Raw genomic sequence first — 72,089 nt, 5'->3', positions numbered from 1 at the left:
AATTTTTAGGTTTCACTCTGTTTTCTCCTATATTGATACATGTATTTGGAACTCTAAATCCAACACGGTTTGTGCTAGCTTCTTGAAACCTGACACAATAAAGTAGTTTCACGTTCTATCTCTATGTTTTGTTTCCTCTTGATGTAGCCCTAAGCAGTGACTGGCGAGAAACACTTTCATGGAAAGGGGTTGCCAAGCTTCCAAAAATTACGAATCTCCAGAAATCTCAGCAAATATTTTTTCACCCAAACTGGATGATACTTTCAGGTAATGATCAGTACACTAAGGCGACTTGGTTCCCTAAATGTCGTTCTTCTATGTTGAAGCGTTCATTTCCTGTAACAGTTTGAATTTTTAGGATTCACTCTGTTTTCTCCTATATTGATACATGTATTTGGAACTCTAAATCCAACACGGTTTGTGCTAGCTTCTTGAAACTTGACACAGTAGTTTCACGTTCTGTCTCTATGTTTTGTTTCCTCTTGATGTAGCCCTAAGCAGTGACTGTCGAGAAACACTTTCATGGAAAGGGGTTGCCAAGCTTCCAAAAATTATGAATCTCCAGAAATCTCAGCAAATATTTTTTCACCCAAACTGGATAATACTTTCAGGTAATGATCAGTACACTAAGGCGACTTGGTTCCAAAAGTTCGTTCTTCTATGTTGAAGCGTTCATTTCCAGTAACAGTTTGAATTTTTAGGTTTCACTCTGTTTTCTCCTATATTGATAGATGTATTTGGAACTCTAAATCCAACACGGTTTGTGCTAGCTTAATGAAACTTGACAAAGTAAAGTAGTTTCACGTTCTATCTCTATATTCTGTTTCCTCTTGATGTAGCCCTAAGCAGTGACTGGCGAGAACCACTTTCATGGAGAGGGGTTGCCAAGCTTCCAAAAATTACGAATCTCCAGAAATCTCAGCGAATATTTTTTCACCCAAACTGGATGATACTTTCAGGTAATGATCAGTACACTAAGGCGACTTGGTTCCCCAAAGTTCGTTCTTCTATGTTGAAGCGTTCATTTCCAGAAACAGTTTGAATTTTTAGGTTTCACTCTGTTTTCTCCTATATTGATAGATGTATTTGGAACTCTAAATCCAACACGGTTTGTGCTAGCTTCTTGAAACTTGACACAGTAAAGTCCTTTCACGTTCTATATCTATGTTTTGTTTCCTCTTGATGTAGCCCTAAGCAGTGACTGGTGAGAAACACTTTCATGGAAAAAGGTTGCCAAGCTTCCAAAAGTTACGAATCTCCAGAAGTCTCAGCAAATATTTTTTCACCCAAACTGGATGATACTTTCAGGTAATGATGAGTACACGAAGGCGACTTGGTTCCCCAAATTTCGTTCTTCTATGTTGAAGCGTTCATTTCCAGTAACAGTTTGAATTTTTATGTTTCACTCTGTTTTCTCCTATATTGATAGATGTATTTGGAACTCTAAATCCAACACGGTTTGTGCTAGCTTCTTGAAACTTGACACAGTAAAGTAGTTTCACGTTCTCTCTCTAGGTTTTGTTTCCTCTTGATGTAGCCCTAAGCAGTGACTGGCGAGAAACACTTTCATGGAAAGGGGTTGCCAAGCTTCCAAAAATTACGAATCTCCAGAAATCTCAGCAAATATTTTTTCACCCAAACTGGATGATACTTTCAGGTAATGATCAGTACACTAAGGCGACTTGGTTCCCCAAATGTCGTTCTTCTATGTTGAAGCGTTCATTTCCTGTAACAGTTTGAATTTTTAGGTTTCACTCTGTTTTCTCCTATATTGATAGATGTATTTGGAACTCTAAATCCAACACGGTTTGTGCTAGCTTCTTGAAACTTGACACAGTAAAGTAGTTTCACGTTCTATCTCTATGTTTTGTTTCCTCTTGCTGTAGCCCTAAGCACTGACTGGCGAGAACCACTTTCATGGAGAGGGGTTGCCAAGCTTCCAAAAATTACGAATCTCCAGAAATCTCAGCAAATATTTTTTCACCCAAACTGGATGATACTTTCAAGCAATGATCAGTACACTAAGGCGACTTGGTTCCCCAAATGTCGTTCTTCTATGTTGAAGCGTTCATTTCCTGTAACAGTTTGAATTTTTAGGTTTCACTCTGTTTTCTCCTATATTGATACATGTATTTGGAACTCTAAAACCAACACGGTTTGTGCTAGCTTCTTGAAACTTGACACAGTAAAGTACTTTCACGTTCTATCTCTATGTTTTGTTTCCTCTTGATGTAGCCCTAAGCAGTGACTGGCGAGAAACACTTTCATGGAAAGGGGTTGCCAAGCTTCCAAAAATTACGAATCTCCAGAAATCTCAGCAAATATTTTTTCACCCAAACTGGATGATACTTTCAGGTAATGATCCGTACACTAAGGCGACTTGGTTCCCCAAAGTTCGTTCTTCTATGTTGAAGCGTTCATTTCCAGTAACAGTTTGAATTTTCAGGTTTCACTCTGTTTTCTCCTATACTGATAGATGTATTTGGAACTCTAAATCCAACACGGTTTGTGCTAGCTTCTTGAAACTTGACACAGTAAAGTAGTTTCAAGTTCTATCTCTATGTTTTGTTTCCACTTGATGTAGCCCTAAGCAGTGACTGGCGAGAAACACTTTCATGGAAAGGTGTTGCCAAGCTTCCAAAAATTACGAATCTCCAGAAATCTCAGCAAATATTTTTTCACCCAAACTGGATATTACTTTCAGGTAATGATCAGTACACTAAGGCGACTTGGTTCCCCAAATGTTGTTCTTCTATGTTGAAGCGTTCATTTCCTGTAACAGTTTGAATTTTTAGGTTTCACTCTGTTTTCTCCTATATTGATAGATGTATTTGGAACTCTAAATCCAACACGGTTTGTGCTAGCTTCTTGAAACTTGACACAGTAAAGTAGTTTCACGTTCTATCTCTATGTTTTGTTTCCTCTTGCTGTAGCCCTAAGCAGTGACTGGCGAGAACCACTTTCATGGAGAGGGGTTGCCAAGCTTCCAAAAATTACGAATCTCCAGAAATCTCAGCAAATATTTTTTCACCCAAACTGGATGATACTTTCAGGCAATGATCAGTACACTAAGGCGACTTGGTTCCCCAAATGTCGTTCTTCTATGTTGAAGCGTTCATTTCCTGTAACAGTTTGAATTTTTAGGTTTCAATCTGTTATCTCCTATATTGATACATGTATTTGGAACTCTAAATCCAATACGGTTTGTGCTAGATTCTTGAAACTTGACACAGTAAAGTAGTTTCACGTTCTATCTCTATGTTTTGTTTCCTCTTGATGTAGCCCTAAGCAGTGACTGGCGAGAACCACTTTCATGGAGAGGGGTTGCCAAGCTTCCAAAAATTACGAATCTCCAGAAATCTCAGCAAATATTTTTTCACCCAAACTGGATGATACTTTCAGGTAATGATCAGTACACGATGGCGACTTGGTTCCCCAAATGTCGTTCTTCTATGTTGAAGCGTTCATTTCCAGTAACAGTTTGAATATTTAGGTTTCACTCTGTTTTCTCCTATATTGATACATGTATTTGGAACTCTAAATCCAACATGGTTTGTGATAGCTTCTTGAAGCTTGACACAGTAAAGTAGTTTCACGTTCTATCTCTATGTTTTGTTTCCTCTTGATGTCGCCCTAAGCAGTGACTGGCGAGAAACACTTTCATGGAAAGGGGTTGCCAAGCTTCCAAAAATTACGAATCTCCAGAAATCTCAGCAAATATTTTTTCACCCAAACTGGATGATACTTTCAGGTAATGATCAGTACACTAAGGCGACTTGGTTCCCCAAAGTTCGTTCTTCTATGTTGAAGCGTTCATTTCCAGTAACAGTTTGAATTTTTAGGTTTCACTCTGTTTTCTCCTATATTGATAGATGTATTTGGAACTCTAAATCCAACACGGTTTGTGCTAGCTTCTTGAAACTTGACACAGTAAAGTACTTTCACGTTCTATCTCTATGTTTTGTTTCCTCTTGATGTAGCCCTAAGCAGTGACTGGCGAGAAACACTTTCATGGAAAGGGGTTGCCAAGCTTCCAAAAATTACGAATCTCCAGAAATCTCAGCAAATATTTTTTCACCCAAACTGGATGATACTTTCAGGTAATGATCCGTACACTAAGGCGACTTGGTTACCCAAAGTTCTTTCTTCTATGTTGAAGCGTTCATTTCCAGTAACAGTTTGAATTTTTAGGTTTCACTCTGTTTTCTCCTATATTGATAGATGTATTTGGAACTTTAAATCCAACACGGTTTGTGCTAGCTTCTTGAAACTTGACACAGTAAAGTAGTTTCAAGTTCTATCTCTATGTTTTGTTTCCACTTGATGTAGCCCTATGCAGTGACTGGCGAGAAACACTTTCATGGAAAGGGGTTGCCAAGCTTCCAAAAATTACGAATCTCCAGAAATCTCAGCAAATATTTTTTCACCCAAACTGGATGATACTTTCAGGTAATGATCAGTACACTAAGGCGACTTGGTTCCCCAAATGTCGTTCTTCTATGTTGAAGCGTTCATTTCCTGTAACAGTTTGAATTTTTAGGTTTCACTCTGTTTTCTCCTATATTGATAGATGTTTTGGAACTCTAAATCCAACACGGTTTGTGCTAGCTTCTTGAAACTTGACACAGTAAAGTAGTTTCACGTTCTATCTCTATGTTTTGTTTCCTCTTGCTGTAGCCCTAAGCAGTGACTGGAGAGAACCACTTTCATGGAGAGGGGTTGCCAAGCTTCCAAAAATTACGAATCTCCAGAAATCTCAGCAAATATTTTTTCACCCAAACTGGATGATACTTTCAGGCAATGATCAGTACACTAAGGCGACTTGGTTCCCCAAATGTCGTTCTTCTATGTTGAAGCGTTCATTTCCTGTAACAGTTTGAATTTTTAGGTTTCACTCTGTTTTCTCCTATATTGATACATGTATTTGGAACTCTAAATCCAACACGGTTTGTACTAGCTTCTTGAAACTTGACACAGTAAAGTAGTTTCACGTTCTGTCTCTATGTTTTGTTTCCTCTTGCTGTAGCCCTAAGCAGTGACTGGCGAGAAACACTTTCATGGAAAGGGGTTGCCAAGCTTCCAAAAATTACGAATCTCCAGAAATCTCAGCAAATATTTTTTCACCCAAACTGGATGATACTTTCAGGTAATGATCAGTACACTAAGGCGACTTCGTTCCCCAAAGTTCGTTCTTCTATGTTGAAGCGTTCATTTCCAGAAACAGTTTGAATTTTTAGGTTTCACTCTGTTTTCTCCTATATTGATAGATGTATTTGGAACTCTAAATCCAACACGGTTTGTGCTAGCTTCTTGAAACTTGACACAGTAAAGTAGTTTCACGTTCTATCTCTATGTTTTGTTTCCTCTTGATGTAGCCCTAAGCAGTGACTGGCGAGAAACACTTTCATTGAAAGGGGTTGCCAAGCTTCCAAAAATTACGAATCTCCAGAAATCTCAGCAAATATTTTTTCACCCAAACTGGATGATACTTTCAGATAATGATCCGTACACTAAGGCGACTTGGTTCCCCAAAGTTCGTTCTTCTATGTTGAAGCGTTCATTTCCAGTAACAGTTTGAATTTTTAGGTTTCACTCTGTTTTCTCCTATATTGATAGATGTATTTGGAACTCTAAATCCAACACGGTTTGTGCTAGCTTCTTGAAACTTGACACAGTAAAGTAGTTTCAAGTTCTATCTCTATGTTTTGTTTCCACTTGATGTAGCCCTAAGCAGTGACTGGCGAGAAACACTTTCATGGAAAGGTGTTGCCAAGCTTCCAAAAATTACGAATCTCCAGAAATCTCAGCAAATATTTTTTCACCCAAACTGGATATTACTTTCAGGTAATGATCAGTACACTAAGGCGACTTGGTTCCCCAAATGTCATTCTTCTATGTTGAAGCGTTCATTTCCTGTAACAGTTTGAATTTTTAGGTTTCACTCTGTTTTCTCCTATATTGATAGATATATTTGGAACTCTAAATCCAACACGGTTTGTGCTAGCTTCTTGAAACTTGACACAGTAAAGTAGTTTCACGTTCTATCTCTATGTTTTGTTTCCTCTTGCTGTAGCCCTAAGCAGTGACTGGCGAGAACCACTTTCATGGAGAGGGGTTGCCAAGCTTCCAAAAATTACGAATCTCCAGAAATCTCAGCAAATATTTTTTCACCCAAACTGGATGATACTTTCAGGCAATGATCAGTACACTAAGGCGACTTAGTTCCCCAAATTTCGTTCTTCTATGTTGAAGCGTTCATTTCCAATAACAGTTTGAATTTTTAGGTTTCACTCTGTTTTCTCCTATATTGATACATGTATTTGGAACTCTAAATCCAACACGGTTTGTGCTAGCTTCTTGAAGCTTGACACAGTAAAGTAGTTTCACGTTCTATCTCTATGTTTTGTTTCCTCTTCATGTCGCCCTAAGCAGTGACTGGCGAGAAACACTTTCATGGAAAGGGGTTGCCAAGCTTCCAAAAATTACGAATCTCCAGAAATCTCAGCAAATATTTTTTCACCCAAACTGGATGATACTTTCAGGTAATGATCAGTACACTAAGGCGACTTGGTTCCCCAAAGTTCGTTCTTCTATGTTGAAGCGTTCATTTCCAGTAACAGTTTGAATTTTTAGGTTTCACTCTGTTTTCTCCTATATTGATAGATGTATTTGGAACTCTAAATCCAACACGGTTTGTGCTAGCTTCTTGAAACTTGACACAGTAATGTAGTTTCAAGTTCAATCTCTATGTTTTGTTTCCACTTGATGTAGCCCTAAGCAGTGACTGGCGAGAAACACTTTCATGGAAAGGTGTTGCCAAGCTTCCAAAAATTACGAATCTCCAGAAATCTCAGCAAATATTTTTTCACCCAAACTGGATATTACTTTCAGGTAATGATCAGTACACTAAGGCGACTTGGTTCCCCAAATGTCGTTCTTCTATGTTGAAGCGTTCATTTCCTGTAACAGTTTGAATTTTTAGGTTTCACTCTGTTTTCTCCTATATTGATAGATGTATTTGGAACTCTAAATCCAACACGGTTTGTGCTAGCTTCTTGAAACTTGACACAGTAAAGTAGTTTCACGTTCTATCTCTATGTTTTGTTTCCTCTTGCTGTAGCCCTAAGCAGTGACTGGCGAGAACCACTTTCATGGAGAGGGGTTGCCAAGCTTCCAAAAATTACGAATCTCCAGAAATCTCAGCAAATATTTTTTCACCCAAACTGGATGATACTTTCAGGCAATGATCAGTACACTAAGGCGACTTAGTTCCCCAAATTTCGTTCTTCTATGTTGAAGCGTTCATTTCCAATAACAGTTTGAATTTTTAGGTTTCACTCTGTTTTCTCCTATATTGATACATGTATTTGGAACTCTAAATCCAACACGGTTTGTGCTAGCTTCTTGAAGCTTGACACAGTAAAGTAGTTTCACGTTCTATCTCTATGTTTTGTTTCCTCTTGATGTCGCCCTAAGCAGTGACTGGCGAGAAACACTTTCATGGAAAGGGGTTGCCAAGCTTCCAAAAATTACGAATCTCCAGAAATCTCAGCAAATATTTTTTCACCCAAACTGGATGATACTTTCAGGTAATGATGAGTACACGAAGGCGACTTGGTTCCCCAAATTTCGTTCTTCTATGTTGAAGCGTTCATTTCCAGTAACAGTTTGAATTTTTAGGTTTCACTCTGTTTTCTCCTATATTGATAGATGTATTTGGAACTCTAAATCCAACACGGTTTGTGCTAGCTTCTTGAAACTTGACACAGTAAAGTAGTTTCACGTTCTCTCTCTAGGTTTTGTTTCCTCTTGATGTAGCCCTAAGCAGTGACTGGCGAGAAACACTTTCATGGAAAGGGGTTGCCAAGCTTCCAAAAATTACGAATCTCCAGAAATATCAGCAAATATTTTTTCACCCAAACTGGATGATACTTTCAGGTAATGATCAGTACACTAAGGCGACTTGGTTCCCCAAATGTCGTTCTACTATGTTGAAGCGTTCATTTCCTGTAACAGTTTGAATTTTTAGGTTTCACTCTGTTTTCTCCTATATTGATAGATGTATTTGGAACTCTAAATCCAACACGGTTTGTGCTAGCTTCTTGAAACTTGACACAGTAAAGTAGTTTCACGTTCTATCTCTATGTTTTGTTTCCTCTTGCTGTAGCCCTAAGCACTGACTGGCGAGAACCACTTTCATGGAGAGGGGTTGCCAAGCTTCCAAAAATTACGAATCTCCAGAAATCTCAGCAAATATTTTTTCACCCAAACTGGATGATACTTTCAAGCAATGATCAGTACACTAAGGCGACTTGGTTCCCCAAATGTCGTTCTTCTATGTTGAAGCGTTCATTTCCTGTAACAGTTTGAATTTTTAGGTTTCACTCTGTTTTCTCCTATATTGTTACATGTATTTGGAACTCTAAAACCAACACGGTTTGTGCTAGCTTCTTGAAACTTGACACAGTAAAGTACTTTCACGTTCTATCTCTATGTTTTGTTTCCTCTTGATGTAGCCCTAAGCAGTGACTGGCGAGAAACACTTTCATGGAAAGGGGTTGCCAAGCTTCCAAAAATTACGAATCTCCAGAAATCTCAGCAAATATTTTTTCACCCAAACTGGATGATACTTTCAGGTAATGATCCGTACACTAAGGCGACTTGGTTCCCCAAAGTTCGTTCTTCTATGTTGAAGCGTTCATTTCCAGTAACAGTTTGAATTTTCAGGTTTCACTCTGTTTTCTCCTATACTGATAGATGTATTTGGAACTCTAAATCCAACACGGTTTGTGCTAGCTTCTTGAAACTTGACACAGTAAAGTAGTTTCAAGTTCTATCTCTATGTTTTGTTTCCACTTGATGTAGCCCTAAGCAGTGACTGGCGAGAAACACTTTCATGGAAAGGTGTTGCCAAGCTTCCAAAAATTACGAATCTCCAGAAATCTCAGCAAATATTTTTTCACCCAAACTGGATATTACTTTCAGGTAATGATCAGTACACTAAGGCGACTTGGTTCCCCAAATGTTGTTCTTCTATGTTGAAGCGTTCATTTCCTGTAACAGTTTGAATTTTTAGGTTTCACTCTGTTTTCTCCTATATTGATAGATGTATTTGGAACTCTAAATCCAACACGGTTTGTGCTAGCTTCTTGAAACTTGACACAGTAAAGTAGTTTCACGTTCTATCTCTATGTTTTGTTTCCTCTTGCTGTAGCCCTAAGCAGTGACTGGCGAGAACCACTTTCATGGAGAGGGGTTGCCAAGCTTCCAAAAATTACGAATCTCCAGAAATCTCAGCAAATATTTTTTCACCCAAACTGGATGATACTTTCAGGCAATGATCAGTACACTAAGGCGACTTGGTTCCCCAAATGTCGTTCTTCTATGTTGAAGCGTTCATTTCCTGTAACAGTTTGAATTTTTAGGTTTCAATCTGTTATCTCCTATATTGATACATGTATTTGGAACTCTAAATCCAATACGGTTTGTGCTAGATTCTTGAAACTTGACACAGTAAAGTAGTTTCACGTTCTATCTCTATGTTTTGTTTCCTCTTGATGTAGCCCTAAGCAGTGACTGGCGAGAACCACTTTCATGGAGAGGGGTTGCCAAGCTTCCAAAAATTACGAATCTCCAGAAATCTCAGCAAATATTTTTTCACCCAAACTGGATGATACTTTCAGGTAATGATCAGTACACGATGGCGACTTGGTTCCCCAAATGTCGTTCTTCTATGTTGAAGCGTTCATTTCCAGTAACAGTTTGAATATTTAGGTTTCACTCTGTTTTCTCCTATATTGATACATGTATTTGGAACTCTAAATCCAACATGGTTTGTGATAGCTTCTTGAAGCTTGACACAGTAAAGTAGTTTCACGTTCTATCTCTATGTTTTGTTTCCTCTTGATGTCGCCCTAAGCAGTGACTGGCGAGAAACACTTTCATGGAAAGGGGTAGCCAAGCTTCCAAAAATTACGAATCTCCAGAAATCTCAGCAAATATTTTTTCACCCAAACTGGATGATACTTTCAGGTAATGATCAGTACACTAAGGCGACTTGGTTCCCCAAAGTTCGTTCTTCTATGTTGAAGCGTTCATTTCCAGTAACAGTTTGAATTTTTAGGTTTCACTCTGTTTTCTCCTATATTGATAGATGTATTTGGAACTCTAAATCCAACACGGTTTGTGCTAGCTTCTTGAAACTTGACACAGTAAAGTAGTTTCACGTTCTCTCTCTAGGTTTTGTTTCCTCTTGATGTAGCCCTAAGCAGTGACTGGCGAGAAACACTTTCATGGAAAGGGGTTGCCAAGCTTCCAAAAATTACGAATCTCCAGAAATCTCAGCAAATATTTTTTCACCCAAACTGGATGATACTTTCAGGTAATGATCCGTACACTAAGGCGACTTGGTTACCCAAAGTTCTTTCTTCTATGTTGAAGCGTTCATTTCCAGTAACAGTTTGAATTTTTAGGTTTCACTCTGTTTTCTCCTATATTGATAGATGTATTTGGAACTTTAAATCCAACACGGTTTGTGCTAGCTTCTTGAAACTTGACACAGTAAAGTAGTTTCAAGTTCTATCTCTATGTTTTGTTTCCACTTGATGTAGCCCTATGCAGTGACTGGCGAGAAACACTTTCATGGAAAGGGGTTGCCAAGCTTCCAAAAATTACGAATCTCCAGAAATCTCAGCAAATATTTTTTCACCCAAACTGGATGATACTTTCAGGTAATGATCAGTACACTAAGGCGACTTGGTTCCCCAAATGTCGTTCTTCTATGTTGAAGCGTTCATTTCCTGTAACAGTTTGAATTTTTAGGTTTCACTCTGTTTTCTCCTATATTGATAGATGTATTTGGAACTCTAAATCCAACACGGTTTGTGCTAGCTTCTTGAAACTTGACACAGTAAAGTAGTTTCACGTTCTATCTCTATGTTTTGTTTCCTCTTGCTGTAGCCCTAAGCAGTGACTGGAGAGAACCACTTTCATGGAGAGGGGTTGCCAAGCTTCCAAAAATTACGAATCTCCAGAAATCTCAGCAAATATTTTTTCACCCAAACTGGATGATACTTTCAGGCAATGATCAGTACACTAAGGCGACTTGGTTCCCCAAATGTCGTTCTTCTATGTTGAAGCGTTCATTTCCTGTAACAGTTTGAATTTTTAGGTTTCACTCTGTTTTCTCCTATATTGATACATGTATTTGGAACTCTAAGTCCAACACGGTTTGTACTAGCTTCTTGAAACTTGACACAGTAAAGTAGTTTCACGTTCTGTCTCTATGTTTTGTTTCCTCTTGCTGTAGCCCTAAGCAGTGACTGGCGAGAAACACTTTCATGGAAAGGGGTTGCCAAGCTTCCAAAAATTACGAATCTCCAGAAATCTCAGCAAATATTTTTTCACCCAAACTGGATGATACTTTCAGGTAATGATCAGTACACTAAGGCGACTTGGTTCCCCAAAGTTCGTTCTTCTATGTTGAAGCGTTCATTTCCAGAAACAGTTTGAATTTTTAGGTTTCACTCTGTATTCTCCTATATTGATAGATGTACTTGGAACTCTAAATCCAACACGGTTTGTGCTAGCTTCTTGAAACTTGACACAGTAAAGTAGTTTCACGTTCTATCTCTATGTTTTGTTTCCTCTTGATGTAGCCCTAAGCAGTGACTGGCGAGAAACACTTTCATTGAAAGGGGTTGCCAAGCTTCCAAAAATTACGAATCTCCAGAAATCTCAGCAAATATTTTTTCACCCAAACTGGATGATACTTTCAGGTAATGATCCGTACACTAAGGCGACTTGGTTCCCCAAAGTTCGTTCTTCTATGTTGAAGCGTTCATTTCCAGTAACAGTTTGAATTTTTAGGTTTCACTCTGTTTTCTCCTATATTGATAGATGTATTTGGAACTCTAAATCCAACACGGTTTGTGCTAGCTTCTTGAAACTTGACACAGTAAAGTAGTTTCAAGTTCTATCTCTATGTTTTGTTTCCACTTGATGTAGCCCTAAGCAGTGACTGGCGAGAAACACTTTCATGGAAAGGTGTTGCCAAGCTTCCAAAAATTACGAATCTCCAGAAATCTCAGCAAATATTTTTTCACCCAAACTGGATATTACTTTCAGGTAATGATCAGTACACTAAGGCGACTTGGTTCCCCAAATGTCATTCTTCTATGTTGAAGCGTTCATTTCCTGTAACACTTTGAATTTTTAGGTTTCACTCTGTTTTCTCCTATATTGATAGATATATTTGGAACTCTAAATCCAACACGGTTTGTGCTAGCTTCTTGAAACTTGACACAGTAAAGTAGTTTCACGTTCTATCTCTATGTTTTGTTTCCTCTTGCTGTAGCCCTAAGCAGTGACTGGCGAGAACCACTTTCATGGAGAGGGGTTGCCAAGCTTCCAAAAATTACGAATCTCCAGAAATCTCAGCAAATATTTTTTCACCCAAACTGGATGATACTTTCAGGCAATGATCAGTACACTAAGGCGACTTAGTTCCCCAAATTTCGTTCTTCTATGTTGAAGCGTTCATTTCCAATAACAATTTGAATTTTTAGGTTTCACTCTGTTTTCTCCTATATTGATACATGTATTTGGAACTCTAAATCCAACACGGTTTGTGCTAGCTTCTTGAAGCTTGACACAGTAAAGTAGTTTCACGTTCTATCTCTATGTTTTGTTTCCTCTTCATGTCGCCCTAAGCAGTGACTGGCGAGAAACACTTTCATGGAAAGGGGTTGCCAAGCTTCCAAAAATTACGAATCTCCAGAAATCTCAGCAAATATTTTTTCACCCAAACTGGATGATACTTTCAGGTAATGATCAGTACACTAAGGCGACTTGGTTCCCCAAAGTTCGTTCTTCTACGTTGAAGCGTTCATTTCCAGTAACAGTTTGAATTTTTAGGTTTCACTCTGTTTTCTCCTACATTGATAGATGTATTTGGAACTCTAAATCCAACACGGTTTGTGCTAGCTTCTTGAAACTTGACACAGTAATGTAGTTTCAAGTTCAATCTCTATGTTTTGTTTCCACTTGATGTAGCCCTAAGCAGTGACTGGCGAGAAACACTTTCATGGAAAGGTGTTGCCAAGCTTCCAAAAATTACGAATCTCCAGAAATCTCAGCAAATATTTTTTCACCCAAACTGGATATTACTTTCAGGTAATGATCAGTACACTAAGGCGACTTGGTTCCCCAAATGTCGTTCTTCTATGTTGAAGCGTTCATTTCCTGTAACAGTTTGAATTTTTAGGTTTCACTCTGTTTTCTCCTATATTGATAGATGTATTTGGAACTCTAAATCCAACACGGTTTGTGGTAGCTTCTTGAAACTTGACACAGTAAAGTAGTTTCACGTTCTATCTCTATGTTTTGTTTCCTCTTGCTGTAGCCCTAAGCAGTGACTGGCGAGAACCACTTTCATGGAGAGGGGTTGCCAAGCTTCCAAAAATTACGAATCTCCAGAAATCTCAGCAAATATTTTTTCACCCAAACTGGATGATACTTTCAGGCAATGATCAGTACACTAAGGCGACTTAGTTCCCCAAATTTCATTCTTCTATGTTGAAGCGTTCATTTCCAATAACAGTTTGAATTTTTAGGTTTCACTCTGTTTTCTCCTATATTGATACATGTATTTGGAACTCTAAATCCAACACGGTTTGTGCTAGCTTCTTGAAGCTTGACACAGTAAAGTAGTTTCACGTTCTATCTCTATGTTTTGTTTCCTCTTGATGTCGCCCTAAGCAGTGACTGGCGAGAAACACTTTCATGGAAAGGGGTTGCCAAGCTTCCAAAAATTACGAATCTCCAGAAATCTCAGCAAATATTTTTTCACCCAAACTGGATGATACTTTCAGGTAATGATCAGTACACTAAGGCGACTTGGTTCCCCAAATGTCGTTCTTCTATGTTGAAGCGTTCATTTCCTGTAACAGTTTGAATTTTTAGGTTTCAATCTGTTATCTCCTATATTGATACATGTATTTGGAACTCTAAATCCAACACGGTTTGTGATAGCTTCTTGAAGCTTGACACAGTAAAGTAGTTTCACGTTCTATCACTATGTTTTGTTTCCTCTTGATGTAGCCCTAAGCAGTGACTGGCGAGAACCACTTTCATGGAGAGGGGTTGCCAAGCTTCCAAAAATTACGAATCTCCAGAAATCTCAGCAAATATTTTTTCACCCAAACTGGATGATACTTTCAGGTAATGATCAGTACACTAAGGCGACTTGGTTCCCCAAAGTTCGTTCTTCTATGTTGAAGCGTTCATTTCCAGTAACAGTTTGAATTTTTAGGTTTCACTCTGTTTTCTCCTATATTGATAGATGTATTTGGAACTCTAAATCCAACACGGTTTGTGCTAGCTTCTTGAAACTTGACACAGTAAAGTAGTTTCAAGTTCTATCTCTATGTTTTGTTTCCACTTGATGTAGCCCTAAGCAGTGACTGGCGAGAAACACTTTCATGGAAAGGTGTTGCCAAGCTTCCAAAAATTACGAATCTCCAGAAATCTCAGCAAATATTTTTTCACCCAAACTGGATATTACTTTCAGGTAATGATCAGTACACTAAGGCGACTTGGTTCCCCAAATGTCATTCTTCTATGTTGAAGCGTTCATTTCCTGTAACAGTTTGAATTTTTAGGTTTCACTCTGTTTTCTCCTATATTGATAGATATATTTGGAACTCTAAATCCAACACGGTTTGTGCTAGCTTCTTGAAACTTGACACAGTAAAGTAGTTTCACGTTCTATCTCTATGTTTTGTTTCCTCTTGCTGTAGCCCTAAGCAGTGACTGGCGAGAACCACTTTCATGGAGAGGGGTTGCCAAGCTTCCAAAAATTACGAATCTCCAGAAATCTCAGCAAATATTTTTTCACCCAAACTGGATGATACTTTCAGGCAATGATCAGTACACTAAGGCGACTTAGTTCCCCAAATTTCGTTCTTCTATGTTGAAGCGTTCATTTCCAATAACAGTTTGAATTTTTAGGTTTCACTCTGTTTTCTCCTATATTGATACATGTATTTGGAACTCTAAATCCAACACGGTTTGTGCTAGCTTCTTGAAGCTTGACACAGTAAAGTAGTTTCACGTTCTATCTCTATGTTTTGTTTCCTCTTCATGTCGCCCTAAGCAGTGACTGGCGAGAAACACTTTCATGGAAAGGGGTTGCCAAGCTTCCAAAAATTACGAATCTCCAGAAATCTCAGCAAATATTTTTTCACCCAAACTGGATGATACTTTCAGGTAATGATCAGTACACTAAGGCGACTTGGTTCCCCAAATGTCGTTCTTCTATGTTGAAGCATTCATTTCCTGTAACAGTTTGAATTTTTAGGTTTCACTCTGTTTTCTCCTATATTGATAGATGTATTTGGAACTCTAAATCCAACACGGTTTGTGCTAGCTTCTTGAAACTTGACACAGTAAAGTAGTTTCACGTTCTATCTCTATGTTTTGTTTCCTCTTGCTGTAGCCCTAAGCAGTGACTGGCGAGAACCACTTTCATGGAGAGGGGTTGCCAAGCTTCCAAAAATTACGAATCTCCAGAAATCTCAGCAAATATTTTTTCACCCAAACTGGATGATACTTTCAGGCAATGATCAGTACACTAAGGCGACTTGGTTCCCCAAATGTCGTTCTTCTATGTTGAAGCGTTCATTTCCTGTAACAGTTTGAATTTTTAGGTTTCAATCTGTTATCTCCTATATTGATACATGTATTTGGAACTCTAAATCCAATACGGTTTGTGCTAGATTCTTGAAACTTGACACAGTAAAGTAGTTTCACGTTCTATCTCTATGTTTTGTTTCCTCTTGATGTAGCCCTAAGCAGTGACTGGCGAGAACCACTTTCATGGAGAGGGGTTGCCAAGCTTCCAAAAATTACGAATCTCCAGAAATCTCAGCAAATATTTTTTCACCCAAACTGGATGATACTTTCAGGTAATGATCAGTACACGATGGCGACTTGGTTCCCCAAATGTCGTTCTTCTATGTTGAAGCGTTCATTTCCAGTAACAGTTTGAATATTTAGGTTTCACTCTGTTTTCTCCTATATTGATACATGTATTTGGAACTCTAAATCCAACATGGTTTGTGATAGCTTCTTGAAGCTTGACACAGTAAAGTAGTTTCACGTTCTATCTCTATGTTTTGTTTCCTCTTGATGTCGCCCTAAGCAGTGACTGGCGAGAAACACTTTCATGGAAAGGGGTAGCCAAGCTTCCAAAAATTACGAATCTCCAGAAATCTCAGCAAATATTTTTTCACCCAAACTGGATGATACTTTCAGGTAATGATCAGTACACTAAGGCGACTTGGTTCCCCAAAGTTCGTTCTTCTATGTTGAAGCGTTCATTTCCAGTAACAGTTTGAATTTTTAGGTTTCACTCTGTTTTCTCCTATATTGATAGATGTATTTGGAACTCTAAATCCAACACGGTTTGTGCTAGCTTCTTGAAACTTGACACAGTAAAGTAGTTTCACGTTCTCTCTCTAGGTTTTGTTTCCTCTTGATGTAGCCCTAAGCAGTGACTGGCGAGAAACACTTTCATGGAAAGGGGTTGCCAAGCTTCCAAAAATTACGAATCTCCAGAAATCTCAGCAAATATTTTTTCACCCAAACTGGATGATACTTTCAGGTAATGATCCGTACACTAAGGCGACTTGGTTACCCAAAGTTCTTTCTTCTATGTTGAAGCGTTCATTTCCAGTAACAGTTTGAATTTTTAGGTTTCACTCTGTTTTCTCCTATATTGATAGATGTATTTGGAACTTTAAATCCAACACGGTTTGTGCTAGCTTCTTGAAACTTGACACAGTAAAGTAGTTTCAAGTTCTATCTCTATGTTTTGTTTCCACTTGATGTAGCCCTATGCAGTGACTGGCGAGAAACACTTTCATGGAAAGGGGTTGCCAAGCTTCCAAAAATTACGAATCTCCAGAAATCTCAGCAAATATTTTTTCACCCAAACTGGATGATACTTTCAGGTAATGATCAGTACACTAAGGCGACTTGGTTCCCCAAATGTCGTTCTTCTATGTTGAAGCGTTCATTTCCTGTAACAGTTTGAATTTTTAGGTTTCACTCTGTTTTCTCCTATATTGATAGATGTATTTGGAACTCTAAATCCAACACGGTTTGTGCTAGCTTCTTGAAACTTGACACAGTAAAGTAGTTTCACGTTCTATCTCTATGTTTTGTTTCCTCTTGCTGTAGCCCTAAGCAGTGACTGGAGAGAACCACTTTCATGGAGAGGGGTTGCCAAGCTTCCAAAAATTACGAATCTCCAGAAATCTCAGCAAATATTTTTTCACCCAAACTGGATGATACTTTCAGGTAATGATCAGTACACTAAGGCGACTTGGTTCCCCAAAGTTCGTTCTTCTATGTTGAAGCGTTCATTTCCAGAAACAGTTTGAATTTTTAGGTTTCACTCTGTATTCTCCTATATTGATAGATGTACTTGGAACTCTAAATCCAACACGGTTTGTGCTAGCTTCTTGAAACTTGACACAGTAAAGTAGTTTCACGTTCTATCTCTATGTTTTGTTTCCTCTTGATGTAGCCCTAAGCAGTGACTGGCGAGAAACACTTTCATTGAAAGGGGTTGCCAAGCTTCCAAAAATTACGAATCTCCAGAAATCTCAGCAAATATTTTTTCACCCAAACTGGATGATACTTTCAGGTAATGATCCGTACACTAAGGCGACTTGGTTCCCCAAAGTTCGTTCTTCTATGTTGAAGCGTTCATTTCCAGTAACAGTTTGAATTTTTAGGTTTCACTCTGTTTTCTCCTATATTGATAGATGTATTTGGAACTCTAAATCCAACACGGTTTGTGCTAGCTTCTTGAAACTTGACACAGTAAAGTAGTTTCAAGTTCTATCTCTATGTTTTGTTTCCACTTGATGTAGCCCTAAGCAGTGACTGGCGAGAAACACTTTCATGGAAAGGTATTGCCAAGCTTCCAAAAATTACGAATCTCCAGAAATCTCAGCAAATATTTTTTCACCCAAACTGGATATTACTTTCAGGTAATGATCAGTACACTAAGGCGACTTGGTTCCCCAAATGTCATTCTTCTATGTTGAAGCGTTCATTTCCTGTAACACTTTGAATTTTTAGGTTTCACTCTGTTTTCTCCTATATTGATAGATATATTTGGAACTCTAAATCCAACACGGTTTGTGCTAGCTTCTTGAAACTTGACACAGTAAAGTAGTTTCACGTTCTATCTCTATGTTTTGTTTCCTCTTGCTGTAGCCCTAAGCAGTGACTGGCGAGAACCACTTTCATGGAGAGGGGTTGCCAAGCTTCCAAAAATTACGAATCTCCAGAAATCTCAGCAAATATTTTTTCACCCAAACTGGATGATACTTTCAGGCAATGATCAGTACACTAAGGCGACTTAGTTCCCCAAATTTCGTTCTTCTATGTTGAAGCGTTCATTTCCAATAACAATTTGAATTTTTAGGTTTCACTCTGTTTTCTCCTATATTGATACATGTATTTGGAACTCTAAATCCAACACGGTTTGTGCTAGCTTCTTGAAGCTTGACACAGTAAAGTAGTTTCACGTTCTATCTCTATGTTTTGTTTCCTCTTCATGTCGCCCTAAGCAGTGACTGGCGAGAAACACTTTCATGGAAAGGGGTTGCCAAGCTTCCAAAAATTACGAATCTCCAGAAATCTCAGCAAATATTTTTTCACCCAAACTGGATGATACTTTCAGGTAATGATCAGTACACTAAGGCGACTTGGTTCCCCAAAGTTCGTTCTTCTACGTTGAAGCGTTCATTTCCAGTAACAGTTTGAATTTTTAGGTTTCACTCTGTTTTCTCCTACATTGATAGATGTATTTGGAACTCTAAATCCAACACGGTTTGTGCTAGCTTCTTGAAACTTGACACAGTAATGTAGTTTCAAGTTCAATCTCTATGTTTTGTTTCCACTTGATGTAGCCCTAAGCAGTGACTGGCGAGAAACACTTTCATGGAAAGGGGTTGCCAAGCTTCCAAAAATTACGAATCTCCAGAAATCTCAGCAAATATTTTTTCACCCAAACTGGATGATACTTTCAGGTAATGATCCGTACACTAAGGCGACTTGGTTACCCAAAGTTCTTTCTTCTATGTTGAAGCGTTCATTTCCAGTAACAGTTTGAATTTTTAGGTTTCACTCTGTTTTCTCCTATATTGATAGATGTATTTGGAACTTTAAATCCAACACGGTTTGTGCTAGCTTCTTGAAACTTGACACAGTAAAGTAGTTTCAAGTTCTATCTCTATGTTTTGTTTCCACTTGATGTAGCCCTATGCAGTGACTGGCGAGAAACACTTTCATGGAAAGGGGTTGCCAAGCTTCCAAAAATTACGAATCTCCAGAAATCTCAGCAAATATTTTTTCACCCAAACTGGATGATACTTTCAGGTAATGATCAGTACACTAAGGCGACTTGGTTCCCCAAATGTCGTTCTTCTATGTTGAAGCGTTCATTTCCTGTAACAGTTTGAATTTTTAGGTTTCACTCTGTTTTCTCCTATATTGATAGATGTATTTGGAACTCTAAATCCAACACGGTTTGTGCTAGCTTCTTGAAACTTGACACAGTAAAGTAGTTTCACGTTCTATCTCTATGTTTTGTTTCCTCTTGCTGTAGCCCTAAGCAGTGACTGGAGAGAACCACTTTCATGGAGAGGGGTTGCCAAGCTTCCAAAAATTACGAATCTCCAGAAATCTCAGCAAATATTTTTTCACCCAAACTGGATGATACTTTCAGGTAATGATCAGTACACTAAGGCGACTTGGTTCCCCAAAGTTCGTTCTTCTATGTTGAAGCGTTCATTTCCAGAAACAGTTTGAATTTTTAGGTTTCACTCTGTATTCTCCTATATTGATAGATGTACTTGGAACTCTAAATCCAACACGGTTTGTGCTAGCTTCTTGAAACTTGACACAGTAAAGTAGTTTCACGTTCTATCTCTATGTTTTGTTTCCTCTTGATGTAGCCCTAAGCAGTGACTGGCGAGAAACACTTTCATTGAAAGGGGTTGCCAAGCTTCCAAAAATTACGAATCTCCAGAAATCTCAGCAAATATTTTTTCACCCAAACTGGATGATACTTTCAGGTAATGATCCGTACACTAAGGCGACTTGGTTCCCCAAAGTTCGTTCTTCTATGTTGAAGCGTTCATTTCCAGTAACAGTTTGAATTTTTAGGTTTCACTCTGTTTTCTCCTATATTGATAGATGTATTTGGAACTCTAAATCCAACACGGTTTGTGCTAGCTTCTTGAAACTTGACACAGTAAAGTAGTTTCAAGTTCTATCTCTATGTTTTGTTTCCACTTGATGTAGCCCTAAGCAGTGACTGGCGAGAAACACTTTCATGGAAAGGTATTGCCAAGCTTCCAAAAATTACGAATCTCCAGAAATCTCAGCAAATATTTTTTCACCCAAACTGGATATTACTTTCAGGTAATGATCAGTACACTAAGGCGACTTGGTTCCCCAAATGTCATTCTTCTATGTTGAAGCGTTCATTTCCTGTAACACTTTGAATTTTTAGGTTTCACTCTGTTTTCTCCTATATTGATAGATATATTTGGAACTCTAAATCCAACACGGTTTGTGCTAGCTTCTTGAAACTTGACACAGTAAAGTAGTTTCACGTTCTATCTCTATGTTTTGTTTCCTCTTGCTGTAGCCCTAAGCAGTGACTGGCGAGAACCACTTTCATGGAGAGGGGTTGCCAAGCTTCCAAAAATTACGAATCTCCAGAAATCTCAGCAAATATTTTTTCACCCAAACTGGATGATACTTTCAGGCAATGATCAGTACACTAAGGCGACTTAGTTCCCCAAATTTCGTTCTTCTATGTTGAAGCGTTCATTTCCAATAACAATTTGAATTTTTAGGTTTCACTCTGTTTTCTCCTATATTGATACATGTATTTGGAACTCTAAATCCAACACGGTTTGTGCTAGCTTCTTGAAGCTTGACACAGTAAAGTAGTTTCACGTTCTATCTCTATGTTTTGTTTCCTCTTCATGTCGCCCTAAGCAGTGACTGGCGAGAAACACTTTCATGGAAAGGGGTTGCCAAGCTTCCAAAAATTACGAATCTCCAGAAATCTCAGCAAATATTTTTTCACCCAAACTGGATGATACTTTCAGGTAATGATCAGTACACTAAGGCGACTTGGTTCCCCAAAGTTCGTTCTTCTACGTTGAAGCGTTCATTTCCAGTAACAGTTTGAATTTTTAGGTTTCACTCTGTTTTCTCCTACATTGATAGATGTATTTGGAACTCTAAATCCAACACGGTTTGTGCTAGCTTCTTGAAACTTGACACAGTAATGTAGTTTCAAGTTCAATCTCTATGTTTTGTTTCCACTTGATGTAGCCCTAAGCAGTGACTGGCGAGAAACACTTTCATGGAAAGGTGTTGCCAAGCTTCCAAAAATTACGAATCTCCAGAAATCTCAGCAAATATTTTTTCACCCAAACTGGATATTACTTTCAGGTAATGATCAGTACACTAAGGCGACTTGGTTCCCCAAATGTCGTTCTTCTATGTTGAAGCGTTCATTTCCTGTAACAGTTTGAATTTTTAGGTTTCACTCTGTTTTCTCCTATATTGATAGATGTATTTGGAACTCTAAATCCAACACGGTTTGTGCTAGCTTCTTGAAACTTGACACAGTAAAGTAGTTTCACGTTCTATCTCTATGTTTTGTTTCCTCTTGCTGTAGCCCTAAGCAGTGACTGGCGAGAACCACTTTCATGGAGAGGGGTTGCCAAGCTTCCAAAAATTACGAATCTCCAGAAATCTCAGCAAATATTTTTTCACCCAAACTGGATGATACTTTCAGGCAATGATCAGTACACTAAGGCGACTTAGTTCCCCAAATTTCGTTCTTCTATGTTGAAGCGTTCATTTCCAATAACAGTTTGAATTTTTAGGTTTCACTCTGTTTTCTCCTATATTGATACATGTATTTGGAACTCTAAATCCAACACGGTTTGTGCTAGCTTCTTGAAGCTTGACACAGTAAAGTAGTTTCACGTTCTATCTCTATGTTTTGTTTCCTCTTGATGTCGCCCTAAGCAGTGACTGGCGAGAAACACTTTCATGGAAAGGGGTTGCCAAGCTTCCAAAAATTACGAATCTCCAGAAATCTCAGCAAATATTTTTTCACCCAAACTGGATGATACTTTCAGGTAATGATCAGTACACTAAGGCGACTTGGTTCCCCAAATGTCGTTCTTCTATGTTGAAGCGTTCATTTCCTGTAACAGTTTGAATTTTTAGGTTTCAATCTGTTATCTCCTATATTGATACATGTATTTGGAACTCTAAATCCAACACGGTTTGTGATAGCTTCTTGAAGCTTGACACAGTAAAGTAGTTTCACGTTCTATCACTATGTTTTGTTTCCTCTTGATGTAGCCCTAAGCAGTGACTGGCGAGAACCACTTTCATGGAGAGGGGTTGCCAAGCTTCCAAAAATTACGAATCTCCAGAAATCTCAGCAAATATTTTTTCACCCAAACTGGATGATACTTTCAGGTAATGATCAGTACACTAAGGCGACTTGGTTCCCCAAATTTCGTTCTTCTATGTTGAAGCGTTCATTTCCATTAACAGTTTGAATTTTTAGGTTTCACTCTGTTTTCTCCTATATTGATACATGTATTTGGAACTCTAAATCCAACACGGTTTGTGATAGCTTCTTGAAGCTTGACACAGTAAAGTAGTTTCACGTTCTATCTCTATGTTTTGTTTCCTCTTGATGTCGCCCTAAGCAGTGACTGGCGAGAAACACTTTCATGGAAAGGGGTTGCCAAGCTTCCAAAAATTACGAATCTCCAGAAATCTCAGCAAATATTTTTTCACCCAAACTGGATGATACTTTCAGGTAATGATCAGTACACTAAGGCGACTTGGTTCCCCAAATGTCGTTCTTCTATGTTGAAGCATTCATTTCCTGTAACAGTTTGAATTTTTAGGTTTCACTCTGTTTTCTCCTATATTGATAGATGTATTTGGAACTCTAAATCCAACACGGTTTGTGCTAGCTTCTTGAAACTTGACACAGTAAAGTAGTTTCACGTTCTATCTCTATGTTTTGTTTCCTCTTGGTGTAGCCCTAAGCAGTGACTGGCGAGAAACACTTTCATGGAAAGGGGTTGCCAAGCTTCCAAAAATTACGAATCTCCAGAAATCTCAGCAAATATTTTTTCACCCAAACTGGATGATACTTTCAGGTAATGATCAGTACACTAAGGCGACTTGGTTCCCCAAAGTTCGTTCTTCTATGTTGAAGCGTTCATTTCCAGTAACAGTTTGAATTTTTAGGTTTCACTCTGTTTTCTCCTATATTGATAGATGTATTTGGAACTCTAAATCCAACACGGTTTGTGCTAGCTTCTTGAAACTTGACACAGTAAAGTACTTTCACGTTCTATCTCTATGTTTTGTTTCCTCTTGATGTAGCCCTAAGCAGTGACTGGCGAGAAACACTTTCATGGAAAGGGGTTGCCAAGCTTCCAAAAATTACGAATCTCCAGAAATCTCAGCAAATATTTTTTCACCCAAACTGGATGATACTTTCAGGTAATGATCAGTACACTAAGGCGACTTGGTTCCCCAAAGTTCGTTCTTCTATGTTGAAGCGTTCATTTCCAGTAACAGTTTGAATTTTTAGGTTTCACTCTGTTTTCTCCTATATTGATAGATGTATTTGGAACTCTAAATCCAACACGGTTTGTGCTAGCTTCTTGAAACTTGACACAGTAAAGTAGTTTCAAGTTCTATCTCTATGTTTTGTTTCCTCTTGATGTAGCCCTAAGCAGTGACTGGCGAGAAACACTTTCATGGAAAGGGGTTGCCAAGCTTCCAAAAATTACGAATCTCCAGAAATCTCAGCAAATATTTTTTCACCCAAACTGGATGATACTTTCAGGTAATGATCAGTACACTAAGGCGACTTGGTTCCTCAAATGTCGTTCTTCTATGTTGAAGCGTTCATTTCCAGTAACAGTTTGAATTTTTAGGTTTCACTCTGTTTTCTCCTATATTGATAGATGTATTTGGAACTCTAAATCCAACACGGTTTGTGCTAGCTTCTTGAAATTTGACACAGTAAAGTAGTTTCAAGTTCTATCTCTATGTTTTGTTTCCTCTTGATGTAGCCCTAAGCAGTGACTGGCGAGAAACACTTTCATGGAAAGGGGTTGCCAAGCTTCCAAAAATTACGAATCTCCAGAAATCTCAGCAAATATTTTTTCACCCAAACTGGATGATACTTTCAGGTAATGATCAGTACACTAAGGCGACTTGGTTCCTCAAATGTCGTTCTTCTATGTTGAAGCGTTCATTTCCAGTAACAGTTTGAATTTTTAGGTTTCACTCTGTTTTCTCCTATATTGATAGATGTATTTGGAACTCTAAATCCAACACGGTTTGTGCTAGCTTCTTGAAATTTGACACAGTAAAGTAGTTTCAAGTTCTATCTCTATGTTTTGTTTCCTCTTGATGTAGCCCTAAGCAGTGACTGGCGAGAAACACTTTCATGGAAAGGGGTTGCCAAGCTTCCAAAAATTACGAATCTCCAGAAATCTCAGCAAATATTTTTTCACCCAAACTGGATGATACTTTCAGGTAATGATCAGTACACTAAGGCGACTTGGTTCCCCAAATGTCGTTCTTCTATGTTGAAGCGTTCATTTCCTGTAACAGTTTGAATTTTTAGGTTTCATTCTGTTTTCTCCTATATTGATACATGTATTTGGAACTCTAAATCCAACACGGTTTGTGCTAGCTTCTTGAAACTTGACACAATAAAGTAGTTTCACGTTCTATCTCTATGTTTTGTTTCCTCTTGATGTAGCCCTAAGCAGTGACTGGCGAGAAACACTTTCATGGAAAGGGGTTGCCAAGCTTCCAAAAATTACGAATCTCCAGAAATCTCAGCAAATATTTTTTCACCCAAACTGGATGATACTTTCAGGTAATGATCAGTAAACTAAGGCGACTTGGTTCTCCAAATTTCGTTCTTCTATGTTGAAGCGTTCATTTCCAGTAACAGTTTGAATTTTTAGGTTTCACTCTGTTTTCTCCTATATTCATAGATGTATTTGGAACTCTAAATCCAACACGGTTTGTGCTAGCTTCTTGAAACTTGACACAGTAAAGTAGTTTCACGTTCTATCTCTAGGTTTTGTTTCCTCTTGATGTAGCCCTAAGCAGTGACTGGCGAGAACCACTTTCATGGAGAGGGGTTGCCAAGCTTCCAAAAATTACGAATCTCCAGAAATCTCAGCAAATATTTTTTCACCCAAACTGGATGATACTTTCAGGTAATGATCAGTACACTAAGGCGACTTGGTTCCCCAAATGTCGTTCTTCTATGTTGAAGCGTTAATTTCCTGTAACAGTTTGAATTTTTAGGTTTCACTCTGTTTTCTCCTATATTGATAGATGTATTTGGAACTCTAAATCCAACACGGTTTGTGCTAGCTTCTTGAAACTTGACACAGTAAAGTAGTTTCACGTTCTCTCTCTAGGTTTTGTTTCCTCTTGATGTAGCCCTAAGCAGTGACTGGCGAGAAACACTTTCATGGAAAGGGGTTGCCAAGCTTCCAAAAATTACGAATCTCCAGAAATCTCAGCAAATATTTTTTCACACAAAACTGGATGATACTTTCAGGTAATGATCAGTACACTAAGGCGACTTGGTTCCCCATATTACGTTCTTCTATGTTGAAGCGTTCATTTCCAGTAACAGTTTGAATTTTTAGGTTTCACTCTGTTTTCTCCTATATTGATAGATGTATTTGGAACTCTAAATCCAACACGGTTTGTGCTAGCTTCTTGAAACTTGACACAGTAAAGTAGTTTCACGTTCTATCTCTATGTTTTGTTTCCTCTTGCTGTAGCCCTAAGCACTGACTGGCGAGAACCACTTTCATGGAGAGGGGTTGCCAAGCTTCCAAAAATTACGAATCTCCAGAAATCTCAGCAAATATTTTTTCACCCAAACTGGATGATACTTTCAGGTAATGATCCGTACACTAAGGCGACTTGGTTCCCCAAAGTTCGTTCTTCTAAGTTGAAGCGTTCATTTCCAGTAACAGTTTGAATTTTCAGGTTTCACTCTGTTTTCTCCTATACTGATAGATGTATTTGGAACTCTAAATCCAACACGGTTTGTGCTAGCTTCTTGAAACTTGACACAGTAAAGTAGTTTCAAGTTCTATCTCTATGTTTTGTTTCCACTTGATGTAGCCCTAAGCAGTGACTGGCGAGAAACACTTTCATGGAAAGGTGTTGCCAAGCTTCCAAAAATTACGAATCTCCAGAAATCTCAGCAAATATTTTTTCACCCAAACTGGATATTACTTTCAGGTAATGATCAGTACACTAAGGCGACTTGGTTCCCCAAATGTCGTTCTTCTATGTTGAAGCGTTCATTTCCTGTAACAGTTTGAATTTTTAGGTTTCAATCTGTTATCTCCTATATTGATACATGTATTTGGAACTCTAAATCCAACACGGTTTGTGATAGCTTCTTGAAGCTTGACACAGTAAAGTAGTTTCACGTTCTATCACTATGTTTTGTTTCCTCTTGATGTAGCCCTAAGCAGTGACTGGCGAGAACCACTTTCATGGAGAGGGGTTGCCAAGCTTCCAAAAATTACGAATCTCCAGAAATCTCAGCAAATATTTTTTCACCCAAACTGGATGATACTTTCAGGTAATGATCAGTACACTAAGGCGACTTGGTTCCCCAAATTTCGTTCTTCTATGTTGAAGCGTTCATTTCCAGTAACAGTTTGAATTTTTAGGTTTCACTCTGTTTTCTCCTATATTGATACATGTATTTGGAACTCTAAATCCAACACGGTTTGTGATAGCTTCTTGAAGCTTGACACAGTAAAGTAGTTTCACGTTCTATCTCTATGTTTTGTTTCCTCTTGATGTCGCCCTAAGCAGTGACTGGCGAGAAACACTTTCATGGAAAGGGGTTGCCAAGCTTCCAAAAATTACGAATCTCCAGAAATCTCAGCAAATATTTTTTCACCCAAACTGGATGATACTTTCAGGTAATGATCAGTACACTAAGGCGACTTGGTTCCCCAAATGTCGTTCTTCTATGTTGAAGCGTTCATTTCCTGTAACAGTTTGAATTTTTAGGTTTCACTCTGTTTTCTCCTATATTGATAGATGTATTTGGAACTCTAAATCCAACACGGTTTGAGCTAGCTTCTTGAAACTTGACACAGTAAAGTAGTTTCACGTTCTATCTCTATGTTTTGTTTCCTCTTGGTGTAGCCCTAAGCAGTGACTGGCGAGAAACACTTTCATGGAAAGGGGTTGCCAAGCTTCCAAAAATTACGAATCTCCAGAAATCTCAGCAAATATTTTTTCACCCAAACTGGATGATACTTTCAGGTAATGATCAGTACACTAAGGCGACTTGGTTCCCCAAAGTTCGTTCTTCTATGTTGAAGCGTTCATTTCCAGTAACAGTTTGAATTTTTAGGTTTCACTCTGTTTTCTCCTATATTGATAGATGTATTTGGAACTCTAAATCCAACACGGTTTGTGCTAGCTTCTTGAAACTTGACACAGTAAAGTACTTTCACGTTCTATCTCTATGTTTTGTTTCCTCTTGATGTAGCCCTAAGCAGTGACTGGCGAGAAACACTTTCATGGAAAGGGGTTGCCAAGCTTCCAAAAATTACGAATCTCCAGAAATCTCAGCAAATATTTTTTCACCCAAACTGGATGATACTTTCAGGTAATGATCAGTACACTAAGGCGACTTGGTTCCCCAAATGTCGTTCTTCTATGTTGAAGCGTTCATTTCCTGTAACAGTTTGAATTTTTAGGTTTCACTCTGTTTTCTCCTATATTGATAGATGTATTTGGAACTCTAAATCCAACACGGTTTGTGCTAGCTTCTTGAAACTTGACACAGTAAAGTAGTTTCACGTTCTATCTCTATGTTTTGTTTCCTCTTGGTGTAGCCCTAAGCAGTGACTGGCGAGAAACACTTTCATGGAGAGGGGTTGCCAAGCTTCCAAAAATTACGAATCTCCAGAAATCTCAGCAAATATTTTTTCACCCAAACTGGATGATACTTTCAGGTAATGATCAGTACACTAAGGCGACTTGGTTCCCCAAAGTTCGTTCTTCTATGTTGAAGCGTTCATTTCCAGTAACAGTTTGAATTTTTAGGTTTCACTCTGTTTTCTCCTATATTGATAGATGTATTTGGAACTCTAAATCCAACACGGTTTGTGCTAGCTTCTTGAAACTTGACACAGTAAAGTAGTTTCAAGTTCTATCTCTATGTTTTGTTTCCTCTTGATGTAGCCCTAAGCAGTGACTGGCGAGAAACACTTTCATGGAAAGGGGTTGCCAAGCTTCCAAAAATTACGAATCTCCAGAAATCTCAGCAAATATTTTTTCACCCAAACTGGATGATACTTTCAGGTAATGATCAGTACACTAAGGCGACTTGGTTCCTCAAATGTCGTTCTTCTATGTTGAAGCGTTCATTTCCAGTAACAGTTTGAATTTTTAGGTTTCACTCTGTTTTCTCCTATATTGATAGATGTATTTGGAACTCTAAATCCAACACGGTTTGTGCTAGCTTCTTGAAATTTGACACAGTAAAGTAGTTTCAAGTTCTATCTCTATGTTTTGTTTCCTCTTGATGTAGCCCTAAGCAGTGACTGGCGAGAAACACTTTCATGGAAAGGGGTTGCCAAGCTTCCAAAAATTACGAATCTCCAGAAATCTCAGCAAATATTTTTTCACCCAAACTGGATGATACTTTCAGGTAATGATCAGTACACTAAGGCGACTTGGTTCCCCAAATGTCGTTCTTCTATGTTGAAGCGTTCATTTCCTGTAACAGTTTGAATTTTTAGGTTTCATTCTGTTTTCTCCTATATTGATACATGTATTTGGAACTCTAAATCCAACACGGTTTGTGCTAGCTTCTTGAAACTTGACACAATAAAGTAGTTTCACGTTCTATCTCTATGTTTTGTTTCCTCTTGATGTAGCCCTAAGCAGTGACTGGCGAGAAACACTTTCATGGAAAGGGGTTGCCAAGCTTCCAAAAATTACGAATCTCCAGAAATCTCAGCAAATATTTTTTCACCCAAACTGGATGATACTTTCAGGTAATGATCAGTAAACTAAGGCGACTTGGTTCTCCAAATTTCGTTCTTCTATGTTGAAGCGTTCATTTCCAGTAACAGTTTGAATTTTTAGGTTTCACTCTGTTTTCTCCTATATTCATAGATGTATTTGGAACTCTAAATCCAACACGGTTTGTGCTAGCTTCTTGAAACTTGACACAGTAAAGTAGTTTCACGTTCTATCTCTAGGTTTTGTTTCCTCTTGATGTAGCCCTAAGCAGTGACTGGCGAGAACCACTTTCATGGAGAGGGGTTGCCAAGCTTCCAAAAATTACGAATCTCCAGAAATCTCAGCAAATATTTTTTCACCCAAACTGGATGATACTTTCAGGTAATGATCAGTACACTAAGGCGACTTGGTTCCCCAAATGTCGTTCTTCTATGTTGAAGCGTTAATTTCCTGTAACAGTTTGAATTTTTAGGTTTCACTCTGTTTTCTCCTATATTGATAGATGTATTTGGAACTCTAAATCCAACACGGTTTGTGCTAGCTTCTTGAAACTTGACACAGTAAAGTAGTTTCACGTTCTCTCTCTAGGTTTTGTTTCCTCTTGATGTAGCCCTAAGCAGTGACTGGCGAGAAACACTTTCATGGAAAGGGGTTGCCAAGCTTCCAAAAATTACGAATCTCCAGAAATCTCAGCAAATATTTTTTCACACAAAACTGGATGATACTTTCAGGTAATGATCAGTACACTAAGGCGACTTGGTTCCCCATATTACGTTCTTCTATGTTGAAGCGTTCATTTCCAGTAACAGTTTGAATTTTTAGGTTTCACTCTGTTTTCTCCTATATTGATAGATGTATTTGGAACTCTAAATCCAACACGGTTTGTGCTAGCTTCTTGAAACTTGACACAGTAAAGTAGTTTCACGTTCTATCTCTATGTTTTGTTTCCTCTTGCTGTAGCCCTAAGCACTGACTGGCGAGAACCACTTTCATGGAGAGGGGTTGCCAAGCTTCCAAAAATTACGAATCTCCAGAAATCTCAGCAAATATTTTTTCACCCAAACTGGATGATACTTTCAAGCAATGATCAGTACACTAAGGCGACTTGGTTCCCCAAATGTTGTTCTTCTATGTTGAAGCGTTCATTTCCTGTAACAGTTTGAATTTTTAGGTTTCACTCTGTTTTCTCCTATATTGATACATGTATTTGGAACTCTAAAACCAACACGGTTTGTGCTAGCTTCTTGAAACTTGACACAGTAAAGTACTTTCACGTTCTATCTCTATGTTTTGTTTCCTCTTGATGTAGCCCTAAGCAGTGACTGGCGAGAAACACTTTCATGGAAAGGGGTTGCCAAGCTTCCAAAAATTACGAATCTCCAGAAATCTCAGCAAATATTTTTTCACCCAAACTGGATGATACTTTCAGGTAATGATCCGTACACTAAGGCGACTTGGTTCCCCAAAGTTCGTTCTTCTATGTTGAAGCGTTCATTTCCAGTAACAGTTTGAATTTTCAGGTTTCACTCTGTTTTCTCCTATACTGATAGATGTATTTGGAACTCTAAATCCAACACGGTTTGTGCTAGCTTCTTGAAACTTGACACAGTAAAGTAGTTTCACGTTCTATCTCTATGTTTTGTTTCCTCTTGATGTAGCCCTAAGCAGTGACTGGCGAGAAACACTTTCATTGAAAGGGGTTGCCAAGCTTCCAAAAATTACGAATCTCCAGAAATCTCAGCAAATATTTTTTCACCCAAACTGGATGATACTTTCAGGTAATGATCCGTACACTAAGGCGACTTGGTTCCCCAAAGTTCGTTCTTCTATGTTGAAGCGTTCATTTCCAGTAACAGTTTGAATTTTTAGGTTTCACTCTGTTTTCTCCTATATTGATAGATGTATTTGGAACTCTAAATCCAACACGGTTTGTGCTAGCTTCTTGAAACTTGACACAGTAAAGTAGTTTCAAGTTCTATCTCTATGTTTTGTTTCCACTTGATGTAGCCCTAAGCAGTGACTGGCGAGAAACACTTTCATGGAAAGGTGTTGCCAAGCTTCCAAAAATTACGAATCTCCAGAAATCTCAGCAAATATTTTTTCACCCAAACTGGATATTACTTTCAGGTAATGATCAGTACACTAAGGCGACTTGGTTCCCCAAATGTCATTCTTCTATGTTGAAGCGTTCATTTCCTGTAACAGTTTGAATTTTTAGGTTTCACTCTGTTTTCTCCTATATTGATAGATATATTTGGAACTCTAAATCCAACACGGTTTGTGCTAGCTTCTTGAAACTTGACACAGTAAAGTAGTTTCACGTTCTATCTCTATGTTTTGTTTCCTCTTGCTGTAGCCCTAAGCAGTGACTGGCGAGAACCACTTTCATGGAGAGGGGTTGCCAAGCTTCCAAAAATTACGAATCTCCAGAAATCTCAGCAAATATTTTTTCACCCAAACTGGATGATACTTTCAGGCAATGATCAGTACACTAAGGCGACTTAGTTCCCCAAATTTCGTTCTTCTATGTTGAAGCGTTCATTTCCAATAACAATTTGAATTTTTAGGTTTCACTCTGTTTTCTCCTATATTGATACATGTATTTGGAACTCTAAATCCAACACGGTTTGTGCTAGCTTCTTGAAGCTTGACACAGTAAAGTAGTTTCACGTTCTATCTCTATGTTTTGTTTCCTCTTCATGTCGCCCTAAGCAGTGACTGGCGAGAAACACTTTCATGGAAAGGGGTTGCCAAGCTTCCAAAAATTACGAATCTCCAGAAATCTCAGCAAATATTTTTTCACCCAAACTGGATGATACTTTCAGGTAATGATCAGTACACTAAGGCGACATGGTTCCCCAAAGTTCGTTCTTCTACGTTGAAGCGTTCATTTCCAGTAACAGTTTGAATTTTTAGGTTTCACTCTGTTTTCTCCTATATTGATAGATGTATTTGGAACTCTAAATCCAACACGGTTTGTGCTAGCTTCTTGAAACTTGACACAGTAATGTAGTTTCAAGTTCAATCTCTATGTTTTGTTTCCACTTGATGTAGCCCTAAGCAGTGACTGGCGAGAAACACTTTCATGGAAAGGTGTTGCCAAGCTTCCAAAAATTACGAATCTCCAGAAATCTCAGCAAATATTTTTTCACCCAAACTGGATATTACTTTCAGGTAATGATCAGTACACTAAGGCGACTTGGTTCCCCAAATGTCGTTCTTCTATGTTGAAGCGTTCATTTCCTGTAACAGTTTGAATTTTTAGGTTTCACTCTGTTTTCTCCTATATTGATAGATGTATTTGGAACTCTAAATCCAACACGGTTTGTGGTAGCTTCTTGAAACTTGACACAGTAAAGTAGTTTCACGTTCTATCTCTATGTTTTGTTTCCTCTTGCTGTAGCCCTAAGCAGTGACTGGCGAGAACCACTTTCATGGAGAGGGGTTGCCAAGCTTCCAAAAATTACGAATCTCCAGAAATCTCAGCAAATATTTTTTCACCCAAACTGGATGATACTTTCAGGCAATGATCAGTACACTAAGGCGACTTAGTTCCCCAAATTTCGTTCTTCTATGTTGAAGCGTTCATTTCCAATAACAGTTTGAATTTTTAGGTTTCACTCTGTTTTCTCCTATATTGATACATGTATTTGGAACTCTAAATCCAACACGGTTTGTGCTAGCTTCTTGAAGCTTGACACAGTAAAGTAGTTTCACGTTCTATCTCTATGTTTTGTTTCCTCTTGATGTCGCCCTAAGCAGTGACTGGCGAGAAACACTTTCATGGAAAGGGGTTGCCAAGCTTCCAAAAATTACGAATCTCCAGAAATCTCAGCAAATATTTTTTCACCCAAACTGGATGATACTTTCAGGTAATGATCAGTACACTAAGGCGACTTGGTTCCCCAAATGTCGTTCTTCTATGTTGAAGCGTTCATTTCCTGTAACAGTTTGAATTTTTAGGTTTCAATCTGTTATCTCCTATATTGATACATGTATTTGGAACTCTAAATCCAACACGGTTTGTGATAGCTTCTTGAAGCTTGACACAGTAAAGTAGTTTCACGTTCTATCACTATGTTTTGTTTCCTCTTGATGTAGCCCTAAGCAGTGACTGGCGAGAACCACTTTCATGGAGAGGGGTTGCCAAGCTTCCAAAAATTACGAATCTCCAGAAATCTCAGCAAATATTTTTTCACCCAAACTGGATGATACTCTCAGGTAATGATCAGTACACTAAGGCGACTTGGTTCCCCAAATTTCGTTCTTCTATGTTGAAGCGTTCATTTCCAGTAACAGTTTGAATTTTTAGGTTTCACTCTGTTTTCTCCTATATTGATACATGTATTTGGAACTCTAAATCCAACACGGTTTGTGATAGCTTCTTGAAGCTTGACACAGTAAAGTAGTTTCACGTTCTATCTCTATGTTTTGTTTCCTCTTGATGTCGCCCTAAGCAGTGACTGGCGAGAAACACTTTCATGGAAAGGGGTTGCCAAGCTTCCAAAAATTACGAATCTCCAGAAATCTCAGCAAATATTTTTTCACCCAAACTGGATGATACTTTCAGGTAATGATCAGTACACTAAGGCGACTTGGTTCCCCAAATGTCGTTCTTCTATGTTGAAGCGTTCATTTCCTGTAACAGTTTGAATTTTTAGGTTTCACTCTGTTTTCTCCTATATTGATAGATGTATTTGGAACTCTAAATCCAACACGGTTTGTGCTAGCTTCTTGAAACTTGACACAGTAAAGTAGTTTCACGTTCTATCTCTATGTTTTGTTTCCTCTTGGTGTAGCCCTAAGCAGTGACTGGCGAGAAACACTTTCATGGAAAGGGGTTGCCAAGCTGCCAAAAATTACGAATCTCCAGAAATCTCAGCAAATATTTTTTCACCCAAACTGGATGATACTTTCAGGTAATGATCAGTACACTAAGGCGACTTGGTTCCCCAAAGTTCGTTCTTCTATGTTGAAGCGTTCATTTCCAGTAACAGTTTGAATTTTTAGGTTTCACTCTGTTTTCTCCTATATTGATAGATGTATTTGGAACTCTAAATCCAACACGGATTGTGCTAGCTTCTTGAAACTTGACACAGTAAAGTACTTTCACGTTCTATCTCTATGTTTTGTTTCCTCTTGATGTAGCCCTAAGCAGTGACTAGCGAGAAACACTTTCATGGAAAGGGATTGCCAAGCTTCCAAAAATTACGAATCTCCAGAAATCTCAGCAAATATTTTTTCACCCAAACTGGATGATACTTTCAGGTAATGATCAGTACACTAAGGCGACTTGGTTCCCCAAATGTCGTTCTTCTATGTTGAAGCGTTCATTTCCTGTAACAGTTTGAATTTTTAGGTTTCACTCTGTTTTCTCCTATATTGATACATGTATTTGGAACTCTAAATCCAACACGGTTTGTGCTAGCTTCTTGAAACTTGACACAGTAAAGTAGTTTCACGTTCTATCTCTATGTTTTGTTTCCTCTTGGTGTAGCCCTAAGCAGTGACTGGCGAGAAACACTTTCATGGAAAGGGGTTGCCAAGCTTCCAAAAATTACGAATCTCCAGAAATCTCAGCAAATATTTTTTCACCCAAACTGGATGATACTTTCAGGTAATGATCAGTACACTAAGGCGACTTGGTTCCCCAAATGTCGTTCTTCTATGTTGAAGCGTTCATTTCCTGTAACAGTTTGAATTTTTAGGTTTCACTCTGTTTTCTCCTATATAGATAGATGTATTTGGAACTCTAAATCCAACACGGTTTGTGCTAGCTTCTTGAAACTTGACACAGTAAAGTAGTTTCACGTTCTATCTCTATGTTTTGTTTCCTCTTGATGTAGCCCTAAGCAGTGACTGGCGAGAAACACTTTCATTGAAAGGGGTTGCCAAGCTTCCAAAAATTACGAATCTCCAGAAATCTCAGCAAATATTTTTTCACCCAAACTGGATGATACTTTCAGGTAATGATCCGTACACTAAGGCGACTTGGTTCCCCAAAGTTCGTTCTTCTATGTTGAAGCGTTCATTTCCAGTAACAGTTTGAATTTTTAGGTTTCACTCTGTTTTCTCCTATATTGATAGATGTATTTGGAACTCTAAATCCAACACGGTTTGTGCTAGCTTCTTGAAACTTGACACAGTAAAGTAGTTTCAAGTTCTATCTCTATGTTTTGTTTCCACTTGATGTAGCCCTAAGCAGTGACTGGCGAGAAACACTTTCATGGAAAGGTGTTGCCAAGCTTCCAAAAATTACGAATCTCCAGAAATCTCAGCAAATATTTTTTCACCCAAACTGGATATTACTTTCAGGTAATGATCAGTACACTAAGGCGACTTGGTTCCCCAAATGTCGTTCTTCTATGTTGAAGCGTTCATTTCCTGTAACAGTTTGAATTTTTAGGTTTCACTCTGTTTTCTCCTATATTGATAGATATATTTGGAACTCTAAATCCAACACGGTTTGTGCTAGCTTCTTGAAACTTGACACAGTAAAGTAGTTTCACGTTCTATCTCTATGTTTTGTTTCCTCTTGCTGTAGCCCTAAGCAGTGACTGGCGAGAACCACTTTCATGGAGAGGGGTTGCCAAGCTTCCAAAAATTACGAATCTCCAGAAATCTCAGCAAATATTTTTTCACCCAAACTGGATGATACTTTCAGGCAATGATCAGTACACTAAGGCGACTTAGTTCCCCAAATTTCGTTCTTCTATGTTGAAGCGTTCATTTCCAATAACAGTTTGAATTTTTAGGTTTCACTCTGTTTTCTCCTATATTGATACATGTATTTGGAACTCTAAATCCAACACGGTTTGTGCTAGCTTCTTGAAGCTTGACACAGTAAAGTAGTTTCACGTTCTATCTCTATGTTTTGTTTCCTCTTCATGTCGCCCTAAGCAGTGACTGGCGAGAAACACTTTCATGGAAAGGGGTTGCCAAGCTTCCAAAAATTACGAATCTCCAGAAATCTCAGCAAATATTTTTTCACCCAAACTGGATGATACTTTCAGGTAATGATCAGTACACTAAGGCGACTTGGTTCCCCAAAGTTCGTTCTTCTATGTTGAAGCGTTGATTTCCAGTAACAGTTTGAATTTTTAGGTTTCACTCTGTTTTCTCCTATATTGATAGATGTATTTGGAACTCTAAATCCAACACGGTTTGTGCTAGCTTCTTGAAACTTGACACAGTAATGTAGTTTCAAGTTCAATCTCTATGTTTTGTTTCCACTTGATGTAGCCCTAAGCAGTGACTGGCGAGAAACACTTTCATGGAAAGGTGTTGCCAAGCTTCCAAAAATTACGAATCTCCAGAAATCTCAGCAAATATTTTTTCACCCAAACTGGATATTACTTTCAGGTAATGATCAGTACACTAAGGCGACTTGGTTCCCCAAATGTCGTTCTTCTATGTTGAAGCGTTCATTTCCTGTAACAGTTTGAATTTTTAGGTTTCACTCTGTTTTCTCCTATATTGATAGATGTATTTGGAACTCTAAATCCAACACGGTTTGTGCTAGCTTCTTGAAATTTGACAGAGTAAAGTAGTTTCACGTTCTATCTCTATATTTTGTTTCCTCTTGCTGTAGCCCTAAGCAGTGACTGGCGAGAACCACTTTCATGGAGAGGGGTTGCCAAGCTTCCAAAAATTACGAATCTCCAGAAATCTCAGCAAATATTTTTTCACCCAAACTGGATGATACTTTCAGGCAATGATCAGTACACTAAGGCGACTTAGTTCCCCAAATTTCGTTCTTCTATGTTGAAGCGTTCATTTCCAATAACAGTTTGAATTTTTAGGTTTCACTCTGTTTTCTCCTATATTGATACATGTATTTGGAACTCTAAATCCAACACGGTTTGTGCTAGCTTCTTGAAGCTTGACACAGTAAAGTAGTTTCACGTTCTATCTCTATGTTTTGTTTCCTCTTCATGTCGCCCTAAGCAGTGACTGGCGAGAAACACTTTCATGGAAAGGGGTTGCCAAGCTTCCAAAAATTACGAATCTCCAGAAATCTCAGCAAATATTTTTTCACCCAAACTGGATGATACTTTCAGGTAATGATCAGTACACTAAGGCGACTTGGTTCCCCAAATGTCGTTCTTCTATGTTGAAGCGTTCATTTCCTGTAACAGTTTGAATTTTTAGGTTTCACTCTGTTTTCTCCTATATTGATACATGTATTTGGAACTCTAAATCCAACACGGTTTGTGATAGCTTCTTGAAGCTTGACACAGTAAAGTAGTTTCACGTTCTATCACTATGTTTTGTTTCCTCTTGATGTAGCCCTAAGCAGTGACTGGCGAGAACCACTTTCATGGAGAGGGGTTGCCAAGCTTCCAAAAATTACGAATCTCCAGAAATCTCAGCAAATATTTTTTCACCCAAACTGGATGATACTTTCAGGTAATGATCAGTACACTAAGGCGACTTGGTTCCCCAAATTTCGTTCTTCTATGTTGAAGCGTTCATTTCCAGTAACAGTTTGAATTTTTAGGTTTCACTCTGTTTTCTCCTATATTGATACATGTATTTGGAACTCTAAATCCAACACGGTTTGTGATAGCTTCTTGAAGCTTGACACAGTAAAGTAGTTTCACGTTCTATCTCTATGTTTTGTTTCCTCTTGATGTCGCCCTAAGCAGTGACTGGCGAGAAACACTTTCATGGAAAGGGGTTGCCAAGCTTCCAAAAATTACGAATCTCCAGAAATCTCAGCAAATATTTTTTCACCCAAACTGGATGATACTTTCAGGTAATGATCAGTACACTAAGGCGACTTGGTTTCCCAAATGTCGTTCTTCTATGTTGAAGCGTTCATTTCCTGTAACAGTTTGAATTTTTAGGTTTCACTCTGTTTTCTCCTATATTGATAGATGTATTTGGAACTCTAAATCCAACACGGTTTGTGCTATCTTCTTGAAACTTGACACAGTAAAGTAGTTTCACGTTCTATCTCTATGTTTTGTTTCCTCTTGGTGTAGCCCTAAGCAGTGACTGGCGAGAAACACTTTCATGGAAAGGGGTTGCCAAGCTTCCAAAAATTACGAATCTCCAGAAATCTCAGCAAATATTTTTTCACCCAAACTGGATGATACTTTCAGGTAATGATCAGTACACTAAGGCGACTTGGTTCCCCAAAGTTCGTTCTTCTATGTTGAAGCGTTCATTTCCAGTAACAGTTTGAATTTTTAGGTTTCACTCTGTTTTCTCCTATATTGATAGATGTATTTGGAACTCTAAATCCAACACGGTTTGTGCTAGCTTCTTGAAACTTGACACAGTAAAGTACTTTCACGTTCTATCTCTATGTTTTGTTTCCTCTTGATGTAGCCCTAAGCAGTGACTAGCGAGAAACACTTTCATGGAAAGGGGTTGCCAAGCTTCCAAAAATTACGAATCTCCAGAAATCTCAGCAAATATTTTTTCACCCAAACTGGATGATACTTTCAGGTAATGATCAGTACACTAAGGCGACTTGGTTCCCCAAATGTCGTTCTTCTATGTTGAAGCGTTCATTTCCTGTAACAGTTTGAATTTTTAGGTTTCACTCTGTTTTCTCCTATATTGATACATGTATTTGGAACTCTAAATCCAACACGGTTTGTGCTAGCTTCTTGAAACTTGACACAGTAAAGTAGTTTCACGTTCTATCTCTATGTTTTGTTTCCTCTTGGTGTAGCCCTAAGCAGTGACTGGCGAGAAACACTTTCATGGAAAGGGGTTGCCAAGCTTCCAAAAATTACGAATCTCCAGAAATCTCAGCAAATATTTTTTCACCCAAACTGGATGATACTTTCAGGTAATGATCAGTACACTAAGGCGACTTGGTTCCTCAAATGTCGTTCTTCTATGTTGAAGCGTTCATTTCCAGTAACAGTTTGAATTTTTAGGTTTCACTCTGTTTTCTCCTATATTGATAGATGTATTTGGAACTCTAAATCCAACACGGTTTGTGCTAGCTTCTTGAAATTTGACACAGTAAAGTAGTTTCAAGTTCTATCTCTATGTTTTGTTTCCTCTTGATGTAGCCCTAAGCAGTGACTGGCGAGAAACACTTTCATGGAAAGGGGTTGCCAAGCTTCCAAAAATTACGAATCTCCAGAAATCTCAGCAAATATTTTTTCACCCAAACTGGATGATACTTTCAGGTAATGATCAGTACACTAAGGCGACTTGGTTCCCCAAATGTCGTTCTTCTATGTTGAAGCGTTCATTTCCTGTAACAGTTTGAATTTTTAGGTTTCATTCTGTTTTCTCCTATATTGATACATGTATTTGGAACTCTAAATCCAACACGGTTTGTGCTAGCTTCTTGAAACTTGACACAATAAAGTAGTTTCACGTTCTATCTCTATGTTTTGTTTCCTCTTGATGTAGCCCTAAGCAGTGACTGGCGAGAAACACTTTCATGGAAAGGGGTTGCCAAGCTTCCAAAAATTACGAATCTCCAGAAATCTCAGCAAATATTTTTTCACCCAAACTGGATGATACTTTCAGGTAATGATCAGTAAACTAAGGCGACTTGGTTCTCCAAATTTCGTTCTTCTATGTTGAAGCGTTCATTTCCAGTAACAGTTTGAATTTTTAGGTTTCACTCTGTTTTCTCCTATATTCATAGATGTATTTGGAACTCTAAATCCAACACGGTTTGTGCTAGCTTCTTGAAACTTGACACAGTAAAGTAGTTTCACGTTCTATCTCTAGGTTTTGTTTCCTCTTGATGTAGCCCTAAGCAGTGACTGGCGAGAACCACTTTCATGGAGAGGGGTTGCCAAGCTTCCAAAAATTACGAATCTCCAGAAATCTCAGCAAATATTTTTTCACCCAAACTGGATGATACTTTCAGGTAATGATCAGTACACTAAGGCGACTTGGTTCCCCAAATGTCGTTCTTCTATGTTGAAGCGTTAATTTCCTGTAACAGTTTGAATTTTTAGGTTTCACTCTGTTTTCTCCTATATTGATAGATGTATTTGGAACTCTAAATCCAACACGGTTTGTGCTAGCTTCTTGAAACTTGACACAGTAAAGTAGTTTCAAGTTCTATCTCTATCTTTTGTTTCCTCTTGATGTAGCCCTAAGCAGTGACTGGCGAGAACCACTTTCATGGAGAGGTTTTGCCAAGCTTCCAAAAATTACGAATCTCCAGAAATCTCAGCAAATATTTTTTCACCCAAACTGGATGATACTTTCAGGTAATGATCAGTACACTAAGGCGACTTGGTTCCCCAAATTTCGTTCTTCTATGTTGAAGCGTTCATTTCCAGTAACAGTTTGAATTTTTAGGTTTCACTCTGTTTTCTCCTATATTGATACATGTATTTGGAACTCTAAATCCAACACGGTTTGTGCTAGCTTCTTGAAACTTGACACAGAAAAGTAGTTTCACGTTCTCTCTCTATGTTTTGTTTCCTCTTGCTGTAGCCCTAAGCAGTGACTGGCGAGAACCACTTTCATGGAGAGGGGTTGCCAAGCTTCCAAAAATTACGAATCTCCAGAAATCTCAGCAAATATTTTTTCACCCACACTGGATGATTCTTTCATGTAATGATCAGTACACTAAGGCGACTTGGTTCCCCAAATTTCGTTCTTCTATGTTGAAGCGTTCATTTCCAGTAACAGTTTGAATTTTTAGGTTTCACTCTGTTTTCTCCTATATTGATACATGTATTTGGAACTCTAAATCCAACACGGTTTGTGATAGCTTCTTGAAGCTTGACACAGTAAAGTAGTTTCACGTTCTATCTCTATGTTTTGTTTCCTCTTGATGTCGCCCTAAGCAGTGACTGGCGAGAAACACTTTCATGGAAAGGGGTTGCCAAGCTTCCAAAAATTACGAATCTCCAGAAATCTCAGCAAATATTTTTTCACCCAAACTGGATGATACTTTCAGGTAATGATCAGTACACTAAGGCGACTTGGTTCCCCAAATGTCGTTCTTCTATGTTGAAGCGTTCATTTCCAGTAACACTTTGAATTTTTAGGTTTCACTCTGTTTTCTCCTATATTGATAGATGTATTTGGAACTCTAAATCCAACACGGTTTGTGCTATCTTCTTGAAACTTGACACAGTAAAGTAGTTTCAAGTTCTATCTCTATGTTTTGTTTCCTCTTGATGTAGCCCTAAGCAGTGACTGGCGAGAAACACTTTCATGGAAAGGGGTTGCCAAGCTTCCAAAAATTACGAATCTCCAGAAATCTCAGCAAATATTTTTTCACCCAAACTGGATGATACTTTCAGGTAATGATCAGTACACTAAGGCGACTTGGTTCCCCAAATGTCGTTCTTCTATGTTGAAGCGTTCATTTCCTGTAACAGTTTGAATTTTTAGGTTTCACTCTGTTTTCTCCTATATTGATACATGTATTTGGAACTCTAAATCCAACACGGTTTGTGCTAGCTTCTTGAAACTTGACACAATAAAGTAGTTTCACGTTCTATCTCTATGTTTTGTTTCCTCTTGATGTAGCCCTAAGCAGTGACTGGCGAGAACCACTTTCATTTAGAGGGGTTGCCAAGCTTCCAAAAATTACGAATCTCCAGAAATCTCAGCAAATATTTTTTCACCCAAACTGGATGATACTTTCAGGTAATGATCAGTACACTAAGGCGACTTGGTTCCCCAAATGTCGTTCTTCTATGTTGAAGCGTTCATTTCCAGTAACAGTTTGAATTTTTAGGTTTCACTCTGTTTTCTCCTATATTGATAGATGTATTTGGAACTCTAAATCCAACACGGTTTGTGCTAGCTTCTTGAAACTTGACACAATAAAGTAGTTTCACGTTCTATCTCTATGTTTTGTTTCCTCTTGATGTAGCCCTAAGCAGTGACTGGCGAGAACCACTTTCATGGAGAGGGGTTGCCAAGCTTCCAAAAATTACGAATCTCCAGAAATCTCAGCAAATATTTTTTCACCCAAACTGGATGATACTTTCAGGTAATGATCAGTACACTAAGGCGACTTGGTTCCCCAAATGTCGTTCTTCTATGTTGAAGCGTTCATTTCCAGTAACAGTTTGAATTTTTAGGTTTCACTCTGTTTTCTCCTATATTGATAGATGTATTTGGAACTCTAAATCCAACACGGTTTGTGCTAGCTTCTTGAAACTTGACACAGTAAAGTAGTTTCAAGTTCTATCTCTATGTTTTGTTTCCTCTTGATGTAGCCCTAAGCAGTGACTGGCGAGAAACACTTTCATGGAAAGGGGTTGCCAAGCTTCCAAAAATTACGAATCTCCAGAAATCTCAGCAAATATTTTTTCACCCAAACTGGATGATACTTTCAGGTAATGATCAGTACACTAAGGCGACTTGGTTCCCCAAATTTCGTTCTTCTATGTTGAAGCGTTCATTTCCAGTAACAGTTTGAATTTTTAGGTTTCACTCTGTTTTCTCCTATATTGATACATGTATTTGGAACTCTAAATCCAACACGGTTTGTGCTAGCTTCTTGAAACTTGACACAGTAAAGTAGTCTCAAGTTCTATCTCTATCTTTTGTTTCCTCTTGATGTAGCCCTAAGCAGTGACTGGCGAGAACCACTTTCATGGAGAGGGGTTGCCAAGCTTCCAAAAATTACGAATCTCCAGAAATCTCAGCAAATATTTTTTCACCCACACTGGATGATTCTTTCATGTAATGATCAGTACACTAAGGCGACTTGGTTCCCCAAATTTGTTTCTTCTATGTTGACGCGTTCATTTCCAGTAACAGTTTGAATTTTTAGGTTTCACTCTGTTTTCTCCTATATTGATAGATGTATTTGGAACTCTAAATCCAACACGGTTTGTGCTAGCTTCTTGAAACTTGACACAGTAAAGTAGTTTCACGTTCTATCTCTAGGATTTGTTTCCTCTTGATGTAGCCCTAAGCAGTGACTGGCGAGAACCACTTTCATGGAGAGGGGTTGCCAAGCTTCCAAAAATTACGAATCTCCAGAAATCTCAGCAAATATTTTTTCACCCAAACTGGATGATACTTTCAGGTAATGATCAGTACACTAAGGCGACTTGGTTCCCCAAATGTCGTTATTCTATGTTGAAGCGTTCATTTCCAGTAACAGTTTGAATTTTTAGGTTTCACTCTGTTTTCTCCTATATTGATACATGTATTTGGAACTCTAAATCCAACACGGTTTGTGCTAGCTTCTTGAAACTTGACACAGAAAAGTAGTTTCATGTTCTATCTCTATGTTTTGTTTCCTCTTGCTGTAGCCCTAAGCAGTGACTGGCGAGAACCACTTTCATGGAGAGGGGTTGCCAAGCTTCCAAAAATTACGAATCTCCAGAAATCTCAGCAAATATTTTTTCACCCACACTGGATGATTCTTTCAGGTAATGATCAGTACACTAAGGCGACTTGGTTCACCAAATTTCGTTCTTCCATGTTGAAGCGTTCATTTCCAGTAACAGTTTGAATTTTTAGGTTTCACTCTGTTTTCTCCTATATTGATAGATGTATTTGGAACTCTAAATCCAACACGGTTTGTGCTAGCTTCTTGAAACTTGACACAGTAAAGTAGTTTCAAGTTCTATCTCTATGTTTTGTTTCCTCTTGATGTAGCCCTAAGCAGTGACTGGCGAGAAACACTTTCATGGAAAGGGGTTGCCAAGCTTCCAAAAATTACGAATCTCCAGAAATCTCAGCAAATATTTTTTCACCCAAACTGGATGATACTTTCAGGTAATGATCAGTACACTAAGGCGACTTGGTTCCCCAAATGTCGTTCTTCTATGTTGAAGCGTTCATTTCCAGTAACAGTTTGAATTTTTAGGTTTCACTCTGTTTTCTCCTATATTGATACATGTATTTGGAACTCTAAATCCAACACGGTTTGTGCTAGCTTCTTGAAACTTGACACAGTAAAGTAGTTTCAAGTTCTATCTCTATGTTTTGTTTCCTCTTGATGTAGCCCTAAGCAGTGACTGGCGAGAAACACTTTCATGGAAAGGGGTTGCCAAGCTTCCAAAAATTACGAATCTCCAGAAATCTCAGCAAATATTTTTTCACCCAAACTGGATGATACTTTCAGGTAATGATCAGTACACTAAGGCGACTGGTTCCCCAAATGTCGTTCTTCTATGTTGAAGCGTTCATTTCCAGTAACAGTTTGAATTTTTAGGTTTCACTCTGTTTTCTCCTATATTGATAGATGTATTTGGAACTCTAAATCCAACACGGTTTGTGCTAGCTTCTTGAAACTTGACACAGTAAAGTAGTTTCACGTTCTATCTCTAGGTTTTGTTTCCTCTTGATGTAGCCCTAAGCAGTGACTGGCGAGAACCACTTTCATGGAGAGGGGTTGCCAAGCTTCCAAAAATTACGAATCTCCAGAAATCTCAGCAAATATTTTTTCACCCAAACTGGATGATACTTTCAGGTAATGATCAGTACACTAAGGCGACTTGGTTCCCCAAATGTCGTTCTTCTATGTTGAAGCGTTCATTTCCAGTAACAGTTTGAATTTTTAGGTTTCACTCTGTTTTCTCCTATATTGATAGATATATTTGGAACTCTAAATCCAACACGGTTTGTGCTAGCTTCTTGAAACTTGACACAGTAAAGTAGTTTCACGTTCTATCTCTATGTTTTGTTTCCTCTTGATGTAGCCCTAAGCAGTGACTGGCGAGAACCACTTTCATGGATAGGGGTTGCCAAGCTTCCAAAAATTACGAATCTCCAGAAATCTCAGCAAATATTTTTTCACCCAAACTGGATGATACTTTCAGGTAATGATCAGTACACTAAGGCGACTTGGTTCCCCAAATGTCGTTCTTCTATGTTGAAGCGTTCATTTCCAGTAACAGTTTGAATTTTTAGGTTTCACTCTGTTTTCTCCTATATTGATAGATATATTTGGAACTCTAAATCCAACACGGTTTGTGCTAGCTTCTTGAAACTTGACACAGTAAAGTAGTTTCACGTTCTATCTCTATGTTTTGTTTCCTCTTGATGTAGCCCTAAGCAGTGACTGGCGAGAAACACTTTCATGGAAAGGGGTTGCCAAGCTTCCAAAAATTACGAATCTCCAGAAATCTCAGCAAATATTTTTTCACCCAAACTGGATGATACTTTCAGGTAATGATCAGTACACGTAGGCGACTTGGTTCCCCAAATGTCGTTCTTCTATGTTGAAGCGTTCATTTCCTGTAACATTTTGAATTTTTAGGTTTCACTCTGTTTTCTCCTATATTGATACATGTATTTGGAACTCTAAATCCAACACGGTTTGTGCTAGCTTCTTGAAACCTGACACAATAAAGTAGTTTCACGTTCTATCTCTATGTTTTGTTTCCTCTTGATGTAGCCCTAAGCAGTGACTGGCGAGAAACACTTTCATGGAAAGGGGTTGCCAAGCTTCCAAAAATTACGAATCTCCAGAAATCTCAGCAAATATTTTTTCACCCAAACTGGATGATACTTTCAGGTAATGATCAGTACACTAAGGCGACTTGGTTCCCTAAATGTCGTTCTTCTATGTTGAAGCGTTCATTTCCTGTAACAGTTTGAATTTTTAGGTTTCACTCTGTTTTCTCCTATATTGATACATGTATTTGGAACTCTAAATCCAACACGGTTTGTGCTAGCTTCTTGAAACTTGACACAGTAGTTTCACGTTCTGTCTCTATGTTTTGTTTCCTCTTGATGTAGCCCTAAGCAGTGACTGGCGAGAAACACTTTCATGGAAAGGGGTTGCCAAGCTTCCAAAAATTATGAATCTCCAGAAATCTCAGCAAATATTTTTTCACCCAAACTGGATAATACTTTCAGGTAATGATCAGTACACTAAGGCGACTTGGTTCCAAAAGTTCGTTCTTCTATGTTGAAGCGTTCATTTCCAGTAACAGTTTGAATTTTTAGGTTTCACTCTGTTTTCTCCTATATTGATAGATGTATTTGGAACTCTAAATCCAACACGGTTTGTGCTAGCTTAATGAAACTTGACAAAGTAAAGTAGTTTCACGTTCTATCTCTATATTCTGTTTCCTCTTGATGTAGCCCTAAGCAGTGACTGGCGAGAACCACTTTCATGGAGAGGGGTTGCCAAGCTTCCAAAAATTACGAATCTCCAGAAATCTCAGCGAATATTTTTTCACCCAAACTGGATGATACTTTCAGGTAATGATCAGTACACTAAGGCGACTTGGTTCCCCAAATGTCGTTCTTCTATGTTGAAGCGTTCATTTCCAGAAACAGTTTGAATTTTAGGTTTCACTCTGTTTTCTCCTATATTGATAGATGTATTTGGAACTCTAAATCCAACACGGTTTGTGCTAGCTTCTTGAAACTTGACACAGTAAAGTACTTTCACGTTCTATATCTATGTTTTGTTTCCTCTTGATGTAGCCCTAAGCAGTGACTGGCGAGAAACACTTTCATGGAAAGGGGTTGCCAAGCTTCCAAAAATTACGAATCTCCAGAAATCTCAGCAAATATTTTTTCACCCAAACTGGATAATACTTTCAGGTAATGATCCGTACACTAAGGCGACTTGGTTCCCCAAAGTTCGTTCTTCTATGTTGAAGTGTTCATTTCCAGTAACAGTTTGAATTTTTAGGTTTCACTCTGTTTTCTCCTATATTGATAGATGTATTTGGAACTCTAAATCCAACACGGTTTGTGCTAGCTTCTTGAAACTTGACACAGTAAAGTAGTTTCAAGTTCTATCTCTATGTTTTGTTTCCACTTGATGTAGCCCTAAGCAGTGACTGGCGAGAACCACTTTCATGGAGAGGGGTTGCCAAGCTTCCAAAAATTACGAATCTCCAGAAATCTCAGCAAATATTTTTTCACCCAAACTGGATGATACTTTCAGGTAATGATCAGTACACTAAGGCGACTTGGTTCCCCAAATGTCGTTCTTCTATGTTGAAGCGTTCATTTCCAGTAACACTTTGAATTTTTAGGTTTCACTCTGTTTTCTCCTATATTGATAGATGTATTTGGAACTCTAAATCCAACACGGTTTGTGCTAGCTTCATGAAACTTGACAAAGTAAAGTAGTTTCACGTTCTATCTCTATATTCTGTTTCCTCTTGATGTAGCCCTAAGCAGTGACTGGTGAGAAACACTTTCATGGAAAAAGGTTGCCAAGCTTCCAAAAGTTACGAATCTCCAGAAATCTCAGCAAATATTTTTTCACCCAAACTGGATGATACTTTCAGGTAATGATGAGTACACGAAGGCGACTTGGTTCCCCAAATTTCGTTCTTCTATGTTGAAGCGTTCATTTCCAGTAACAGTTTGAATTTTTAGGTTTCACTCTGTTTTCTCCTATATTGATAGATGTATTTGGAACTCTAAATCCAACACGGTTTGTGCTAGCTTCTTGAAACTTGACACAGTAAAGTAGTTTCACGTTCTCTCTCTAGGTTTTGTTTCCTCTTGATGTAGCCCTAAGCAGTGACTGGCGAGAAACACTTTCATGGAAAGGGGTTGCCAAGCTTCCAAAAATTACGAATCTCCAGAAATCTCAGCAAATATTTTTTCACCCAAACTGGATGATTCTTTCAGGTAATGATCAGTACACTAAGGCGACTTGGTTCTCCAAATTTCGTTCTTCTATGTTGAAGCGTTCATTTCCAGTAACAGTTTGAATTTTTAGGTTTCACTCTGTTTTCTCCTATATTGATAGATGTATTTGGAACTCTAAATCCAACACGGTTTGTGCTAGCTTCTTGAAACTTGACACAATAAAGTAGTTTCACGTTCTATCTCTATGTTTTGTTTCCTCTTGATGTAGCCCTAAGCAGTGACTGGCGAGAACCACTTTCATGGAGAGGGGTTGCCAAGCTTCCAAAAATTACGAATCTCCAGAAATCTCAGCAAATATTTTTTCACCCAAACTGGATGATACTTTCAGGTAATGATCAGTACACTAAGGCGACTTGGTTCCCCAAATGTCGTTCTTCTATGTTGAAGCGTTCATTTCCAGTAACAGTTTGAATTTTTAGGTTTCACTCTGTTTTCTCCTATATTGATAGATGTATTTGGAACTCTAAATCCAACACGGTTTGTGCTAGCTTCTTGAAACTTGACACAGTAAAGTAGTTTCAAGTTCTATCTCTATGTTTTGTTTCCTCTTGATGTAGCCCTAAGCAGTGACTGGCGAGAAACACTTTCATGGAAAGGGGTTGCCAAGCTTCCAAAAATTACGAATCTCCAGAAATCTCAGCAAATATTTTTTCACCCAAACTGGATGATACTTTCAGGTAATGATCAGTACACTAAGGCGACTTGGTTCCCCAAATTTCGTTCTTCTATGTTGAAGCGTTCATTTCCAGTAACAGTTTGAATTTTTAGGTTTCACTCTGTTTTCTCCTATATTGATACATGTATTTGGAACTCTAAATCCAACACGGTTTGTGCTAGCTTCTTGAAACTTGACACAGTAAAGTAGTCTCAAGTTCTATCTCTATCTTTTGTTTCCTCTTGATGTAGCCCTAAGCAGTGACTGGCGAGAACCACTTTCATGGAGAGGGGTTGCCAAGCTTCCAAAAATTACGAATCTCCAGAAATCTCAGCAAATATTTTTTCACCCACACTGGATGATTCTTTCATGTAATGATCAGTACACTAAGGCGACTTGGTTCCCCAAATTTGTTTCTTCTATGTTGACGCGTTCATTTCCAGTAACAGTTTGAATTTTTAGGTTTCACTCTGTTTTCTCCTATATTGATAGATGTATTTGGAACTCTAAATCCAACACGGTTTGTGCTAGCTTCTTGAAACTTGACACAGTAAAGTAGTTTCACGTTCTATCTCTAGGTTTTGTTTCCTCTTGATGTAGCCCTAAGCAGTGACTGGCGAGAAACACTTTCATGGAAAGGGGTTGCCAAGCTTCCAAATATTACGAATCTCCAGAAATCTCAGCAAATATTTTTTCACCCAAACTGGATGATACTTTCAGGTAATGATCAGTACACGTAGGCGACTTGGTTCCCCAAATGTCGTTCTTCTATGTTGAAGCGTTCATTTCCTGTAACATTTTGAATTTTTAGGTTTCACTCTGTTTTCTCCTATATTGATACATGTATTTGGAACTCTAAATCCAACACGGTTTGTGCTAGCTTAATGAAACTTGACAAAGTAAAGTAGTTTCACGTTCTATCTCTATATTCTGTTTCCTCTTGATGTAGCCCTAAGCAGTGACTGGCGAGAACCACTTTCATGGAGAGGGGTTGCCAAGCTTCCAAAAATTACGAATCTCCAGAAATCTCAGCGAATATTTTTTCACCCAAACTGGATGATACTTTCAGGTAATGATCAGTACACTAAGGCGACTTGGTTCCCCAAATGTCGTTCTTCTATGTTGAAGCGTTCATTTCCAGAAACAGTTTGAATTTTTAGGTTTCACTCTGTTTTCTCCTATATTGATAGATGTATTTGGAACTCTAAATCCAACACGGTTTGTGCTAGCTTCTTGAAACTTGACACAGTAAAGTACTTTCACGTTCTATATCTATGTTTTGTTTCCTCTTGATGTAGCCCTAAGCAGTGACTGGCGAGAAACACTTTCATGGAAAGGGGTTGCCAAGCTTCCAAAAATTACGAATCTCCAGAAATCTCAGCAAATATTTTTTCACCCAAACTGGATAATACTTTCAGGTAATGATCCGTACACTAAGGCGACTTGGTTCCCCAAAGTTCGTTCTTCTATGTTGAAGTGTTCATTTCCAGTAACAGTTTGAATTTTTAGGTTTCACTCTGTTTTCTCCTATATTGATAGATGTATTTGGAACTCTAAATCCAACACGGTTTGTGCTAGCTTCTTGAAACTTGACACAGTAAAGTAGTTTCAAGTTCTATCTCTATGTTTTGTTTCCACTTGATGTAGCCCTAAGCAGTGACTGGCGAGAACCACTTTCATGGAGAGGGGTTGCCAAGCTTCCAAAAATTACGAATCTCCAGAAATCTCAGCAAATATTTTTTCACCCAAACTGGATGATACTTTCAGGTAATGATCAGTACACTAAGGCGACTTGGTTCCCCAAATGTCGTTCTTCTATGTTGAAGCGTTCATTTCCAGTAACACTTTGAATTTTTAGGTTTCACTCTGTTTTCTCCTATATTGATAGATGTATTTGGAACTCTAAATCCAACACGGTTTGTGCTAGCTTCATGAAACTTGACAAAGTAAAGTAGTTTCACGTTCTATCTCTATATTCTGTTTCCTCTTGATGTAGCCCTAAGCAGTGACTGGTGAGAAACACTTTCATGGAAAAAGGTTGCCAAGCTTCCAAAAGTTACGAATCTCCAGAAATCTCAGCAAATATTTTTTCACCCAAACTGGATGATACTTTCAGGTAATGATGAGTACACGAAGGCGACTTGGTTCCCCAAATTTCGTTCTTCTATGTTGAAGCGTTCATTTCCAGTAACAGTTTGAATTTTTAGGTTTCACTCTGTTTTCTCCTATATTGATAGATGTATTTGGAACTCTAAATCCAACACGGTTTGTGCTAGCTTCTTGAAACTTGACACAGTAAAGTAGTTTCACGTTCTCTCTCTAGGTTTTGTTTCCTCTTGATGTAGCCCTAAGCAGTGACTGGCGAGAAACACTTTCATGGAAAGGGGTTGCCAAGCTTCCAAAAATTACGAATCTCCAGAAATCTCAGCAAATATTTTTTCACCCAAACTGGATGATACTTTCAGGTAATGATCAGTACACTAAGGCGACTTGGTTCCCCAAATGTCGTTCTTCTATGTTGAAGCGTTCATTTCCTGTAACAGTTTGAATTTTTAGGTTTCACTCTGTTTTCTCCTATATTGATAGATGTATTTGGAACTCTAAATCCAACACGGTTTGTGCTAGCTTCTTGAAACTTGACACAGTAAAGTAGTTTCACGTTCTATCTCTATGTTTTGTTTCCTCTTGCTGTAGCCCTAAGCACTGACTGGCGAGAACCACTTTCATGGAGAGGGGTTGCCAAGCTTCCAAAAATTACGAATCTCCAGAAATCTCAGCAAAGATTTTTTCACCCAAACTGGATGATACTTTCAAGCAATGATCAGTACACTAAGGCGACTTGGTTCCCCAAATGTCGTTCTTCTATGTTGAAGCGTTCATTTCCTGTAACAGTTTGAATTTTTAGGTTTCACTCTGTTTTCTCCTATATTGATACATGTATTTGGAACTCTAAAACCAACACGGTTTGTGCTAGCTTCTTGAAACTTGACACAGTAAAGTACTTTCACGTTCTATCTCTATGTTTTGTTTCCTCTTGATGTAGCCCTAAGCAGTGACTGGCGAGAACCACTTTCATGGAAAGGGGTTGCCAAGCTTCCAAAAATTACGAATCTCCAGAAATCTCAGCAAATATTTTTTCACCCAAACTGGATGATACTTTCAGGTAATGATCCGTACACTAAGGCGACTTGGTTCCCCAAAGTTCGTTCTTCTATGTTGAAGCGTTCATTTCCAGTAACAGTTTGAATTTTCAGGTTTCACTCTGTTTTCTCCTATACTGATAGATGTATTTGGAACTCTAAATCCAACACGGTTTGTGCTAGCTTCTTGAAACTTGACACAGTAAAGTAGTTTCAAGTTCTATCTCTATGTTTTGTTTCCACTTGATGTAGCCCTAAGCAGTGACTGGCGAGAAACACTTTCATGGAAAGGTGTTGCCAAGCTTCCAAAAATTACGAATCTCCAGAAATCTCAGCAAATATTTTTTCACCCAAACTGGATATTACTTTCAGGTAATGATCAGTACACTAAGGCGACTTGGTTCCCCAAATGTTGTTCTTCTATGTTGAAGCGTTCATTTCCTGTAACAGTTTGAATTTTTAGGTTTCACTCTGTTTTCTCCTATATTGATAGATGTATTTGGAACTCTAAATCCAACACGGTTTGTGCTAGCTTCTTGAAACTTGACACAGTAGTTTCACGTTCTGTCTCTATGTTTTGTTTCCTCTTGATGTAGCCCTAAGCAGTGACTGGCGAGAAACACTTTCATGGAAAGGGGTTGCCAAGCTTCCAAAAATTATGAATCTCCAGAAATCTCAGCAAATATTTTTTCACCCAAACTGGATAATACTTTCAGGTAATGATCAGTACACTAAGGCGACTTGGTTCCAAAAGTTCGTTCTTCTATGTTGAAGCGTTCATTTCCAGTAACAGTTTGAATTTTTAGGTTTCACTCTGTTTTCTCCTATATTGATAGATGTATTTGGAACTCTAAATCCAACACGGTTTGTGCTAGCTTAATGAAACTTGACAAAGTAAAGTAGTTTCACGTTCTATCTCTATATTCTGTTTCCTCTTGATGTAGCCCTAAGCAGTGACTGGCGAGAACCACTTTCATGGAGAGGGGTTGCCAAGCTTCCAAAAATTACGAATCTCCAGAAATCTCAGCGAATATTTTTTCACCCAAACTGGATGATACTTTCAGGTAATGATCAGTACACTAAGGCGACTTGGTTCCCCAAATGTCGTTCTTCTATGTTGAAGCGTTCATTTCCAGAAACAGTTTGAATTTTAAGGTTTCACTCTGTTTTCTCCTATATTGATAGATGTATTTGGAACTCTAAATCCAACACGGTTTGTGCTAGCTTCTTGAAACTTGACACAGTAAAGTACTTTCACGTTCTATATCTATGTTTTGTTTCCTCTTGATGTAGCCCTAAGCAGTGACTGGCGAGAAACACTTTCATGGAAAGGGGTTGCCAAGCTTCCAAAAATTACGAATCTCCAGAAATCTCAGCAAATATTTTTTCACCCAAACTGGATAATACTTTCAGGTAATGATCCGTACACTAAGGCGACTTGGTTCCCCAAAGTTCGTTCTTCTATGTTGAAGTGTTCATTTCCAGTAACAGTTTGAATTTTTAGGTTTCACTCTGTTTTCTCCTATATTGATAGATGTATTTGGAACTCTAAATCCAACACGGTTTGTGCTAGCTTCTTGAAACTTGACACAGTAAAGTAGTTTCAAGTTCTATCTCTATGTTTTGTTTCCACTTGATGTAGCCCTAAGCAGTGACTGGCGAGAACCACTTTCATGGAGAGGGGTTGCCAAGCTTCCAAAAATTACGAATCTCCAGAAATCTCAGCAAATATTTTTTCACCCAAACTGGATGATACTTTCAGGTAATGATGAGTACACGAAGGCGACTTGGTTCCCCAAAGTTCGTTCTTCTATGTTGAAGCGTTCATTTCCAGTAAAACTTTGAATTTTTAGGTTTCACTCTGTTTTCTCCTATATTGATAGATGTATTTGGAACTCTAAATCCAACACGGTTTGTGCTAGCTTCATGAAACTTGACAAAGTAAAGTAGTTTCACGTTCTATCTCTATATTCTGTTTCCTCTTGATGTAGCCCTAAGCAGTGACTGGTGAGAAACACTTTCATGGAAAAAGGTTGCCAAGCTTCCAAAAGTTACGAATCTCCAGAAATCTCAGCAAATATTTTTTCACCCAAACTGGATGATACTTTCAGGTAATGATGAGTACACGAAGGCGACTTGGTTCCCCAAATTTCGTTCTTCTATGTTGAAGCGTTCATTTCCAGTAACAGTTTGAATTTTTAGGTTTCACTCTGTTTTCTCCTATATTGATAGATGTATTTGGAACTCTAAATCCAACACGGTTTGTGCTAGCTTCTTGAAACTTGACACAGTAAAGTAGTTTCACGTTCTCTCTCTAGGTTTTGTTTCCTCTTGATGTAGCCCTAAGCAGTGACTGGCGAGAAACACTTTCATGGAAAGGGGTTGCCAAGCTTCCAAAAATTACGAATCTCCAGAAATCTCAGCAAATATTTTTTCACCCAAACTGGATGATACTTTCAGGTAATGATCAGTACACTAAGGCGACTTGGTTCCCCAAATGTCGTTCTTCTATGTTGAAGCGTTCATTTCCTGTAACAGTTTGAATTTTTAGGTTTCACTCTGTTTTCTCCTATATTGATAGATGTATTTGGAACTCTAAATCCAACACGGTTTGTGCTAGCTTCTTGAAACTTGACACAGTAAAGTAGTTTCACGTTCTATCTCTATGTTTTGTTTCCTCTTGCTGTAGCCCTAAGCACTGACTGGCGAGAACCACTTTCATGGAGAGGGGTTGCCAAGCTTCCAAAAATTACGAATCTCCAGAAATCTCAGCAAAGATTTTTTCACCCAAACTGGATGATACTTTCAAGCAATGATCAGTACACTAAGGCGACTTGGTTCCCCAAATGTCGTTCTTCTATGTTGAAGCGTTCATTTCCTGTAACAGTTTGAATTTTTAGGTTTCACTCTGTTTTCTCCTATATTGATACATGTATTTGGAACTCTAAAACCAACACGGTTTGTGCTAGCTTCTTGAAACTTGACACAGTAAAGTACTTTCACGTTCTATCTCTATGTTTTGTTTCCTCTTGATGTAGCCCTAAGCAGTGACTGGCGAGAAACACTTTCATGGAAAGGGGTTGCCAAGCTTCCAAAAATTACGAATCTCCAGAAATCTCAGCAAATATTTTTTCACCCAAACTGGATGATACTTTCAGGTAATGATCCGTACACTAAGGCGACTTGGTTCCCCAAAGTTCGTTCTTCTATGTTGAAGCGTTCATTTCCAGTAACAGTTTGAATTTTCAGGTTTCACTCTGTTTTCTCCTATACTGATAGATGTATTTGGAACTCTAAATCCAACACGGTTTGTGCTAGCTTCTTGAAACTTGACACAGTAAAGTAGTTTCAAGTTCTATCTCTATGTTTTGTTTCCACTTGATGTAGCCCTAAGCAGTGACTGGCGAGAAACACTTTCATGGAAAGGTGTTGCCAAGCTTCCAAAAATTACGAATCTCCAGAAATCTCAGCAAATATTTTTTCACCCAAACTGGATATTACTTTCAGGTAATGATCAGTACACTAAGGCGACTTGGTTCCCCAAATGTTGTTCTTCTATGTTGAAGCGTTCATTTCCTGTAACAGTTTGAATTTTTAGGTTTCACTCTGTTTTCTCCTATATTGATAGATGTATTTGGAACTCTAAATCCAACACGGTTTGTGCTAGCTTCTTGAAACTTGACACAGTAAAGTAGTTTCACGTTCTATCTCTATGTTTTGTTTCCTCTTGCTGTAGCCCTAAGCAGTGACTGGCGAGAACCACTTTCATGGAGAGGGGTTGCCAAGCTTCCAAAAATTACGAATCTCCAGAAATCTCAGCAAATATTTTTTCACCCAAACTGGATGATACTTTCAGGCAATGATCAGTACACTAAGGCGACTTGGTTCCCCAAATGTCGTTCTTCTATGTTGAAGCGTTCATTTCCTGTAACAGTTTGAATTTTTAGGTTTCAATCTGTTATCTCCTATATTGATACATGTATTTGGAACTCTAAATCCAATACGGTTTGTGCTAGATTCTTGAAACTTGACACAGTAAAGTAGATTCACGTTCTATCTCTATGTTTTGTTTCCTCTTGATGTAGCCCTAAGCAGTGACTGGCGAGAACCACTTTCATGGAGAGGGGTTGCCAAGCTTCCAAAAATTACGAATCTCCAGAAATCTCAGCAAATATTTTTTCACCCAAACTGGATGATACTTTCAGGTAATGATCAGTACACGATGGCGACTTGGTTCCCCAAATGTCGTTCTTCTATGTTGAAGCGTTCATTTCCAGTAACAGTTTGAATTTTTAGGTTTCACTCTGTTTTCTCCTATATTGATACATGTATTTGGAACTCTAAATCCAACACGGTTTGTGATAGCTTCTTGAAGCTTGACACAGTAAAGTAGTTTCACGTTCTATCTCTATGTTTTGTTTCCTCTTGATGTCGCCCTAAGCAGTGACTGGCGAGAAACACTTTCATGGAAAGGGGTTGCCAAGCTTCCAAAAATTACGAATCTCCAGAAATCTCAGCAAATATTTTTTCACCCAAACTGGATGATACTTTCAGGTAATGATCAGTACACTAAGGCGACTTGGTTCCCCAAAGTTCGTTCTTCTATGTTGAAGCGTTCATTTCCAGTAACAGTTTGAATTTTTAGGTTTCACTCTGTTTTCTCCTATATTGATAGATGTATTTGGAACTCTAAATCCAACACCGTTTGTGCTAGCTTCTTGAAACTTGACACAGTAAAGTACTTTCACGTTCTATCTCTATGTTTTGTGTCCTCTTGATGTAGCCCTAAGCAGTGACTGGCGAGAAACACTTTCATGGAAAGGGGTTGCCAAGCTTCCAAAAATTACGAATCTCCAGAAATCTCAGCAAATATTTTTTCACCCAAACTGGATGATACTTTCAGGTAATGATCCGTACACTAAGGCGACTTGGTTACCCAAAGTTCTTTCTTCTATGTTGAAGCGTTCATTTCCAGTAACAGTTTGAATTTTTAGGTTTCACTCTGTTTTCTCCTATATTGATAGATGTATTTGGAACTTTAAATCCAACACGGTTTGTGCTAGCTTCTTGAAACTTGACACAGTAAAGTAGTTTCAAGTTCTATCTCTATGTTTTGTTTCCACTTGATGTAGCCCTATGCAGTGACTGGCGAGAAACACTTTCATGGAAAGGGGTTGCCAAGCTTCCAAAAATTACGAATCTCCAGAAATCTCAGCAAATATTTTTTCACCCAAACTGGATGATACTTTCAGGTAATGATCAGTACACTAAGGCGACTTGGTTCCCCAAATGTCGTTCTTCTATGTTGAAGCGTTCATTTCCTGTAACAGTTTGAATTTTTAGGTTTCACTCTGTTTTCTCCTATATTGATAGATGTATTTGGAACTCTAAATCCAACACGGTTTGTGCTAGCTTCTTGAAACTTGACACAGTAAAGTAGTTTCACGTTCTATCTCTATGTTTTGTTTCCTCTTGCTGTAGCCCTAAGCAGTGACTGGAGAGAACCACTTTCATGGAGAGGGGTTGCCAAGCTTCCAAAAATTACGAATCTCCAGAAATCTCAGCAAATATTTTTTCACCCAAACTGGATGATACTTTCAGGCAATGATCAGTACACTAAGGCGACTTGGTTCACCAAATGTCGTTCTTCTATGTTGAAGCGTTCATTTCCTGTAACAGTTTGAATTTTTAGGTTTCACTCTGTTTTCTCCTATATTGATACATGTATTTGGAACTCTAAATCCAACACGGTTTGTGCTAGATTCTTGAAACTTGACACAGTAAAGTAGTTTCACGTTCTATCTCTATGTTTTGTTTCCTCTTGATGTAGCCCTAAGCAGTGACTGGCGAGAAACACTTTCATTGAAAGGGGTTGCCAAGCTTCCAAAAATTACGAATCTCCAGAAATCTCAGCAAATATTTTTTCACCCAAACTGGATGATACTTTCAGGTAATGATCAGTACACTAAGGCGACTTGGTTCCCCAAATGTCGTTCTTCTATGTTGAAGCGTTCATTTCCAGTAACACTTTGAATTTTTAGGTTTCACTCTGTTTTCTCCTATATTGATAGATGTATTTGGAACTCTAAATCCAACACGGTTTGTGCTATCTTCTTGAAACTTGACACAGTAAAGTAGTTTCAAGTTCTATCTCTATGTTTTGTTTCCTCTTGCTGTAGCCCTAAGCACTGACTGGCGAGAACCACTTTCATGGAGAGGGGTTGCCAAGCTTCCAAAAATTACGAATCTCCAGAAATCAGCAAATATTTTTTCACCCAAACTGGATGATACTTTCAAGCAATGATCAGTACACTAAGGCGACTTGGTTCCCCAAATGTCGTTCTTCTATGTTGAAGCGTTCATTTCCTGTAACAGTTTGAATTTTTAGGTTTCACTCTGTTTTCTCCTATATTGATACATGTATTTGGAACTCTAAAACCAACACGGTTTGTGCTAGCTTCTTGAAACTTGACACAGTAAAGTACTTTCACGTTCTATCTCTATGTTTTGTTTCCTCTTGATGTAGCCCTAAGCAGTGACTGGCGAGAAACACTTTCATGGAAAGGGGTTGCCAAGCTTCCAAAAATTACGAATCTCCAGAAATCTCAGCAAATATTTTTTCACCCAAACTGGATGATACTTTCAGGTAATGATCCGTACACTAAGGCGACTTGGTTCCCCAAAGTTCGTTCTTCTATGTTGAAGCGTTCATTTCCAGTAACAGTTTGAATTTTCAGGTTTCACTCTGTTTTCTCCTATACTGATAGATGTATTTGGAACTCTAAATCCAACACGGTTTGTGCTAGCTTCTTGAAACTTGACACAGTAAAGTAGTTTCAAGTTCTATCTCTATGTTTTGTTTCCACTTGATGTAGCCCTAAGCAGTGACTGGCGAGAAACACTTTCATGGAAAGGTGTTGCCAAGCTTCCAAAAATTACGAATCTCCAGAAATCTCAGCAAATATTTTTTCACCCAAACTGGATATTACTTTCAGGTAATGATCAGTACACTAAGGCGACTTGGTTCCCCAAATGTTGTTCTTCTATGTTGAAGCGTTCATTTCCTGTAACAGTTTGAATTTTTAGGTTTCACTCTGTTTTCTCCTATATTGATAGATGTATTTGGAACTCTAAATCCAACACGGTTTGTGCTAGCTTCTTGAAACTTGACACAGTAAAGTAGTTTCACGTTCTATCTCTATGTTTTGTTTCCTCTTGCTGTAGCCCTAAGCAGTGACTGGCGAGAACCACTTTCATGGAGAGGGGTTGCCAAGCTTCCAAAAATTACGAATCTCCAGAAATCTCAGCAAATATTTTTTCACCCAAACTGGATGATACTTTCAGGCAATGATCAGTACACTAAGGCGACTTGGTTCCCCAAATGTCGTTCTTCTATGTTGAAGCGTTCATTTCCTGTAACAGTTTGAATTTTTAGGTTTCAATCTGTTATCTCCTATATTGATACATGTATTTGGAACTCTAAATCCAATACGGTTTGTGCTAGATTCTTGAAACTTGACACAGTAAAGTAGTTTCACGTTCTATCTCTATGTTTTGTTTCCTCTTGATGTAGCCCTAAGCAGTGACTGGCGAGAACCACTTTCATGGAGAGGGGTTGCCAAGCTTCCAAAAATTACGAATCTCCAGAAATCTCAGCAAATATTTTTTCACCCAAACTGGATGATACTTTCAGGTAATGATCAGTACACGATGGCGACTTGGTTCCCCAAATGTCGTTCTTCTATGTTGAAGCGTTCATTTCCAGTAACAGTTTGAATTTTTAGGTTTCACTCTGTTTTCTCCTATATTGATACATGTATTTGGAACTCTAAATCCAACACGGTTTGTGATAGCTTCTTGAAGCTTGACACAGTAAAGTAGTTTCACGTTCTATCACTATGTTTTGTTTCCTCTTGATGTCGCCCTAAGCAGTGACTGGCGAGAAACACTTTCATGGAAAGGGGTTGCCAAGCTTCCAAAAATTACGAATCTCCAGAAATCTCAGCAAATATTTTTTCACCCAAACTGGATGATACTTTCAGGTAATGATCAGTACACTAAGGCGACTTGGTTCCCCAAAGTTCGTTCTTCTATGTTGAAGCGTTCATTTCCAGTAACAGTTTGAATTTTTAGGTTTCACTCTGTTTTCTCCTATATTGATAGATGTATTTGGAACTCTAAATCCAACACGGTTTGTGCTAGCTTCTTGAAACTTGACACAGTAAAGTACTTTCACGTTCTATCTCTATGTTTTGTTTCCTCTTGATGTAGCCCTAAGCAGTGACTGGCGAGAAACACTTTCATGGAAAGGGGTTGCCAAGCTTCCAAAAATTACGAATCTCCAGAAATCTCAGCAAATATTTTTTCACCCAAACTGGATGATACTTTCAGGTAATGATCCGTACACTAAGGCGACTTGGTTACCCAAAGTTCTTTCTTCTATGTTGAAGCGTTCATTTCCAGTAACAGTTTGAATTTTTAGGTTTCACTCTGTTTTCTCCTATATTGATAGATTTATTTGGAACTTTAAATCCAACACGGTTTGTGCTAGCTTCTTGAAACTTGACACAGTAAAGTAGTTTCAAGTTCTATCTCTATGTTTTGTTTCCACTTGATGTAGCCCTATGCAGTGACTGGCGAGAAACACTTTCATGGAAAGGGGTTGCCAAGCTTCCAAAAATTACGAATCTCCAGAAATCTCAGCAAATATTTTTTCACCCAAACTGGATGATACTTTCAGGTAATGATCAGTACACTAAGGCGACTTGGTTCCCCAAATGTCGTTCTTCTATGTTGAAGCGTTCATTTCCTGTAACAGTTTGAATTTTTAGGTTTCACTCTGTTTTCTCCTATATTGATAGATGTATTTGGAACTCTAAATCCAACACGGTTTGTGCTAGCTTCTTGAAACTTGACACAGTAAAGTAGTTTCACGATCTATCTCTATGTTTTGTTTCCTCTTGCAGTAGCCCTAAGCAGTGACTGGAGAGAACCACTTTCATGGAGAGGGGTTGCCAAGCTTCCAAAAATTACGAATCTCCAGAAATCTCAGCAAATATTTTTTCACCCAAACTGGATGATACTTTCAGGCAATGATCAGTACACTAAGGCGACTTGGTTCCCCAAATGTCGTTCTTCTATGTTGAAGCGTTCATTTCCTGTAACAGTTTGAATTTTTAGGTTTCACTCTGTTTTCTCCTATATTGATACATGTATTTGGAACTCTAAATCCAACACGGTTTGTACTAGCTTCTTGAAACTTGACACAGTAAAGTAGTTTCACGTTCTGTCTCTATGTTTTGTTTCCTCTTGCTGTAGCCCTAAGCAGTGACTGGCGAGAAACACTTTCATGGAAAGGGGTTGCCAAGCTTCCAAAAATTACGAATCTCCAGAAATCTCAGCAAATATTTTTTCACCCAAACTGGATATTACTTTCAGGTAATGATCAGTACACTAAGGCAACTTGGTTCCCCAAATGTCGTTCTTCTATGTTGAAGCGTTCATTTCCTGTAACAGTTTGAATTTTTAGGTTTCACTCTGTTTTCTCCTATATTGATAGATATATTTGGAACTCTAAATCCAACACGGTTTGTGCTAGCTTCTTGAAACTTGACACAGTAAAGTAGTTTCACGTTCTATCTCTATGTTTTGTTTCCTCTTGATGTAGCCCTAAGCAGTGACTGGCGAGAAACACTTTCATGGAAAGGGGTTGCCAAGCTTCCAAATATTACGAATCTCCAGAAATCTCAGCAAATATTTTTTCACCCAAACTGGATGATACTTTCAGGTAATGATCCGTACACTAAGGCGACTTGGTTCCCCAAATGTCGTTCTTCTATGTTGAAGCGTTCATTTCCAGAAACAGTTTGAATTTTTAGGTTTCACTCTGTTTTCTCCTATATTGATAGATGTATTTGGAACTCTAAATCCAACACGGTTTGTGCTAGCTTCTTGAAACTTGACACAGTAAAGTAGTTTCACGTTCTATCTCTATGTTTTGTTTCCTCTTGATGTAGCCCTAAGCAGTGACTGGCGAGAAACACTTTCATTGAAAGGGGTTGCCAAGCTTCCAAAAATTACGAATCTCCAGAAATCTCAGCAAATATTTTTTCACCCAAACTGGATGATACTTTCAGGTAATGATCCATACACTAAGGCGACTTGGTTCCCCAAAGTTCGTTCTTCTATGTTGAAGCGTTCATTTCCAGTAACAGTTTGAATTTTTAGGTTTCACTCTGTTTTCTCCTATATTGATAGATGTATTTGGAACTCTAAATCCAACACGGTTTGTGCTAGCTTCTTGAAACTTGACACAGTAATGTAGTTTCAAGTTCTATCTCTATGTTTTGTTTCCACTTGATGTAGCCCTAAGCAGTGACTGGCGAGAAACACTTTCATGGAAAGGTGTTGCCAAGCTTCCAAAAATTACGAATCTCCAGAAATCTCAGCAAATATTTTTTCACCCAAACTGGATATTACTTTCAGGTAATGATCAGTACACTAAGGCAACTTGGTTCCCCAAATGTCGTTCTTCTATGTTGAAGCGTTCATTTCCTGTAACAGTTTGAATTTTTAGGTTTCACTCTGTTTTCTCCTATATTGATAGATGTATTTGGAACTCTAAATCCAACACGGTTTGTGCTAGCTTCTTGAAACTTGACACAGTAAAGTAGTTTCACGTTCTATCTCTATGTTTTGTTTCCTCTTGATGTAGCCCTAAGCAGTGACTGGCGAGAAACACTTTCATGGAAAGGGGTTGCCAAGCTTCCAAATATTACGAATCTCCAGAAATCTCAGCAAATATTTTTTCACCCAAACTGGATGATACTTTCAGGTAATGATCAGTACACGTAGGCGACTTGGTTCCCCAAATGTCGTTCTTCTATGTTGAAGCGTTCATTTCCTGTAACAGTTTGAATTTTTAGGTTTCACTCTGTTTTCTCCTATATTGATACATGTATTTGGAACTCTAAATCCAACACGGTTTGTGCTAGCTTCTTGAAACCTGACACAATAAAGTAGTTTCACGTTCTATCTCTATGTTTTGTTTCCTCTTGATGTAGCCCTAAGCAGTGACTGGCGAGAAACACTTTCATGGAAAGGGGTTGCCAAGCTTCCAAAAATTACGAATCTCCAGAAATCTCAGCAAATATTTTTTCACCCAAACTGGATGATACTTTCAGGTAATGATCAGTACACTAAGGCGACTTGGTTCCCTAAATGTCGTTCTTCTATGTTGAAGCGTTCATTTCCTGTAACAGTTTGAATTTTTAGGTTTCACTCTGTTTTCTCCTATATTGATACATGTATTTGGAACTCTAAATCCAACACGGTTTGTGCTAGCTTCTTGAAACTTGACACAGTAGTTTCACGTTCTGTCTCTATGTTTTGTTTCCTCTTGATGTAGCCCTAAGCAGTGACTGGCGAGAAACACTTTCATGGAAAGGGGTTGCCAAGCTTCCAAAAATTATGAATCTCCAGAAATCTCAGCAAATATTTTTTCACCCAAACTGGATAATACTTTCAGGTAATGATCAGTACACTAAGGCGACTTGGTTCCAAAAGTTCGTTCTTCTATGTTGAAGCGTTCATTTCCAGTAACAGTTTGAATTTTTAGGTTTCACTCTGTTTTCTCCTATATTGATAGATGTATTTGGAACTCTAAATCCAATACGGTTTGTGCTAGATTCTTGAAACTTGACACAGTAAAGTAGTTTCACGTTCTATCTCTATGTTTTGTTTCCTCTTGATGTAGCCCTAAGCAGTGACTGGCGAGAACCACTTTCATGGAGAGGGGTTGCCAAGCTTCCAAAAATTACGAATCTCCAGAAATCTCAGCAAATATTTTTTCACCCAAACTGGATGATACTTTCAGGCAATGATCAGTACACTAAGGCGACTTGGTTCCCCAAATGTCGTTCTTCTATGTTGAAGCGTTCATTTCCTGTAACAGTTTGAATTTTTAGGTTTCAATCTGTTATCTCCTATATTGATACATGTATTTGGAACTCTAAATCCAATACGGTTTGTGCTAGATTCTTGAAACTTGACACAGTAAAGTAGTTTCACGTTCTATCTCTATGTTTTGTTTCCTCTTGATGTAGCCCTAAGCAGTGACTGGCGAGAACCACTTTCATGGAGAGGGGTTGCCAAGCTTCCAAAAATTACGAATCTCCAGAAATCTCAGCAAATATTTTTTCACCCAAACTGGATGATACTTTCAGGTAATGATCAGTACACGATGGCGACTTGGTTCCCCAAATGTCGTTCTTCTATGTTGAAGCGTTCATTTCCAGTAACAGTTTGAATTTTTAGGTTTCACTCTGTTTTCTCCTATATTGATACATGTATTTGGAACTCTAAATCCAACACGGTTTGTGATAGCTTCTTGAAGCTTGACACAGTAAAGTAGTTTCACGTTCTATCTCTATGTTTTGTTTCCTCTTGATGTCGCCCTAAGCAGTGACTGGCGAGAAACACTTTCATGGAAAGGGGTTGCCAAGCTTCCAAAAATTACGAATCTCCAGAAATCTCAGCAAATATTTTTTCACCCAAACTGGATGATACTTTCAGGTAATGATCAGTACACTAAGGCGACTTGGTTCCCCAAATTTCGTTCTTCTATGTTGAAGCGTTCATTTCCAGTAACAGTTTGAATTTTTAGGTTTCACTCTGTTTTCTCCTATATTGATACATGTATTTGGAACTCTAAATCCAACACGGTTTGTGATAGCTTCTTGAAGCTTGACACAGTAAAGTAGTTTCACGTTCTATCTCTATGTTTTGTTTCCTCTTGATGTCGCCCTAAGCAGTGACTGGCGAGAAACACTTTCATGGAAAGGGGTTGCCAAGCTTCCAAAAATTACGAATCTCCAGAAATCTCAGCAAATATTTTTTCACCCAAACTGGATGATACTTTCAGGTAATGATCAGTACACTAAGGCGACTTGGTTCCCCAAATGTCGTTCTTCTATGTTGAAGCGTTCATTTCCTGTAACAGTTTGAATTTTTAGGTTTCACTCTGTTTTCTCCTATATTGATAGATGTATTTGGAACTCTAAATCCAACACGGTTTGTGCTAGCTTCTTGAAACTTGACACAGTAAAGTAGTTTCACGTTCTATCTCTATGTTTTGTTTCCTCTTGGTGTAGCCCTAAGCAGTGACTGGCGAGAAACACTTTCATGGAAAGGGGTTGCCAAGCTTCCAAAAATTACGAATCTCCAGAAATCTCAGCAAATATTTTTTCACCCAAACTGGATGATACTTTCAGGTAATGATCAGTACACTAAGGCGACTTGGTTCCCCAAAGTTCGTTCTTCTATGTTGAAGCGTTCATTTCCAGTAACAGTTTGAATTTTTAGGTTTCACTCTGTTTTCTCCTATATTGATAGATGTATTTGGAACTCTAAATCCAACACGGTTTGTGCTAGCTTCTTGAAACTTGACACAGTAAAGTACTTTCACGTTCTATCTCTATGTTTTGTTTCCTCTTGATGTAGCCCTAAGCAGTGACTGGCGAGAAACACTTTCATGGAAAGGGGTTGCCAAGCTTCCAAAAATTACGAACCTCCAGAAATCTCAGCAAATATTTTTTCACCCAAACTGGATGATACTTTCAGGTAATGATCCGTACACTAAGGCGACTTGGTTCCCCAAAGTTCTTTCTTCTATGTTGAAGCGTTCATTTCCAGTAACAGTTTGAATTTTTAGGTTTCACTCTGTTTTCTCCTATATTGATAGATGTATTTGGAAATTTAAATCCAACACGGTTTTTGCTAGCTTCTTGAAACTTGACACAGTAAAGTAGTTTCAAGTTCTATCTCTATGTTTTGTTTCCACTTGATGTAGCCCTAAGCAGTGACTGGCGAGAAACACTTTCATGGAAAGGGGTTGCCAAGCTTCCAAAAATTACGAATCTCCAGAAATCTCAGCAAATATTTTTTCACCCAAACTGGATGATACTTTCAGGTAATGATCAGTACACTAAGGCGACTTGGTTCCCCAAATGTCGTTCTTCTATGTTGAAGCGTTCATTTCCTGTAACAGTTTGAATTTTTAGGTTTCACTCTGTTTTCTCCTATATTGATAGATGTATTTGGAACTCTAAATCCAACACGGTTTGTGCTAGCTTCTTGAAACTTGACACAGTAAAGTGCTTTCACGTTCTATCTCTATGTTTTGTTTCCTCTTGATGTAGCCCTAAGCAGTGACTGGCGAGAAACACTTTCATGGAAAGGGGTTGCCAAGCTTCCAAAAATTACGAATCTCCAGAAATCTCAGCAAATATTTTTTCACCCAAACTGGATGATACTTTCAGGTAATGATCAGTACACTAAGGCGACTTGGTTCCCCAAATGTCGTTCTTCTATGTTGAAGCGTTCATTTCCTGTAACAGTTTGAATTTTTAGGTTTCACTCTGTTTTCTCCTATATTGATAGATGTATTTGGAACTCTAAATCCAACACGGTTTGTGCTAGCTTCTTGAAACTTGACACAGTAAAGTAGTTTCACGTTCTATCTCTATGTATTGTTTCCTCTTGCTGTAGCCCAAAGCAGTGACTGGAGAGAACCACTTTCATGGAGAGGGGTTGCCAAGCTTCCAAAAATTACGAATCTCCAGAAATCTCAGCAAATATTTTTTCACCCAAACTGGATGATACTTTCAGGCAATGATCAGTACACTAAGGCGACTTGGTTCCCCAAATGTCGTTCTTCTATGTTGAAGCGTTCATTTCCTGTAACAGTTTGAATTTTTAGGTTTCACTCTGTTTTCTCCTATATTGATACATGTATTTGGAACTCTAAATCCAACACGGTTTGTACTAGCTTCTTGAAACTTGACACAGTAAAGTAGTTTCACGTTCTGTCTCTATGTTTTGTTTCCTCTTGCTGTAGCCCTAAGCAGTGACTGGCGAGAAACACTTTCATGGAAAGGGGTTGCCAAGCTTCCAAAAATTACGAATCTCCAGAAATCTCAGCAAATATTTTTTCACCCAAACTGGATGATACTTTCAGGTAATGATCAGTACACTAAGGCGACTTGGTTCCCCAAAGTTCGTTCTTCTATGTTGAAGCGTTCATTTCCAGAAACAGTTTGAATTTTTAGGTTTCACTCTGTTTTCTCCTATATTGATAGATGTATTTGGAACTCTAAATCCAACACGGTTTGTGCTAGCTTCTTGAAACTTGACACAGTAAAGTAGTTTCACGTTCTATCTCTATGTTTTGTTTCCTCTTGATGTAGCCCTAAGCAGTGACTGGCGAGAAACACTTTCATGGAAAGGGGTTGCCAAGCTTCCAAAAATTACGAATCTCCAGAAATCTCAGCAAATATTTTTTCACCCAAACTGGATGATACTTTCAGGTAATGATCCGTACACTAAGGCGACTTGGTTCCCCAAAGTTCGTTCTTCTATGTTGAAGCGTTCATTTCCAGTAACAGTTTGAATTTTTAGGTTTCACTCTGTTTTCTCCTATATTGATAGATGTATTTGGAACTCTAAATCCAACACGGTTTGTGCTAGCTTCTTGAAACTTGACACAGTAAAGTAGTTTCAAGTTCTATCTCTATGTTTTGTTTCCACTTGATGTAGCCCTAAGCAGTGACTGGCGAGAAACACTTTCATGGAAAGGTGTTGCCAAGCTTCCAAAAATTACGAATCTCCAGAAATCTCAGCAAATATTTTTTCACCCAAACTGGATATTACTTTCAGGTAATGATCAGTACACTAAGGCGACTTGGTTCCCCAAATGTCGTTCTTCTATGTTGAAGCGTTCATTTCCTGTGACAGTTTGAATTTTTAGGTTTCACTCTGTTTTCTCCTATATTGATAGATGTATTTGGAACTCTAAATCCAACACGGTTTGTGCTAGCTTCTTGAAACTTGACACAGTAAAGTAGTTTCACGTTCTATCTCTATATTTTGTTTCCTCTTGCTGTAGCCCTAAGCAGTGACTGGCGAGAACCACTTTCATGGAGAGGGGTTGCCAAGCTTCCAAAAATTACGAATCTCCAGAAATCTCAGCAAATATTTTTTCACCCAAACTGGATGATGCTTTCAGGCAATGATCAGTACACTAAGGCGACTTAGTTCCCCAAATTTCGTTCTTCTATGTTGAAGCGTTCATTTCCAATAACAGTTTGAATTTTTAGGTTTCACTCTGTTTTCTCCTATATTGATACATGTATTTGGAACTCTAAATCCAACACGGTTTGTGCTAGCTCCTTGAAGCTTGACACAGTAAAGTAGTTTCACGTTCTATCTCTATGTTTTGTTTCCTCTTGATGTCGCCCTAAGCAGTGACTGGCGAGAAACACTTTCATGGAAAGGGGTTGCCAAGCTTCCAAAAATTACGAATCTCCAGAAATCTCAGCAAATATTTTTTCACCCAAACTGGATGATACTTTCAGGTAATGATCAGTACACTAAGGCGACTTGGTTCCCCAAAGTTCGTTCTTCTATGTTGAAGCGTTCATTTCCAGTAACAGTTTGAATTTTTAGGTTTAACTCTGTTTTCTCCTATATTGATAGATGTATTTGGAACTCTAAATCCAACACGGTTTGTGCTAGCTTCTTGAAACTTGACACAGAAAAGTAGTTTCAAGTTCTATCTCTATGTTTTGTTTCCACTTGATGTAGCCCTAAGCAGTGACTGGCGAGAAACACTTTCATGGAAAGGGGTTGCCAAGCTTCCAAAAATTACGAATCTCCAGAAATCTCAGCAAATATTTTTTCACCCAAACTGGATGATACTTTCAGGTAATGATCAGTACACTAAGGCGACTTGGTTCCCCAAATGTCGTTCTTCTATGTTGAAGCGTTCATTTCCTGTAACAGTTTGAATTTTTAGGTTTCACTCTGTTTTCTCCTATATTGATAGATGTATTTGGAACTCTAAATCCAACATGGTTTGTGCTAGCTTCTTGAAACTTGACACAGTAAAGTAGTTTCACGTTCTTTCTCTATGTATTGTTTCCTCTTGCTGTAGCCCAAAGCAGTGACTGGAGAGAACCACTTTCATGGAGAGGGGTTGCCAAGCTTCCAAAAATTACGAATCTCCAGAAATCTCAGCAAATATTTTTTCACCCAAACTGGATGATACTTTCAGGCAATGATCAGTACACTAAGGCGACTTGGTTCCCCAAATGTCGTTCTTCTATGTTGAAGCGTTCATTTCCTGTAACAGTTTGAATTTTTAGGTTTCACTCTGTTTTCTCCTATATTGATACATGTATTTGGAACTCTAAATCCAACTGGTTTGTACTAGCTTCTTGAAACTTGACACAGTAAAGTAGTTTCACGTTCTGTCTCTATGTTTTGTTTCCTCTTGCTGTAGCCCTAAGCAGTGACTGGCGAGAAACACTTTCATGGAAAGGGGTTGCCAAGCTTCCAAAAATTACGAATCTCCAGAAATCTCAGCAAATATTTTTTCACCCAAACTGGATGATACTTTCAGGTAATGATCAGTACACTAAGGCGACTTGGTTCCCCAAAGTTCGTTCTTCTATGTTGAAGCGTTCATTTCCAGAAACAGTTTGAATTTTTAGGTTTCACTCTGTTTTCTCCTATATTGATAGATGTATTTGGAACTCTAAATCCAACACGGTTTGTGCTAGCTTCTTGTAACTTGACACAGTAAAGTAGTTTCAAGTTCTATCTCTATGTTTTGTTTCCACTTGATGTAGCCCTAAGCAGTGACTGGCGAGAAACACTTTCATGGAAAGGTGTTGCCAAGCTTCCAAAAATTACGAATCTCCAGAAATCTCAGCAAATATTTTTTCACCCAAACTGGATATTACTTTCAGGTAATGATCAGTACACTAAGGCAACTTGGTTCCCCAAATGTCGTTCTTCTATGTTGAAGCGTTCATTTCCTGTAACAGTTTGAATTTTTAGGTTTCACTCTGTTTTCTCCTATATTGATAGATGTATTTGGAACTCTAAATCCAACACGGTTTGTGCTATCTTCTTGAAACTTGACACAGTAAAGTAGTTTCACGTTCTATCTCTATGTTTTGTTTCCTCTTGCTGTAGCCCTAAGCAGTGACTGGCGAGAACCACTTTCATGGAGAGGGGTTGCCAAGCTTCCAAAAATTACGAATCTCCAGAAATCTCAGCAAATATTTTTTCACCCAAACTGGATGATACTTTCAGGCAATGATCAGTACACTAAGGCGACTTAGTTCCCCAAATTTCGTTCTTCTATGTTGAAGCGTTCATTTCCAATAACAGTTTGAATTTTTAGGTTTCACTCTGTTTTCTCCTATATTGATACATGTATTTGGAACTCTAAATCCAACACGGTTTGTGCTAGCTTCTTGAAGCTTGACACAGTAAAGTAGTTTCACGTTCTATCTCTATGTTTTGTTTCCTCTTGATGTCGCCCTAAGCAGTGACTGGCGAGAAACACTTTCATGGAAAGGGGTTGCCAAGCTTCCAAAAATTACGAATCTCCAGAAATCTCAGCAAATATTTTTTCACCCAAACTGGATGATACTTTCAGGTAATGATCAGTACACTAAGGCGACTTGGTTCCCCAAATGTCGTTCTTCTATGTTGAAGCGTTCATTTCCTGTAACAGTTTGAATTTTTAGGTTTCAATCTGTTATCTCCTATATTGATACATGTATTTGGAACTCTAAATCCAACACGGTTTGTGCTAGCTTCTTGAAACTTGACACAGTAAAGTAGTTTCACGTTCTATCACTATGTTTTGTTTCCTCTTGATGTAGCCCTAAGCAGTGACTGGCGAGAACCACTTTCATGGAGAGGGGTTGCCAAGCTTCCAAAAATTACGAATCTCCAGAAATCTCAGCAAATATTTTTTCACCCAAACTGGATGATACTTTCAGGTAATGATCAGTTCACGAAGGCAACTTGGTTCCCCAAATGTCGTTCTTCTATGTTGAAGCGTTCATTTCCAGTAACACTTTGAATTTTTAGGTTTCACTCTGTTTTCTCCTATATTGATAGATGTATTTGGAACTCTAAATCCAACACGGTTTGTGCTAGCTTCATAAAACTTGACAAAGTAAAGTAGTTTCACGTTCTATCTCTATATTCTGTTTCCTCTTGATGTAGCCCTAAGCAGTGACTGGTGAGAAACACTTTCATGGAAAAAGGTTGCCAAGCTTCCAAAAGTTACGAATCTCCAGAAATCTCAGCAAATATTTTTTCACCCAAACTGGATGATACTTTCAGGTAATGATCAGTACACTAAGGCGACTTGGTTCCCCAAATTTCGTTCTTCTATGTTGAAGCGTTCATTTCCAGTAACATTTTGAATTTTTAGGTTTCACTCTGTTTTCTCCTATATTGATACATGTATTTGGAACTCTAAATCCAACACGGTTTGTGCTAGCTTCTTGAAACTTGACACAGTAAAGTAGTTTCACGTTCTATCTGTATGTTTTGTTTCCTCTTGATGTAGCCGTAAGCAGTGACTGGCGAGAAACACTTTCATGGAAAGGGGTTGCCAAGCTTCCAAAAATTACGAATCTCCAGAAATCTCAGCAAATATTTTTTCACCCAAACTGGATGATACTTTCAGGTAATGATCAGTACACGAAGGCGACTTGGTTCCCCAAATGTCGTTCTTCTATGTTGAAGCGTTCATTTCCAGTAACAGTTTGAATTTTTAGGTTTCACTCTGTTTTCTCCTATATTGATAGATGTATTTGGAACTCTAAATCCAACACGGTTTGTGCTAGCTTCTTGAAACTTGACACAGTAAAGTAGTTTCACGTTCTATCTCTATATTCTGTTTCCTCTTGATGTAGCCCTAAGCAGTGACTGGTGAGAAACACTTTCATGGAAAAAGGTTGCCAAGCTTCCAAAAGTTACGAATCTCCAGAAATCTCAGCAAATATTTTTTCACCCAAACTGGATGATACTTTCAGGTAATGATCAGTACACGAAGGCGACTTGGTTCCCCAAATGTCGTTCTTCTATGTTGAAGCGTTCATTTCCAGTAACAGTTTGAATTTTTAGGTTTCACTCTGTTTTCTCCTATATTGATAGATGTATTTGGAACTCTAAATCCAACACGGTTTGTGCTAGCTTCTTGAAACTTGACACAGTAAAGTAGTTTCAAGTTCTATCTCTATATTCTGTTTCCTCTTGATGTAGCCCTAAGCAGTGACTGGCGAGAAACACTTTCATGGAAAGGTGTTGCCAAGCTTCCAAAAATTACGAATCTCCAGAAATCTCAGCAAATATTTTTTTCACCCAAACTGGATATTACTTTCAGGTAATGATCAGTACACTAAGGCGACTTGGTTCCCCAAATGTCATTCTTCTATGTTGAAGCGTTCATTTCCTGTAACAGTTTGAATTTTTAGGTTTCACTCTGTTTTCTCCTATATTGATAGATGTATTTGGAACTCTAAATCCAACACGGTTTGTGCTAGCTTCTTGAAACTTGACACAGTAAAGTAGTTTCACATTCTATCTCTATGTTTTGTTTCCTCTTGCTGTAGCCCTAAGCAGTGACTGGCGAGAACCACTTTCATGGAGAGGGGTTGCCAAGCTTCCAAAAATTACGAATCTCCAGA

Source organism: Spermophilus citellus, assembly GCF_964194105.1.
Source record: "Spermophilus citellus genome assembly, chromosome: 10".
Taxonomy (NCBI): Eukaryota; Metazoa; Chordata; class Mammalia; order Rodentia; family Sciuridae; genus Spermophilus; species Spermophilus citellus.
The sequence above is the reverse complement of the archived record's forward strand: the minus strand, read 5'-3'. Positions refer to the sequence as shown.